At 35.9% G+C, this 59312-nt stretch overlaps 2 protein-coding genes and 2 non-coding genes across 6 annotated transcripts; all 4 read right to left on the bottom strand.

The window, feature by feature from the left end:
• Positions 1–7904: 7904 nt before the first annotated feature.
• Positions 7905–16405, bottom strand: LOC106070975 (uncharacterized). 2 transcript variants are annotated; one of them, XM_056032024.1, is made up of 6 exons: positions 15631–16400; positions 12757–12816; positions 11939–12019; positions 10856–10902; positions 10349–10567; positions 7905–10004 (listed from the first exon to the last, which is right to left on the bottom strand). In XM_056032024.1, exons 1-6 carry the CDS (start codon positions 15716–15718, stop codon positions 9975–9977), a joined length of 525 nt encoding a protein of 174 aa, XP_055887999.1. In that variant the 5' UTR covers positions 15719–16400; the 3' UTR covers positions 7905–9974. The 2 variants fall into 2 exon arrangements, with proteins under 2 accessions (XP_055887999.1, XP_055887998.1); XM_056032023.1 differs by lacking the exon at positions 7905–10004 and adding an exon at positions 10016–10209 and having other exon boundaries at positions 15631–16405.
• Positions 16406–24720: 8315 nt separating this feature from the next.
• LOC129926782 (uncharacterized) lies at positions 24721–40864 on the bottom strand. Of its 2 annotated transcripts, none has more exons than XM_056032644.1 (7): positions 40383–40864; positions 36973–37075; positions 35689–35868; positions 34440–34499; positions 33502–33566; positions 30886–31113; positions 24721–27545 (listed from the first exon to the last, which is right to left on the bottom strand). In XM_056032644.1, exons 2-7 carry the CDS (start codon positions 37061–37063, stop codon positions 27516–27518), a joined length of 654 nt encoding a protein of 217 aa, XP_055888619.1. In that variant the 5' UTR covers positions 37064–37075; positions 40383–40864; the 3' UTR covers positions 24721–27515. The 2 variants fall into 2 exon arrangements, with proteins under 2 accessions (XP_055888619.1, XP_055888620.1); XM_056032645.1 differs by having other exon boundaries at positions 40577–40864.
• Positions 40865–47440: 6576 nt separating this feature from the next.
• On the bottom strand, positions 47441–47514 carry Trnan-guu (transfer RNA asparagine (anticodon GUU)). Its single transcript has one exon. It is a non-coding gene; the product is annotated as a tRNA-Asn (tRNA).
• Positions 47515–51718: 4204 nt separating this feature from the next.
• Trnan-guu (transfer RNA asparagine (anticodon GUU)) lies at positions 51719–51792 on the bottom strand. Its single transcript has one exon. It is a non-coding gene; the product is annotated as a tRNA-Asn (tRNA).
• Positions 51793–59312: the final 7520 nt, after the last annotated feature.

Genomic DNA, 59312 nt, shown 5'->3' with positions numbered 1-59312 from the left:
ATCTCGAACATGCGAGATGAAAGCCTGTGCATTTTCTATGGTCGGAACGATGTCGCCCACACAGCAGTTCCCCCCCCCCCCTTTTTTTTCCGAGCAGCTGATGAGACCATAGGAATGGAATATCCGGTACAGTTTGGGATCAGTAGCACCGCAGGCTCTACCAGGCTGTAGCACGGTGTGCCACAATCTGCCTAAGGGTCAACAGCTCCTGATTTTTCCCCAGAGTTATCTCCCGAAGCCTTTCCCGTGTTTAGGTATAGCCGCAAGGCAGCGGAGGTTTAAATTCAGTTTTCCTTCGCCTAGATGGGTAGCCAACCAAGGCTAACGAGCCCCTCCTGCCGGAGGCTTACTGGTTTAGGCGCCAGTTGCTCGCCTTTGCCCCTTCTCCTGTTAGTGATACCAGTTCCGCCGGGCTCAGTATCTGAACCACACGTTAAGGCCAGGAGTTGGACTGGTTGTCAGAGGCCATTTGAGACGCGTACACGTGCGATTGGAAGCATTTTATAGGTAATGGTGGGCTTAGAACCATTACCCTTTCCGGCGTTAGCAACCTTGCGGAACTTCATTTCTATGGTAATAAACTAATAATACATATGGTTTTAGATGAACAAAAATTGCATACATTAATTAAAACGTTAAAGCACTTCATCTGCCTGATCGTGCGGTATGCGCGCTTGACTGTCGGTCGGTCGTCTAGATCTTGATTGTAGATGTAGAATGGGTCTGCGTACTGTATCCTCACTACTGATGGGTTCATGTGTCTGAGCTACGACTATTGAGCTGTGCTATACATTCAGTACTTAACAATTATAAATATTACGCACAGACTTGAGTTCGATTTCAGCAGACAAAAAATAACGTTTATTTAATGAAAATAATACATAGGCCTATTGAAATACTGCAACTACAAATCACAGGTTAAATAAGAAATGGCATGATAATCTTCATAGTAGCTACATAAACATAATCCAACGTGTTGAAATACAGTTACATCCGCATCACAGCGGATATAAAATAATAAGTCCTCTAGAATGGTACCCCGTCAAAATAGCGCGGACAAAATAGCGCCGACAAAATAGCGCGAACAAAATGGCGCGGACAAAATAGCGCCGACAAAATAGCGCAGAAAAAAATATTTTTTTAGTCATTTTGAAAGAAATACTTTAGATATCGTAAAATATGAATATAGACAATATTTTTTTTTTTTGATTTGATGTAATCATAATTTTTCAGTCATTTTGCGGGAAACACTTTAGATATCTTAAAACACAAATAAGCAAAAATCATAATAAGGTAAAATGAATAATTTCAAAATACAGCATTTATTTACATTATAAAAGTGTACTTCGAAAACACGCAAAGATACTTGTCAAATTTACACACACACACAAACTTTCACAAAGTTAAATTGTAGGAAATGTCACGTAGAAACTCGATCACTGGCTTGTTTCCGTACAATGGCAATAACGCTTCAAGACGTTTGTTCAGTTGGAGGTACTTTGTCTTGCAGGCAGCTTTACTTCGTTCTCCAGCATTGTACCTCAGAATCTTGTTCTCAGTGTTCTCCTGTTCTCTGAGGAAGTGAGAGATTAACTTGTACACATTGGAGTGATGACCGTCAATAGACAGTTGAAATGCATGGTGCCATCCCTCCACTGAATTGTTTGTTCGTGGTAGATTGTCCTGCACACGATCTCTAACATTCCATAATGCTATCGGCAATCTTGGAGTCACTCTGCGGTTTCGTCTCTGGCGACCAATAGGCCTATAGTTGTCCTCCCAATAGTCATGCAAATTCAAATGATAAAAAAATTAAAGTACTCTCGTTTTCTGCAAATATGGCATAATTTCAGATCTATTAATATTGAAAAAGATAGAGACATTAACAAAATGATGCCCAGGACATTAAATTACTAATAATCCGTCACTTTTATACACATCATATATAAGTCCGCGCTATTTTGTCGGCGCTATTTTGTCCGCGCTATTTTGTCGGCGCTATTTTTTGTCCGCGCTATTTTGACGGGTCACCCTCTAGAATAGGTGTGCGTACATTTACTGTATCAAATCACGTCCGCACCACAGCGGGTAACAAAGGCAACACTAATACATGTGCACTTAGAAAGACACAAAGATAAAGGCACATTCCTCGTTCCATATGCTAGGACAACTTTGTACAAATGCTCTTTCTTCCCTAGCGCTATTAGAGCATGGAATGGGTTGCCTGAGCTAGCCAGGAAAACCAGTGACTTGGCAGAATTTAAGTCATTGGTTAATATGCATGACTAAATGCATGACGCGTAGGACGTAATCATCTTCTTTTTTGAAGAAACGTCTGTGTTATATAAGATAAGAACTCAGACTACTGTTCCCAACTACACAGAACTACTATTGAATTAATTTGAGTTCTTACTTCCTCTCCTACTCACAGGTTTTCTCGTGTTGAACAAATATCACTCAATGTCAAACGAGACTGTTACTACCCCCTCCCCTCTCTTTTCCATTAAAATCACATAGAAATATAGGCAGCGTGTGGCGCCCCCCCCCAAGAGGGTGGCGCCAGATGCAGCGTGTCCCCCTTGCCCTCCCTCACTACGCCTCTACCACGAAAGGTTCCCAGTTTTGTTACATGGCGACCAGAGTGACAAGGCTGCTGCTTCCTTACTTGGCATGACTTAAAGATGGACATCTTCATACCCTGAAACAGAAGGCTTTGTCGCCGCTATAACAGGACCAAGTTAGTAGAGCTAAAAAAATATGAAAAGCACATCCCGAAACTCCGATGTTATTGACAAATGCCAAAATTGCGGAAACGTGGGTGGGTCATTCTAACACCATTAAAGTAGTGGCAGGATGTCCAGCTTTTGTCAGAATCTGCCTATCTAGGTCGCCACAATCAGGTTGAGAAACGAATACATCAGCAACTGGCCTTAACACATGATCTGATTGTAGGAAATACGCCTTGTACTACGACCCTCTCTGCACGAGGTTCTCAAGTCAACCAATTATATACCGGTACTAATTAGTTGCTGATTATCTACATAGGCCTACTATACATTTTAACTGACAAGACGGTGGGTTTTAATCGACCAAATTTACTCTTTATTGTAAAAAAAAAACCAAACAAACCCGGCAATGGTCATTGACCCGGCAAGCAAATTCGAGGCCCTTCATCCTTAAGAAGATTCTTGTTACCTGTCAGATGGCAATAGGCCTGCCTGATATCTTGAAAATTCCTTAAAAGGGCACTGCTAAAGGGATTACAGTTAATTTTGTTTCCCTTTAACAAAGCTCGACTCTGGCTGTGGCAGAGAATGAGAATTAGTTCCAATTAAAAAAACATAATAATAATAAATGAAGAAACTCCAAGGTCGTGTGTGGCCCTTGTGGGTCCGTTTTTTTGGTGAGCGTTTTTTCGCATATTTTGATGTCTTTCTTTGTTGCATTATTTAAATCTTGTTTATTGTTTGAAGATTTAAAACAATTAAACGTAATATTGATTAAAAATCTCTTAAATCTCATATTATGTCATTTCAATGTTCTTTATGAGACCCAACTAACAGCATTGCCGAGGACAGGTGCAGACGAAAAAGAAAACTGAAATAGACCTTTCGGCGGACAACGGCTTCACCACTCACACACATATAGATTGTACGTCTCAGAATTGGGCTTTCAGTACACACAAAAGGCCCTTCCAGTCTCAGAATTGGGCTTTCCTCGCATAGACATAGCAGTCTCAGAATTGGGCTTTCCTCACATAAACATAGCTGTCTCAGAATTGGGCTTTCCTCGCATAGACATAGAAGTCTCAGAATTGGGCTTTCCTGGCATAGACATAGCAGTCTCAGAATTGGGCTTTCCTCACATAGACATAGCAGTCTCAGAATTGGGCTTTCATTTATTAGGCCTACAGACAAGTATCAGCCCATTTAAAGAAATAAACAAAAACAAAAAAAAAAATCAATTACTTTATGCTCAAATTATATGGTACAATTTTTTATTTGCCGATGAAAAATAGAGAAAAATGCCAGTATGGGGGAACAAACCCACGACGATCACGTTACTAGCACGATGCTCTAAAAAATTTAGCTAACCAACAATTCTATTGTATGCGAAATTTCAGCTTTTTTTTTTTTTTTTTCTAAACTTGTGGTTTTGGGGTCTTCCACTTGTGGTTTCAACTGAACTGAAGACAGGCGCAAAAGATAACAAAAGGAGAAGTTAAATAGACCGCCGGCGGACACCGACTTTGTCTGCACGAGATGCGGAAAAATATGCAGGTCGCAACTGGGTTTGAGTGGTCATGTGAAACACTGCACTCATCCTTAATCTTCGGAATCGAAGACATTGTCATATATGAAGAAGGTGTGAGCTAATATTGGGTCAACGCCACAAAAGACACACCCATTAGCTCATGGAGTACACGTTTAGTACTTTAGGATTTGTTTCTCTTATGAGACATATCTAACGTTTTTCTTACAGCTCTAACATATCCCATAATTTTGTTTTGATTGTGGTAAGCCACAAAATAGACTAGTAAAATATTTTTCTTTTTCAAGAGCAGTTTTTTTTTTTTTTTTAATTTATTTACTTATAATTGATACAAACAGGCATACTAAGTAAAAATCTGGCTCATGAAGAGTGAAAACAAACATCAAAGAGGAATCTTGTCTTCCATGACTGACCAATGGAAAACAAGAATGTCGTCTGCTTACAAGTAGGGGCGAACAATGCTGTACGTAATACGACTCAAGACTTTTGGGGACTGATAATGTCTTCTAGGCCAGGCCATGAACCAAATACTGCTTTGTAAGTGGCCTAAGAGTTGAGTCGAAGACTTTTGAAACGATGTTCTGTTTTACCACATTCTGGTGGAATCAACGCTGGTATCGTCAGTTAGGAGAGAAAGAGTTATAAGTAATATTAACGCTCACTAGGGAAAATGTTACCTGAAAAATAAAGACACCAACATAACATTTTACGAGTTGATTTTTTTTTTATTGTTATTCAACAAGTCAACTTTAAATACTATAATAATAACATGTATCAATTGTGATAAAACAGTTCCTGTATGTTGTAAACATTGTAAATTTAACACAGACATTGAGACAACATTAAATTAAGATTCTTTCAGGTTATCATAATGAGGAAAGTGACTAATGTCACTGACCTGCCAATGAAATGTTGCCATTAAAGGCCTTATAAAATTTTGTTTAATCAAAGTGCAAACAATAAAATAAAAAACACAAAAAAAACTTGAAATGGCTGATGGTTAACGAGGGTTTCATGTGGCCAGCACAATGACCAACCCCCGTTACCTTATCCGACTAAAGTAAGGTACTTATTAGAGTCCCTGAATTAAAAATCCCAGTCTTCTCCGATATTCTAACTCAGTTCGGAAGCCCTACCTCTCAGCCACCTATGCCCCTGAATGTTCAACATTGTGATTTTGAACTGATTAGATAGAGGGGTAAGAGATTTGTAAAGGCTGGAGCAATGAACACATTTCAATGGAGTGTAAGAAAAATAAGTGTAAAAAATATGGGTTTCACGTTTATGCATAATTCTCCAACTTTCTCCTCTTGTGTTTAATAATGTTCTCAAAATTAGTAATGAGTTGTAAGAATTTTATTGAGTGCACTTCTAACAAATCAAACTGATTTGAAGACTTCACATAGAAAATGTAGAACGGCTTAGAAAGAGCTGACAGCAGACTAAAAAAAAAAAAACCAATTAAAACATAGAAATGAGGACAACTTTCTGTGTAAGACCAAATACATATTAAGATTTGACACAATGAGAAGAAAAGATAACTTTTGATCACAAGTTAAATATTTTTTTTAATCACAAGCGAAAACATTAGTTGAATATAAATTCTTCAAAATGTAAATCAACAACAATAATTTAAAGGCACATGTTTAACTCTTTCTCTCCTAATTGACAATGCCAACATTGATTTTTGGATTTATAAACTTTAATTTGTGTAGTGTAAAAAGAAAGTTTAATTATAACAGGATAATGAAATACAAATGAGAAAAATGAATAATTCTATCGGAACAATGAAAATAATTATGGAGAGAAAGAGTTAAGGCACTAGAAAAAAAATGGCAAGTAGCAAAATATGCCCTAGTGGATTGTCTCTCCAGAGAAAGCTGACCACTTCAACGCTACATAGCAAAATATGCCCTAGTGGATTGTCTCTCCAGAGAAAGCTGACCACTTCAACGCTACATACATTATCAAGAGGCCCAAATAAGGATCTGCCCCCATAACATCTCTTCACCTTATGGAATGCAGCCTAATCTGGAAAACCACTGCATAGCTCATCTCAGATATTGGAAAGGATATCGGAAGCCTCTAACATGATCAAGACAACGCCAAAAAAGAAATGAATTAATTTATTTTGAAACAGTTGTACAATCCCAAGTCATCAAAAAGTTCTGCTGAAAATATTCAAGAAACAAAGAAAAAAAAATCCTGCTAACAAACTAAAACCATGCTGTTTGATGGAATAAAAAAACAAATATTGTTTGATGGAATAAAAAAACAAATATATCAGTGAAAAATGATTAGATATGTATACATATATAATAACAATATACTATTTCACTTCACAATCTTGTTTATTTAAATACAGTTACCTGGGCAGAACTATAAGAAGGATTACACACATTCAATTATTCACAAAGTAAAATAAAACAATTATTTCCAAACATATAACTTATGCACTCATCAACTAATGAAAGATATATATATAAACTAATAGAAAGCCTTTCCAAACTTCAGACCTACCATATTCTATTGAATCTAAATCATATAGAGAAAACTTAATAGTTTGACACATTAGTTGTAGAATGATTCTGGTGAGGCTCCCTGAGGGGGGTAAATAGAGGTGAGGATCATTGCTTCTTATTAACAGATAATTTAATTTCAATGAGTTTGAAATTGTTTCAGGGGAGAAACACAGAGAATACAAAAATGCATCATTTGAGAGGTTGACTCGTCTTTCACACCCCCAGAAAATTCGCCATTAGTGCATCTGGAAACATACTTTCTAGAGCCTACGGTGTTTATGAGGCCCGCCTTCCAAACCGGTGCACCTCTATCCAACTTATAGCCAGGCACCCACACTTTGGGTTGGACCCCCTGGATTTAACTAACTCCATCCACTTGGCCCTGAAAACCATAGACGGAGGAGGTCCCCTTTAGCCGCCGCTAGAGACGTTCGCAGCGTTACCTCCTTACCATGAGGAGGCCAGGACCATCCTTGCACTGATTACTTATTATGCACTGAATACACTTCATCAATTTTTAAGGATCGAAGATTTGAAAGAAAATCAAGACACCAGTCTAAGCTGCAGCTATTCCCTTGCATGTTGGTACAAGCTTTTTTTTTTTTGTTATCCAGACAGCACCCTACCTGGCCCTGAACAAATATTTCTACCTAACCGATGAACTCAAAGTAATCCATATTTTTTCAATCAATGGACAAAGGACAAGGAAATAGATAAGTGAAGAGTGTCCCACAATGCAAAATTCAAGTGATGAGGAATTTCGCAGGCTGACAAGGAAAGCAGCAGTGACTTCAAATCCATTTCAATGACCATAATGTTGACCTTATTGAAGTACCTACTCATTGTCACTTTGCTTCTTTTATACAAGAATTTTTTTGAAAAAGTTTTTTGTAAACATGCTTTCTTTTCTTAGCAATAACAGCTAGATCATCATTATTATCCTAAGCACCATGTCGAATATTGACAAAAGGGTAATAGATGTGAAAAGAAATAGATCACAATAAATCATCCCTCAGCTCACAAGTTTTTGTTTTAACTCTTTCTCTCCGTAATTATTTTACCACATTCTGGTGGAATCAACGCTGGTATCGTCAGTTAGGAGAGAAAGAGTTAAGGTTTGTGAATGTAAGAACCTCCTGAAGACACAATTAAGATGTGTGTTACATGCACTAGAAAACCTTATCTAACTAGCATGAGTCATACAATATATACAGATATGTTTGCATATGTCTGTTAAAAACAATATATTATATATATATTTGTATTGGTTATAATTTTAATAATAAAAAAAAAAAAAAACACTTAAAAATGAATAAGTGAATAAAATAAGTATTTAAATTGAGATGAATACATTTAAAATGTTTGCATATGTTTCATAAAACCAGTTAAAAGCATACAGGCGGTCCTCAGGTTATCCTGTTAATCTGTTCCTAAGCTGCATCGTAAACCGATTTTCAGTTGTTCCTAAGTTACATCGTAAACCGATTTTCAGTGTAAGTCGGAACACTGTACTTAAATACTGTAAGCATTTATCCTATTCTAAGACAGAAACCCGCATAATTCTCAAAAAGCTCATTAAGGAAATATATAATTTATTCAGTAATGAAATGAAATAATAATAAATAAACAGTTTTAAAAAAAAATAGAGAGAACACTTCGTCAGACTTATTGGGAGGAGGAAGCTGCAGAAAGTACTGGATAAACTGGGGCAGGTGAATCTAGAAAGGCAGAAGATGCGGGAAATACTGACGCAGGTAAGTCTGGAGAGGCAGCAGAGGTAGAGGGTGTAGGATCTCTTGCAGGAAGGGACCATCTTCTTCTTCTCCAAGATCTACTTGTAACATCGTAGGCAATCCAAGACCTCCTCTGGCAACCTTAGCTACCTGCCCACACTGAGATCCTCAGCCTCAAAAACTTGGACAACCCTTCCTCTATCAGGGCAAAACTTTTCTGCCCAGCTTTATACTATGGGAAATGTGTTGCAACCGTGAAACATCGTAACTGGGACTAACATAACCTCAGGACCTCCTGTATTTACATAGCTTATATAAAAAAAAAAATGAAAAAGAATATAAAAGGAATATTTAAATTCAAATGGATTGGATCAATATTAAATTGCTTGCATGGGTCTGTTTAAAAAATATTTAGAAGCATATCTGCATAGTATAAATAAGAAAAAAAAATGCTGAACAAACGAATAAAATGAATATTTCAATTCAGATGAACATGAATATTATTTAAAAAACACATTTTTAACATAATACTGTTATGAAAAAGTGTCAAAAATACAAGCTTAGGCTACATTATGCGTAAGATAACAATAATATTTTAATCCTTTTTTACTTTTAACTTATAAATTATATATAACATTAATTTTATTTTATCTTAAATTAATGAGTTTATTAAGTTAGACATATATATATAACATTTTTTTTGAAAAGGTGACAACTTTAGTGGCAATATTTGCCTAACATTTATTTTGTCAATGTCTCAAAAACAAAAATCATTAAAAATTTTTGATGATATTCTAAAGATTACAAATTATCTACTCTTAGACAGGAACAAGTTTATAACATTAACTTGCTTTGAACTATTTGATACTCTGGTTATGAAGAGTTTAAAAGAAAATAGCTGACAATGCCAATGTATAGATATGTTTATGAGTAGTTAGCATAACACTCAATCCTTGGACTGAGAGGGAAAAAGTTGGCCAGCAAAAATTTGTTAACTTCACTAAACACTAAAACAATGACAATGTCTTGATATAAAAAAAACAGCAACAGCTGATGCCACACAAGATTTTTTTTTTGGACACAGTTAGAAAGCAAAGAGGCACATAGAATTTAATTGCACTAAGACCTCCTTCATTTAGAATGCTGTACTGGTATCAAAGAACTAGTCTTCCTCTCTAAAACATTCATTTAGAAGACAAGATGTGTCTATATGAATTCAAAATAATTTCTATTTTTTTTAAAATCATGAATTCCACTCCCATCTCCTTGTTGCTGTTAAAATTATTTGGCACATCTGCACAATTGGTTAATCCCATTGTTTTTGTGTGTGTTTTTGGGAATAACAATTTTTCAAAGAATATTCTTGGTGCACATGTCAAACTTTCACTGAAATTACTGATCACAATTTTTGAAATAACACAACCTTGACCTAAATGTTGTACAGATATCAATCCAACTGCGTTGCCAAAAATTTTTTCTGAAAATTAAATATTTTGTAAATCTTAATTGATATATGATCTTGTAAACCAGTGTTTCACAAACTTTTTCCATTACTGAACACTTCCCACAATCTGAGTATTTAGCTGAACACTTTGGTAATTTTTTTTAGAGACATTAATTCACATGGAGACCTACTAGTTAATTATTTCAGTAGTTTGTGGAACACCTTGAACACTTGGGTTCTGGGGAAACACAGTTTGGGAAACACTGTTTTAAGTAGATGCTAAAATTGTAGTTAATTAAGGCAAGAAAAAAAATTTACAGTTTATTTTAATTAAAAAATATACATAGTTAATAAAAGATAAAGTCAAATGAGCATACCAGTCCTCCTACTCTAGCTATGTCCTCATTAAGGGCTCTCTGTATTACAAATTTCTCAGCTAGTTTTGAAGCAAACATTGTGACGCCTCGCCCCAAAGACTTCAAACCATGCAGAGTTAACAAGACGGATCTAAAAATTTGTATAGGGTTAGTGATGCCACTGTCTTTGATGGACTTTGACATGATTTCATTAAACTTCTTCTGTGCCTCCTCCTCATTCTAGAATTATAAAACATATAATTAATGATGTTGCAAAGCATTAATTTTTTAAAAGCATTTTTACAATCAAATATGTTTGTAAATAGCTACCGAAAATTATGAAATCCAGCCATTCTATAGAATGGTTAGAACTACTTAAGTCAAATATAAAAAGACCAAATTAGAAAAATAATTATAAATAAACTGTATACATGAGAACAAAGATTAAACAATTAATAACAGGAAATCTTAAGACAAAAAATACAGTGTTTTTGTTTAACAGAAAAAAAATTTTTATGACAAACTTACCTGTTGATCTATACCAGTAAATATTTCCCGAAGGTTTCTGTTTTCAGCTGAAGAAAAAGAAAAAAAAAAGCATATAGAGAAAACTTAATAGTTTGACACATTAGTTGTAGAATGATTCTGGTGAGGCTCCCTGAGGGGGGTAAATAGAGGTGAGGATCATTGCTTCTTATTAACAGATAATTTAATTTCAATGAGTTTGAAATTGTTTCAGGGGAGAAACACAGAGAATACAAAAATGCATCATTTGAGAGGTTGACTCGTTTTTCGCACCCCCAGAAAATTCGCCATTAGTGCATCTGGAAACATACTTTCTAGAGCTTATGGTGTTTATGAGGCCCGCCTTCCAAACCGGTGCACCTCTATCCAACTTATAGCCAGGCACCCACACTTTGGGTTGGACCCCCTGGATTTAACTAACTCCATCCGCTTGGCCCTGAAAACCATAGACGGAGGAGGTCCCCTTTAGCCGCTGCTAGAGACGTTCGCAGCGTTACCTCCTTACCATGAGGAGGCCAGGACTATCCTTGCACTGATTACTTATTATGCACTGAATACACTTCATCAATAGGAAAAGGGAATTTAGGACTCATAGTTAGTGCACTTTGTCAAGACCAGACCCTCCAGTCAATATGGAACCATGTAAAATAAAATTAAAACTGAACTAGTTAGAAGAAAAGAGTACTTATTTGAATCTGTCCTAGCATATGGAATAAGAAATGTGTCTTTATCTTTATGTCTTCATGAGTATTGTATTAGATATTTTAAGTTATGGTTAGTATTTTATTGCTTATTGCTACTTTACATTTTAGTCTTCTGCCTTAAGGCTTAGTGAATTTAACAAGGTGAGTATTCATTTGTGATAAACCTCATGGCTCTATTTTGTTGGGTCTGTTTTATGTTTTCTTCAGTATTTCACCCAGAGAATGTATATTCTAGAATTGGTTTAGCTATTAAGTTTAAAAATCATTTTATTTTTATGTTGTTTTTTTGGAGTTGTAAAAATGTCTTTGAATAAATAGCCATGCCCCAACTTCCATCCTGCCAGAACAAAGACATATAGGAAGCAAAAGTTAGTAGACTTACCACTGGCCTCTCTGTTTGCTGGTTTTAAAAAGTCATCTCCACACTGAGCGAGAGTTCTGCCGAGCTTTTCAGTATAGTATGCTGAGAATGTATATATGTACACATTTAATGAATTTGAACAATTATACTAATCAATGACATGCTCCATGAAGGATTCTAAAGTTAATAAAATTGTACACATTTTTTGTAGCCATTTGAAATGAAACCTAACAGTAGTAACCAGAATTAACAAATCGGGTAAAAAGATTTTTGAGTAAAATATATATATGATTTTAGCCCCAAATAGGAAAAAAAAAAAAAAAGTTTCAATGATTTTCTAATAAACATTTAATTTAAGGTTAGGGTAATGTAATAACAATCAATAACTATAAGGTTTCATTTCAGACCTTGTGATCTTTTGGGGCACACGATGTAAAGCACATCTGTTACTACAGCCAATGATTAACCAGGGTGCCATGAGGCCAGAACAACAACCAACTGCCTTTACTTTCCCCAAAGTATGTCAGGTAGTCATTAAAGTTGGGTGGACTCATGGGTATCCTAAAAATCCTGAAATTCGATATCTCAGTCTTCACAGGGGGTTCAAACTCTAGATCAATTGGTTTGGAAGCCAAGTGCTTTACCACTCAGCCAGCATGCCCCTCAATCAATAACTATATTTAAAAAATAATCCCAAACAATCTTCAAGTCTTTGTCTCAACCATTTACTTATTTATTATGTATTTTTGCCCTACTTGCTTTTAGTAAAAAAAATGAGATTTTTAAAACATATTTACTTAAATGTTGCTTAGATAAGTAAAAGTAACTTTTTTTCTTACTAAAGTCGTAGTCATCGTTGACACCAAATGCATCTGCTTCTTCTCTCCCGACATCTTCACCTGTAAAATAGAAAATTAAGAAACATTAAGTACCCAAACTATAAGATCTAAATAAATTTTATGATCCATTGCAGATAGTTAATAAATTGACATAGAAACTTTTTTCATTTAACCAGATAGAATGAGCTGCAAACTAAGCAAAAGTTTTTAGCTTAGAGCAATGAAACTCATTTAGATCTAGGATCAAAGCTGGTGTTGTAGGTGACTTAAAACACATTTTTCTTTCCTTTTTTTTTTCTCTCTTAAATGTTTTTAATTGCTTGAAAATTTATCTTCAATAGTTTCCCTTTGCTAAACATTTAGAATTTCTTTCAATGTGTTTTTACAGAGAAAGATGATTTTAATGCTTGTGCTTCAATTTTCTGTTTTCTTCAGACTTCTGCATGGTAGTGATACGGGATAATCAGTTCAAGACACTTTATATGTTTATAACATTTTATATGTAAAAAATGGATAAATATTTTTTAGAAGTTTCTTTTTTTCCATTGGGATCATAAAATATTACCTAGATCAATCTTGATCTAGATCCTGAAGACTTGTCCACATTCTGCAAGTTTTCATTTTCAATTTTTATAAACTAATTTTAAAATATTTTTTTTTGTTGTATAAACATTCTTTGTGTAGTATAAAAATGGCATGCACTTCTATACCAAATATAACATTTTTTGATATTCGAGTTTAATAATAACAGGGCAGTGCACTAGGACTGGATGAAATAATTAATGCCATCCAAATGTGGAAAATAATTATGGAGAGAAAGAGTTAAACATAACTTAGAAAAACATAATCATAACAGAATAATAAAACAAAGAATGCTCTGAAAGACAGAAAGATATTGGCCACTTTCAGTTATAAAATAACTATGACTCATCCTGTTCAGCATTTGTTCTAGAGCAGCGGTTCTCAACCTTTTATGCTCGGCAACCCCTTTTTACGACCCCCCTGTTTTAGAGACTATTAGAGACCTATTCAGGAGAAAAAATTTTCCCCACATATATCACTAATGAAATTAAAGTAAGTTTTTTTCCCAAGTTGGCTGAGATCATTTTGATTACTATGCTATTCATAGTTTGGCAAACTCTGGACTTTACCAAAAACTGAAGACTTTGAGATAAAGGAACTCAGTGGAGACTAGAGTTGAAATGTTCAGACCTAAATTGAAGCAGTCACTATAGCAGTAGACACAGTGGAATACAAATGATATGGTGGGGTACAAGCACCATCAGACATTATTGTCTTGAAAGACTCTTCAAGCATTGACTAGACTAGTAACATCTTATCTAGCCCAAGAGAGCTGACAATTTTAACCTTGATAACCCATATTATGTAGACAACATTAAAAAATGGAAAGAGGTTCTACCCAAAGCAATAGACAAGGAGGGATGGAGAAAGACGGTCGACAAATCTTGCATGGTGCCCCAAAGGTCCAAAAGACTAAGGGATAGGTAAAGGTAAAAACGCAACAAATTTTTTTTTCAACTTTAACATCACAGGATCATGGGAAATGAAAAAGTGAACAGACTTTCAAAGGTGTGGGTAAAAATGTTTGTTGTTTGTAAAATGTTTGACATGTTTTGGATGTTCCTTCAGAATTGAAGATAATTACTTCCTAGTCCAAACCTCCCGCAGGATGACGGGGGATGGGAGCGGGCAGGGTTTGAGCCCTGGACCATCAATAAATCTGAACAACAGTCCAGCGCGCAAATCGCACAACCAGGCAACCATCCAAGGAACAACCAAACAAACACTACACTCTGAAATCAATGTTCGCCAACAATCACAAAGAAAAAAGGCTCAACCAACAGGCATTAGTTATCAGAAGCCTTTTAAGTTTTTTTGAGAAATCACCAAACAAACTAAACAGTATCAATCCCACCCCTTCCCTGGAAAGATCATTCTACAACCTTCCGACTATGAACAGGACACACAAATTTCCACTTTTACCTTGACAGAACTCACCCACTCCTTTGTAGACACTTGACACACCACTGCAAGCCTGTCAACCATACCGGTACCTTCTTTGAATGTCCCAATTTAATTAACCTTACACAGACCCCATTACCACAATATCCCAACAAAACCAACACTCTGCATGGCAGTGCATAACAGTTGGGAAAAAAACTGCACAGACAGAGAAAGAGCTTTCAGCTTAGTAGCAAAAAGCAGGTTAGAAAAAAAGAAGGAGAAATCTGTATCTTTTTAGCTAGAAAACATTAAGAAACTACAACTACAACAGCACTGATGATTTATAATTACTTGAGAGACAATGGGTAAGGAAGAGTTGAGAATGACTGGTAACTACTGCTCATCTGTTTCTATAATGGATGTTTGATGAGAGTGTCATGTGGTTAGCACAATGACCAACCGCTTTAGATACCAAAAGAGTTGGGTGGATTCAGGGGTTCCCTTAAAAATTCTGAAATTAAAATTCCTGGCCTAATTGAGCTTTGACCCCAATAACCCTAGGATCAGAAGCCAAGTGCTTTATTACCATGTCCACTCAGCCAACACATCCACACACACAACTACTTAGATGCTGATTGACAACTACTAGAATGCAGGCAGCAATGTGTCAAACAGAAATTGGGAAAACGCTGGACACAGAAAACAATTTCACAACAAACTTAAGAAAATATATAGATCAATCTAGATCTCTAAGTGAAATGTAATAATATTCTTTAAAAAAAACAACAACACTAAACTAAAGTAATCCATTTATAGAGATAAATAGCCTTATATTAAATGCACAAATGTTACATACAAACCTTAACAATGTTGTAAATTTAAATCATATGCATTATGAAGCAGACTTACCAAATGGATCAAATTGTTCAGAAAGAAAAAGTCTAATAAGATCATGAATATCTTGATTTGTTTTATTCAATACTGCTTGTTGCTCCATTCTTCTTCAATTTATTTATTTTTTAATGTAAAAACTGATGTTATCACAGCTGTTTCAAGTCATTCAAGTCTTTGATTTGATACAATCTATATATCTATTCTAGTAGATAATAAATATACTAGATCTATGTCTATTTTATTAGACCGTTCACTTTCATATCTAATACAAGATCTAATAGGCTACTATTATTATTATTACAATATTTATACTGGTGTAACCTTGGATTATTCAAAGCTAATCTAATATTCGCAGCTAAAAGCGGAAATTACCCTTATATTTTTATATTCTATCTTAGAAGTTAGAGTCGAGTAAAAATAAAAGTCTATATTTATATTCTATAACGTATAACTAGATCTAGACTCTCTCTAAGTCAAATTTCTAACTTTTAACGGTAAATTAACTCAAGTCCTAATTTTAAGTGACCTAGACCTAAGTCGTCATCGTCAAATGATCAATCATAAAATGATAAATGAAATTGAAAGAATGGATTCAATGATTCATGAATCATTTGGTTATTTATAGCCTTGTTTTGTATGGTGATCTACGTCGACTTTTAAGAATTACAATTACTAAGCAGTAAAAATGGCAATAAAGTCCTAGATCTAGCAATTTTATTTTAGTAAGCACTTGGTTTAGAAACTAGATCTGTAGATTCTAGTAAAGTTTAGTTTGATGATTTGATCTCCAGAAATACATCTGTCTTTACTTAGATACGAATATTTCCGTTTTTACATTTCTAGATCTAAGAGTTATTTCCGATAATATAATTATTTCGTCGAATTACAAATGAAACACAAACAATGTTTGGTAATTCTGAAGGAATTCACGGGTCAGCAATCTTTGTTACTATTTTGTTATTGTTTATGTTCCAAACAATTAGGATAATCTGCTGCCGAGGACAAACGCAGACAACGAAAATAAAATCTAAATCGACCACCTGCGGACAATGGTTATGCTTGCACTGGATTTGGCAAAATATGCAGGTCACGGCTGGGGCTGCGCAGCCAGTACGGGAATTACTGTATTCCTCATTAATCTTCGGACTAGAAGACAAGCCTTATTATTATTTTTAATACGATTGATGTGTTATTTCTTTGTGTTTTTACTTCCTTCATCTATGTCTTTTGAAATGATTCATAATATCTAAATTTTGTAGATCTATACATTTCGATGTACATCTATATATGTATAGATCTAATTGGTTGTTAGCTTTGCTGTTTTCAACAAATGTTTGTGTTTTTTATATATTTTTTTTTAAAATACACCCTGGCACAGTCTGCAATGCCGCTGACCCCAAACTGTTATCAACACTTGCCTTTCCTTTGGATACTTCAGCTGCGCGGAGAGGGGGGGGGGGGGCTGATGTGTGGGCGACATCGTTCCTACCACATCTAAAGCCCAGGCATTCATCTGATTTTCCATGAGACGATCCTTGGTGCATGGTGAAGTTGATCTACACTTGGCTAACTAACAAGGAGAGGGGGGGGGGGGGGGGGGAGAGAAAACAATTTTTTACTAGCTTCGCGACTATGATTCATCTCATACATACAGAGAGAGAGAGAGAGAGAGAGAGAGAGATGGGTGGCGAAGAAAGAGACTTGGATAGTGGAATACTGAAAGATCTTAATTATAACTTCATGGAAGAGAAGAAAAAAAAAAAGTCGTTTATTATGAACTATATATATATATATATATATATATATATATATATATATATATATATATATATATATATATATATATATAATATATATATATATAGGCCTATATATATATATATATATATATATATATATATATATATAATAATAATAATAATAATAATAATAATAATAATTTTGTTTCTCTTTAGCGAAACTCGACCCTGGCAGCGCCAGAGAATGACTACTCGTTCATTTCTAACATAATGTACATTTTGTTTTTTTCTACTTACAATGTTTTGTTTGGTGTAATGGACAAATTGTAAGACAAATTTCCATATTTTGCGTAATATTTAATTTTTAATGTAAAAAATATTCATTTGGGGGCCCCACTCATGTTGTGGCCTGTTGTTGTTTTTTTCAATTCTCCCCCCCCCCCTCCCACCCTAGCTACGCCACTGTGTAAGACCACTAAACAATATAAATACTATTAAATAAAGCTATACATAGAGAATTTAAATTTTACTACATATGTAATAAATTAATATAAATATCAGCACAGTTTATTATCAAAAATTAATAAGGCTTGTCTTTGAGTCCGAAGATTAGTGAGGAATGCAGTATTTCCCGTGGCTGCGCAGCCCCAGCTGTGACCTACATATTTTGCCACATCTAGTGCAAGCATAACCATTGTCCGCAGGTGGTCGATTGAGATTTTCTTTTCGCCGTCTGCGTTTGTCCTCGGCAGCGGATTTTCTTTTGGTCTCAAATGTGTATCCCGCGGCCTTCATGAGTAACCTCCGACTGTCTCGTTCTGAGGCCGCATGCAACTTTGTGCTCTCTTTTAAGTCAGCCAAGGAAAGTTGACTCCTAAGCTGGTCTTTGAAGCGTTTCCGCGGGGCACCTCTGTTACGTCGACCACCTTTTAACTCACAAAAAAAGACTGCATTTGGCATACGTTCGTCTCCCACACGGGATACGTGCCCTACCCAGAGTAACTGTCGGACCATAAGAAGTCACTCTATACCAGGGGTTCTCAACCTGTGGGTCGCGACCCCCTTGGGGGTCGATTGACGATTTGCCAGGGGTCGCCAAAGACCATCGAAAAAATGAATTTTTATTGTCTATTCTTTTATTGCTGTATGCGTGTGTGGGGAGGGGGGGGGGTCGCAGAACAGTGGGGGATTGTAAAAAGGGGTCGCCGAGCATAAAAGGTTGAGAACCGCTGCTCTATACTAAGGACAGAGAGGGATGGAGGAAGACGGTTGACCGATTATGAGTGGTGCCCCAACGAGCTAACAGAGCAAGGGAGGTCAATAAAGGTGCACAGATTGCTGGTTCAATGAGATCGAGTTAATTCCAGATCCCTCTGGCCCTAAGGTGGCGCCTCGGTAGAAGTGTCACTGGAAGCAGATAGGCTAATAGCGGGTAGCGAACCTTAAGGTGGCGCCTCGGTAGAAGTGTCAGTGGAAGCAGATAGGGTAATAGCGGGTAGCGAACCTTAAGGTGGCGCCTCGGTAGAAGTGTCAGTGGAAGCAGATAGGCTAATAGCGGGTAGCGAACCTTAAGGTGGCGCCTCGGTAGAAGCATTATGGAATTTCAGTTCTTTACATCAAGGCTGTCGGCCTGGTCGTGCGGTCGGGATCCAGGGTTCATACCCTGCCCGCTGCCTTCCCGCGTCGTTCTGTATGAGGTTCGGACAAGGGAGTAGATTATCTTCAACTTGGAAGCAGCATCGGAAACAATTTGCAAACAAACATTTGGATTTCACTAGCATTTCAAGTCTTATAATCTTGTCTTCTAAAATACAGACGTCAGTGGGATGGCAACAGATTTTATTTTTAAAAATCTATCGTTTATTAGATGTTAAGAACAAAGTAATCGCTCATTCTAAAAGTCATCAGCTTCATAAAGTAGAGTTCGTTTGTTTTTTTCGGTTTATACGCTCAATAGAAAAAATAATGATGACATTAGTAGACAATATGACAAATAGAGAGAGGGATTCCAAGCCAAATATAATTAGGCCACAGTATTCTGTGTTAATTTACAAGGCCAATTCAGTTAAGGGATTTCCCATTTTCCTACTTGGCAAGCTTATTTTTGATTATGTTTGTGTACTATTATGAAAGCAGCTTTATTTATGTCTATGCTCAAAAACTATTCAAGAAGCAATTTTTGGATCTTGGTGTAGACTCTAAATATAGCTTTTCACTGTGTATATAATTATTTATTTTTTTTTTAAATCTCAGAACCAAACTTGTCAACATGAGAAAAATATTTTCCCTATTAATAGCAAACGGCTTCCATTTTTTTTTAAAACGCTACTTATACAGCAGCGTTTCTTTAACTGTAGACGACGTCCTGGCAAAATAAAGGGGGTGAGAAAATAAGTCAGTCAATGTATTTTTCAAGAGAGGGTTATATTTTTAAAAATTTTATTGTAATTAGCTATCCGTGTTTGAATATTAGGCCTATAGTACAATTAGTAAGAACTGATGTTTCATCTTCTAAGGACCTTTTAAAATGTAGGCCTAGATTGTTTTTCGCGAGAGGCAACTCCGTCCATCTCGACTCAAATCTTTTCGTATAAGAAATTTCGAAACGTCTCGGCTAACGTGATTGTTCGCAAATATCTAGTGTCAGAACAATGGTTGAAATTCTCATGCCTGCTGTACATCTCTCTCTATATATATATAGGAAGTAGTGGCTATATAAATCGCCATCTCATGAATTAGTCCACAAATAAAGTGAACCTCTACGTATACCTGACTTTGTTGGGCTCAGTTTTCATGATGCAAAAAATAATTAAACAAGAAATGTACGTGCCCTGTTAATTAAGATCTAGATTCACAGTCAGCAATAAACAAACAACAACCATTCGTGTCATGGCGGAGAATGATACTTTATTATATTGAACGCGTGCACCTTTGCGCACCATATCAACATGCCCCTTCTACTAAATAAAACATGGTTACAAAAATAACTTGTGTGGAAAAAAAACAACAATTCCGAATCTGCCAACCCCCTCCATTTCCCGAAGGCATGTAAAAAGACAGATTTCGATATTCTCAGAATGAATATCAGAAATTATTAACTAACGATCCTTAAATACAATCTGCACCCATTAAGCCACTGTTACATCAGATCTGGATGAAGTGGTCGTTTCCTTTCCATTAGGACTAAAACAGAAAGATTTAAAACTCCTTTATCCCACTTTCGGTCAGAGTGTTACAAGATCAGCTGTCGTCTTCGAGAAGTACGCAGAAGTCTACTTCATAAAGCGCTGGTTGTGAGTGTGTGTGCGAATGTTACGTGGGTGTATGTAGATTGTATTCGCATCTATATTGTTTTTGTTATAGGTTATGCTGAGGTGAAAAATTGTAATCAAAAGTCAAAATAAATTTTCTATGTTTGGAGCATAAAATTATCTTAGCTATCTGATCTTATCTTATTTTATAGAAAGATATTGCTTGGCGTGAGCCTGGCCTAACAAATGTTGTTGAATGACAATCAAATAGGTGGTTTTGTAAAGGGACAATCTTTCAAAGAAGAAACATTTCCTTTCGATTAAATTGACAAAATGGTTGACCACTTGTATAACAGTAATTCTTCTTATAAAATGTTATTAAAAAAAGGAAGGAAACACACACATACATTTTCTCTCTTTCAAAACAAAAATAAACACCTTCTTTAAAATGTTAGTAGCTTGTGTAGCAGAAAACACTACATGTAGTGATACACAATTTTTTTATAACATTATTTTAGAAATTTTAGGATCTTCATGGCGCCTCGAAGTCCACCCACCCGATGGGTACCTGGCATTAGTTATGGAAAAGTAAAGGCGGTTGGTCGTTGTGCTGGCCACATGACACTGGTTAACCGTGGGCCACAGAAGTAGATAACCTTTGCATCATCTGCACTACATACATAAATGGTTTCATATAAAATATATGATTTGATTTGTCACGTATGATTTTTTTTTTTTTTTTTTACTAAAAGGCCAATAGTGAATAGTTGTAGGAATGGTGAATATTTATTTAAATAGCGCTTGCATATTTAGTATACAAATTAAGCGTGTCTCTTAAAAAAAAATAGACGCCGCTGCACCAGAACTTTGCAACATCTAAAATATCACGATATCAAATGTTCAATATCTATTCTAGTTTTTACGATCTAAACGGGACGGACAGAGACAGCAGCACACACAACAACTAATAACAGCTATTCCCCTTTTTTTTTTTTGGGGGGGGGGGGGGTAGCGCCGCTTATCGGGTTTTCCCATATTTCTATATATGTTTACTGGTGAAATTAGTTGTTTTTTTTTATTGATTACATGCACATACGACTTAAAGAATGACATCATCAGAATATGCGGTTACTGCATTTCCTTGTCAACAATATTTGTTGGCTCCTCGTTTACTACGCATATCCACATATAATAATCATCCATCAGGAGATACCTAAGTACCGGTACTTCATTCAATCTTTCGGCTTTTACAGAGGAGCCATTGCAGTGAGATTTGGAAGATGATCTTCTTTCTGCTAGGAGTAATGGTTGGTGCTGCGTGAGACGTCCGTGGTGTAGAGCTCCAGCACTTACTCTAAAATGTACTATCTTATCTTATAAAATACAGACGTTACTTCAAAAAAGAAGATGATTACGTCCTAGGCGTCATGCATCTATTCATGCATGTAAAGTGAATAACTTAAATTCTGCCTAGCCATTTGTTTTCCTGGCTAGCTCAGGCAACCCATTCCATGCTCTAATAGCACTAGGGAAGAAGGAGCAATTGTACAAATTTGTCCTAGCATATGGGACGAGGAATGTGCCTTTATCTTTGTGTCTTTCGGATTAGGCCTTTTTTATTAGATTTTGTTTTTGTATTTGAAGATTATGGTTCAATATTTTATGTATAATTGCTACTTTAAGTCTTGCTATCCTGTAGGCTTTCTAAATTTATTGATTTTACTAAAGGTGTTACTTTAGTCAAATGTGAATATTCGTTTGTTATGAGTCTCATTGCTCTATTTTGTGTCTGTTCCAGTTTCTTAATGTTTTCTTGAGATGTGGGGTCCCAAACAGATGATGCATAGGCCTATTCTATTATTGGTCTAACCAAGGTTAAATAACATTTTAGTTTTATGTTCTTATTTGATTTATATAGAAATTTCTTTTAATAAACCCTAATGCTTTGTTTGATTTTTTTTTTATAGTTTCATCAGTATGGGGATTTTATGATAGTATTTCATCTATTATAACACCTAGGTATTTTTGCCTTTTAAGTCTGTTTTACTGGTTTGCCATGAATAAGATAAGTGGAATTGATTTGTTTTAGTTTTTTTTTTTTTTTGTTACTCTTAACAACTGACATTTTTCTGGGTGGAAAGACATGCTCCAATTTGATTCCCATTTCTTGTTCTCTTTCTCTCTCTCTATATATATATCTCTGTTTCACTCTCTCTGTCTCTCTCTCTGTTTCTCTCTCTCTCTCTGTCTCTCTCTCTCTCTGTTTCTCTTTCTCTCTCTATCTCTGTGTGTGTGTCTCTCTCTTTCTCTCTCTCTGTTTCTCTCTTTCTCTATCTCTCTCTGTCTCTCTCTTTCTCTCGCTCTCTCTCTCTCTCTGTTTCTCTCTTTCTCTCGCTCTCTCTCTCTTGGTTTGTTGTAGACCTCTTGCGCTCAGTCCAAAATTTACTTGATCTTTCTCTTGTCTTGTATTTCAAGCATCTGATTGGGTAAACCCAAAGGGATACTTGAGCGATTAATATATGTATTTCTTTGTTGATCTATGAATTTGTTGAAGAGTTAGGAAAGCAGAATGGCATCAGATAACATGTGAAAGAAACAGCTGTAGAGCTCTCACGCTATTTCTGGGACACACATTTGAGACCCAAAGAAGACAGGCATTGTCTGCATCAGATGTGGCAAAATATGCTGGTCGCGACTGGGTTTGAGTGGTCAAGGGAAATGATTCACTCATCCTTAATCTTCAGAATCGAAGAAATTTAATTTGCAAACCCTAATGACTGGTTGAGAGTTTGAGAACCCCTGCCCTAATGACTGGTTGAGAGTTTGAGAACCCCTGCCCTAATGACTGGTTAAGTAAAATATTTCCACAAAGTGTATATTTTGTTAGGCCAGGAATCAAATTTGTATGGCATCCATCACCTAAAACGATACATAATTATCTTCTTTTTAAAGAAACGTCTGACAAGTATGTTATGCAGTTTTCACACACACACACACAAAAGTGGCTTTCAGATAAAAGGCTATGATGGTCAGTTCATTCCTGACCACTGATGAAAGAAATCTTTGCTAAATACTTTAGAGTTTCATGGGTTAAGTCTCCACCCTTATAAGAACTTAAAAGTCAATGTATATAATCATTGAAAAAAAAAACAACGTTGAGAGAAAATAATAATGTTTTTTTTTTTTTTTTTTATATCTTATATCACTCGAACACAGCTACCATCTCTTAACTCTTTCTCTCCGTAATTATTTACCACATTCTGGTGGGATCAACGCTGGTATCGTCAGTTCGGAGAGAAAGAGTTAAAGAACTTTTTCCATGAAAGATGCCTTTCCTTCCAAAACGCTCACGATTCTCAAAGACAACCTTCACCCATTAAACCACTGTTACGTCAGACCTGGACGAAATGGTCGTCTCCTCTCTATTAGGGAGAAAATTAAAGTAAAGTAGCCATTCAGGGCTGCCTGAGTCAGCCAGGAAAACCAATAACTTGGCAAAATTTAAGTCATTGATTAACAAGCATAATTAGATTGACCTAATAACATGCGTAGGCCGAATCATCCTTTTTTTAAGTAACATCTGTATTTCATAAGATAAGATAGACTGAAACAGAAAGGTTTAAAAACCCCATTACCCCACTTTCAGCTATGGTGTCGTCACTGAGAAGTACATAGAAGCCTAATTAATAAAGCGCTGGTCGTGCCAGTAGTAAAAAAAAAAAGTAAAGTTTCCCCTTTTAGACCTTGCGATCTATGGGGCATCTGTTTCTGTGGCCAACGCTTAACAGGCAGGGTGTCATGTGGCCAGCAAAACGACCAACCGCTTTTACTTTCCCCAACGAAAGTCAGGCACCCATAAGAGTTGGGTGGACTCAGGGGCGCCATAAAAATCCCAAAATTCCAGTCTTCACTGAAGTTCGAATCGAACCTAGGTCCCCCCCCCCCCCCCCCCCCGTGTGAGTGAGAGTGTAGGCCTACGTCTTTCGTGTGTGAATGTTGTTCATATTGGCATCTATATTGTTATACGCTGAGGTGGACTATTGTAGTCAAGCTGAATTTCCATTTGTTTGAACCAATAACATTATCTTAAACAAAAATATATAACAAAAAAGAAATAGGTTGTCATACAAATGTTCTTTTATTTAAGCCCATCCTTTCTTTGTTAAACCATTTGACATTCTGACACTTGTCTTAAGATATAAATCCAAAATTAATTTAAAGTATTTGAAGATCAGTTACAAGATAATATCATAGAGTAGATAAGATTGATGTACATAAGTTGCACACATTGACATCAACAAACAAGAGTCAAACATTGAATTCTTTTTTTTTTTATGTTTAATAAAACATAAAATATAATATTAGGAAGAGCTGCCACACTTGAAGATTTTCATAATACATTACATGTAAATTCTATAATGATTTACTAAGAGAAAAGTTACTTGCCAACTCTCAATATGTTTCAGATGTATCCAAACTTTTTTTTTCACAGCCATAAGATAAACACTTCCATCCATCCGAAAAAAATATTTTGGAATAAAAAATTTGAATAGGTCTTTAAAAAATGTTTTTTTTTATCACATAGTATACATAAAATATTTTATTGTAATTTAAATGGAAGCCTTCTTGCATAGTTTTTTTAATCAACATTGGAACAGGAAACAAAGAAGTTACAACAACGACCAAAACAAAGAGTACCTTTACAGACTAAAAACATACAATACCGGTACTAAATATTTGTGATTTCTTCTACACTCATTTCTTATGAGAAGAATGTGTGGGTCATACAACACGCCTCAAACCTTCACTGACTATGCTTGAGTTAATGACAGGAATGTAATGGTCTACAGTCAAATATGGTTAATTGAACCAGTCACTTATTCAAACCGAATCCTAAAGTACAGAAATAAAACCTATAATATGCGTGTAATGTTATCTGCTGATTCAGACTGAAATTCTGTATAATCAGACAACAGAAGGAGAGAGTGAAAAGAAAAAAAAAATGCTACAAGGTTGAAATGTGGAACTTCAATAGATCTAAAACCTTGAAGAATATATACCCAACAACACCAAACTTCAATGATACACTGAAAATGAAGATTAAGACATTGCCATTTCTACTCAATTTGCAGAGAGACTCATGACTGATTCGGGGCTAGTGGCTTGAAGGAAAAGAAAATTGTGAGCGCTAGATTTTTGTGGTGATTTGGTTTAAGAGCAGTTCATCAATAGAATGTGTCAGATCACACAGGAAAAGTTCTTTAAACATTGAATTTTCTTCTTCCTTCTCATTGTTATGTTGGAGTGTTCAGATGACTAGACCAATACATGAGATGAACTGCACAGTGGTTTCCAAATCAGGGAGCTATCCCTATAGTTTTCTTTCTATTGGGGTGTTTTGGGGCCAGTGTCTTGTAAGGGCCTCATGGTAAAGAGAACAGTTTTGAAGGACATGGTCAGCATTCTCTGGTGGCACTCCACATGGGCAGATTTCACTGGTTCCAATTTTGAGCTTCCGGTACATGTGTTGTCGCATTCTGTTGTGTCCGGTCCTGAGTCGAAAAATTAGACATTAATCTTGTCGGGATAGCTTATAATAGGCATCATCTTTATTGTGATTTGGATGACAGCTTGTCCATTTCTCATTTATTTTATTTACTATTAGTTTCTTCATTTCTTCTGTATAGACTGCAATGTTTAATTGTGAGTTTGTTCTCCCACTCTTGGCGAGTGTGTCAGCCTTGCTGGTGCTAGTATCCATTGAATAACAGTTTTTTTGCTGTTGTTCTTGAGCTTTATAAGTGCTGTCCTGAGTCATTTTTATATAGGAGGAATCAGAGTTTTCCAAGCTTTGGAGGGTTATTTTTGCATCGGTTAGAAAGACAATCTGACTGGGTGGGGTACTTGGATGATTTGCATGGTAGCAGCTAGTTCTAGTGCTTCCCTTTCCGCTCTGTGGCTGTCAAAAAGCTCTCCAGTTGCAATGGATTTTTCTAGTTTTTCTCCATCGGGCCATTTGATGAGTATTCCAGCTCCTCCATTTGTGGTGGCTTTATGAGAAAACATTGACTAAATTGTTGTAGGACCATTTGTTGTAGATCTTTCTAAAAAATTTAAGTAATATCCATTGTTCTTGTTTGTATGCTTTGCTATGTGTTTATATTGCACATATAAAAAAAATTACACAAGCAAATTTGGGGCATGCTAGTGTAATCGAACCAGCCGGTTAGTAGAACCAATGCAATAATGTCCTGATGTGGTTCAATTTAGTGGATTAAAATGTACTAACATACGTGTTGTGCATTATTGGCAAGAAAATTATTTAGAACAAAGCATCAACAGTCAAAATGAAACAATGTTCACAAAATTAACAATGACAAACATAAATATGCTATTCTCATTCTGAAAAAATCTTTCTGAATTATATTACATTGTATTACATTATTTTAAGAGTGCTCCCTAAAAGACATTCTCAAAATCAATTTCTTACAAGCATATCTTAAAAAGCATTGCTGCTCCTAATTTGATGATTAAAAGTTTAAATGATAATAAAACAAGTTTTGCTAAATTGCATACATGTCATGGAAAATGCTAAACATGCAATAAATATTAACTTTATTGTGGCAAGTCTACACAAAATCTGATAATACCAAATGTAGTTTTCTTTATATTGTGTTTCTTTTTTTTTTAATAGTAGTCAGTCAAACACTTGAAGCAAAAACTTTTTCAGTTATACAAAAAAAAAAGAAATGAATAATAACTGGCGTACATAAAGAATTAAAATAAAGGTCATGAGTATGCACTTTTCAATGTAAGAGAGTTCCTACCATCATTGATTACACCTGGAAGTTTATGAGCAATTGAAGGCGGCTGGTTAAAACATCTCTTGAATGTCATTTCCCGTTAGCTCTCAATCTAATTGAGTGGACATTATGGCATTCTGAAATTTAACAAAAAGAAGCAGTCAAACAATCCATCAGAAAAAAAAAATATGTACATGGCAGTAAATAGTAAATAATGTCTAAGACTAATTATTGATCCAGATTGGGAATGTGCTAGGATTAAAAAACAAAAACGTTCCCAAGAGAAACACACAAAAGAGAACAGTCGACGAGCAGCGCTGATACTGTCTCGCAAAATAAAAATTAAATAAGTTTTTGTAGCGCTGATACTGTCTCGCAAAATAAAAATTAAATAAGTTTTTGTAGCACTGAGCTCCTGCATTGATGGAAAGAAGTTTCAGACTTAAAGACGATTTGATCTTATATAATACAGACGTTACTTCGAAAAAGAAGATGATTACGTCCTATGCGTCATGCATTTAGTAATGCATATTAACCAATGACCTAAATTCTGCCAAGTCACTGGTTTTCCTGGCTAGCGCAGGCAATTCATTCATTCACTAAAATTAATCTTTTTTTTTTGTAATATATATCTGTGATTTTATTTGCTGGGTTTTCAAGATGCTCTTCCCTTGAGAGCCTGTTGTCTACAATGACACCCAGATATATGTATGAGTAGATGAAGTATTAGAATATTGTTTATCCTGAGATCATGTGTTAATTGCTTTTTTCTTCTAAAGTCAATAATGAGTTCTTTATTTTTTGTGACATTCAATTCTAGAAAGTTTGTAATGGTTTGTAAAGTCTTTGATACTGAGTTTTGTGTCCTGAAATAAAACCAACTATGACATCAGCAAATTTAACAAATATAATTAAGTCATTAGTGTAGGTAAAGTTAAAAAAAAAAAGAGTTACGGTTCCCTTTCAGATCTTGCAATCTATGGGGCAGATGATGTTAAGGCCATCTGTTTCTATAACCAACAGTTAATGAGCAGGGTGTCATGTGGCCAGCACACAACCAACCGCCTTTACTTTCCCCAATTAAAGTCAGGTACCCATTAGAGTTGGGTGAACTCAGGGGTGCCCTAAAATTCCTGAAATTCAAAATCCCAGTCTCCGCCAAGATTCGAGCCCAGGACTCCAGGTTCAGAAGCCAAGTGCTTCCCCACTCAGCCACCACAACCCTCTTAAATTCTCATAGATCGGCTTTATTAATTAGTGAAGGGCTGAGATTTAAATTGCTTGATTTGTTGATGTGGCTGTTTGGTGTTAAAAGCTGAGAAAGAAATCTAAGAAGAGATCTTATGCATATGATTTGGATGCATATAGAGCTGGTCCAAATGAAATAGATTTGCATTATCAGTTCCCCAGGCTGCTTTGTCTGCATACTGGTGAGGCAGTTATCGGCTTTTGTTACAAGTTGTTTAAATGCATATTTTTAAAAAGCATTTCACAGCTATAAATGTTAGTGCTACCGGGCAGAAATCTATTAGTTATAAGACTACCAATTTTTTTTTTTTTTTGGGTACTGGTAGGATTTCTGAAGTTTTCCAGATTTCTGAAATTAAGCATGCTTTTATCGAGTAGTTAAAGATATGGCATAGGTTATGTTTGTTTTACACATTCATTAACCAAATTTCTACTAATTTATCTGATGGAAAAGCCTTTATTACATTTACTGTTATGAATAGTAAGGTCACTTCATCTTCAATCACAAAATTGACATAGAGATTTTGGTTTTCCTTCATTAAAAATTTTCTATTTTTATCGCAAAAAAATCTTCTTTGTTGAGGCACCACCTGTTATTTTCTTTAAGCCATCCCAGCATGCTTTTCTTTAATCCATCCCAGCATGCTTGAAGTTGTTTTGAAAAAAAAAGTTATACATTTTTTCTTTGTATGTTTTTTCCCCTTCAATTATTGCTTTTAGATGTAGATCAATATAAAAATATTAGATAAAATCTTTTATTACCTTTAACATATATTCCTCATTGATATTTTTGTGCCAAAATGCAAATAAAATGTCTCAAAAGACAGATTCAGACTTCATTCATTCATACTAACTCTACATTAGCCTAGAATTACAAAAATCTGATAATCTATTTCTACAGACTGACATTTGTTCATCATGCTTTTCATTTAATCCATAATTAATGATTAGGAAGTGAACAAGGTGAATGAAATAAAACTAGAGTATAACATTTCTTTTAAGATAAACACATTGTGTTAGAATAGAAAGTAGCTTCATTCTTGTAGACAAAACAGCACACAAAAGTCATCATGTGCGTTAAGCATTAGCCGGCTTACTGTTCCCATTTCAGACCTTGCGATCTCTAGGGCAGATGATGTAAAGGTCTTCTGTTTCTGTGGCCATCGTTAACAAGGTTGTCATGTGACCAGCACAACCACCATCCTCCTTTACTTTTCCCCCCAACTAATGTCAGGTACCCATTAGAGCCGGGTGGACTCAGATGCGCCCTAAAGACCCCTAAAAAAAAAATCCGTCTTTGGACCCCGGGATCCCCAGTTCAGAAGCCATGCGCTTTGACACTCATCCCCGGGGCCTCCAGCTAGCATACAGCTACGTTGGATGTGATTGTGTTTTACGCCTCAGCAAATGTTGCTAATGCTACACGGAAGTTTGTAGCTGTTCAGTGCTTTTGTATAGCATGTCTTTCATGGTCTTCTAGGATGCTCAGTGTGCAGTGATCCATTCTCCTTTATGGAAATGTATGTGTCTATCTTTTAGTTCTCAGCAAACAAACAAAAAAAAACTTGATTCAAATTTTGAATCGGAATTTGAGATAAGAGTAATCCAAGCAGTTAACTCTTTTTCTCCTAATTGACGAAACCATCGTTGATTTGAACTCATGAAATTAAATTAATGTTAGATTTTATAAACTTTACTTTGTCTTTTATATAAAAAGAGCCTGGATTCCTCTTTAATTCTAAACCAAATAAGACATTTTCTGTTTACAAACAAAAAATTATCATAGCAGGGTAGTGAAATACTACTGAGCAACGAGCAAAATAAAGAATCCTGTCGAAACGTGGCAAATAATTACAGAGAAAAAGAGTTAATGACCCTTGGCCATACATTTGATGGCTAGGTGGTTCATATAATTTTAGGATAGTTTCTTCTATCTAAAGTAAGGGTTAGCTATTGAACAAAGAAAGTTTAGATCTAGTACACAAGTAGCACATATGTAGAAGCATGCAGTAGCCCAGTGGTTCCCAAACTTTTTCCTTAACGGAACACTTCGCACATTCTGAGTATTTAGCGGAACACTTTGCCTATCTTTTTGAAAGATTAATTCACGTAGTGGCCTTATAGTTAATTACTCCAGCAGTTCATGGAACACCTTTTCAGGCTTCGAGGAACACTGGCGTCCCACGGAACACAGTTTGGGAAACACTGCAGTAGCCTACTCCAACTTACCAAGCCTCCCATACGAGCAATATCACGGTCCAAGTTTCTCTGTGCTATATATCTTCTGGTGAAGTTTTTCACCTGATCTTTAACTCCGCTGCCTAGATACGACAGTCCACTGACAGAAAGTAAGATGGCCCCCAACACCTTCGGAGCATCCCCTGAACCGGTGGCTATGTATGAGTCCAGCACATTTTTAAACTTCTCCCAAGTGTTTTTCTCCACCTCAGGGTCAGTCTAATAGAGAAACAGAATACAAATATTGAGCAACATTATGATTTTAAATAAAGACATTCTTTTCATTTAACTCTGTCTCTCCTAATCGACGATACCATCGTTGATTTTGACCTCATTAAATTAAATTAATGTTTAATTTTTTAAACTTGACTTTGAATTATATAAAAAGAGCATGCATTTCCCTTTAATTCTATACCAAATAGAACATTTTCTGATAACAAACAACAAAGCTATTGAAGCCCCAATCATAACAGGGTAGTGAAATAGTAATGAGCCAAATGAAGAATTCCTTCAAAACGTGGAAAAATAATTGCGGAGAGAAAGAGTTAACATCAAAAGAAATTATAAAAGCTAGCTTAGTTTGACTTGAGAAATAAAGAAGATGTTAATGTAAGTTAACCTGACTAATTCAAAATTTTGTTTATAATATAAAAGAACAGAGAGAATAAGGGGGGGGGGGGGGGGGGGAAGGACTGAGTGATACAACTCTTGGCTATCGAACAACTTGTGTTCATATTTTGGTGAAGACTGGGACTTTGAATTTCATCAATTATTAAACAACTCTGAGTCACCCCAACTCTAGTGGGTAAAAGTAAAGGTGGTTGGTTATTGTGTTGGCCACATGGCACCATTGTTAATGGTCAACATTAGAAACAGATGAAGTTTACATCTTCTGTCCCCTTAGATTGCAAGTTTTGAAAGGAATATTTTACTTTTTTATGGAGAATAGAAAAGTAAAATAATGAATACTTTAAAGATTGATTATTAAGTATTTTTTTTACAGTTAGTTACTAAAGTTTGATAGAAAAAAATATTTTTAATCTAAAATAAATAAATAATGAATTATGACTTTATTTTGGAGAGTAGTGTTGTCTTCTCAAGTTACATGACATACACAAGTTTGTAAGTGTAGTAGCCTAATAAAATACTACAGGAAGACATGTCTTGATTCTAAGCTTTATTGAACAAGAATGACAAAACAGTTCATAGTAACACAGTACACACACACACAAGCTGACCTGGACACCAAGACATTTTGACACACAAGAACAGATCAGTTCACAACACACAACAAGAAACATAAATACACTACAGTAAGTGCCTTTATGCATTTACTTAAACCCAATGAAGAGACACAGCGTTGACAACATTTTCCTTCAGTTGATCGCTTTCAAACTCACTTCAATAAGCAAACAATCCAGCGATGAACTAACATAAAATATAAATAACTTGTACATAGAATAGTAACTTGACTGGCATATAATATTATTGCTGAATAAATAAAGCACAGTAAAGATACGACAATTAATAACTATCCGTCACAGAATACCGAACAATGACTCCGAACAATGACCCTGCTAACATAAAATATAAATAACTTGTACAAATAGAATATTAACTTGACTGGCATATAATATTATTGGTGAATAAATAAAGCACAGTGAAGATACTTTGACAATCAATAACTATCCATCACAGAATACTGAACAATGACTCCGAACAATGACCCTGTTAACATAAAATATAAATAACTTGTACAAATAGAATATTAACTTGACTGACATATAATATTATTGCTGAATAAATAAAGCACAGTAAAGATACTGACAATCAATAACTATCCATCACAGAATACTGAACAATGACTCCGAACAATGACCCTGCTAACATAAAATATAAATAACTTGTACAAATAGAATATTAACTTGACTGGCATATAATATTATTGCTGAATAAATAAAGCACAGTAAAGATACTGACAATCAATAACTATCCATCACAGAATACTGAACAATGACTCCGAAACAATGACCCTGCTAGCTAGCTCTGTTCCTTATATCGTACAAAGACCTTTCGGGATTGTTTAAATCCTTCAAGCTTCTTTATTACACTTTTATCTTTCTCTAAATATTCCTAAATTGAATTCGTTTCAAAGTCTTCGATATTATTCAGTCTAGGAACGAACACATTTGTTTAAACACACACACACACTGAGTGTCCTAACTACCTGGTCAGCTCTTTTCCGATTCAAGAAATTAAGTGTGACAAACCCTCTCCCTCTGACTTGATACAAAGATGCTTTTTTTTTTCCTTAGTCTTCAGATGACACTGAATCCAATGATTATGCAGACAAAAGTTATTTCAAAACTACATCGCGGAGGGAGAAGACGTAAAGGCCTGTTTTAATGACCAACTGGTAATGAGGGTATAGTGTCAGCACCATGACAAACTCAAACGTACTCTTAGCAAAATTTCAGGTTGTGGGTTATTGAATTATTAATCCTGTTAGCCTCCCCTAGGATTTGACCTCAAGACCATTGGTTTTGTATCTATGAGCTCACGGCACAGCCAGGTTAAAAAAACTAAAATACAGTAACTCCAACTTACGCTACGACTTTCAAGAGCAAGAGGTTGAAAGATTCTCCGGAGCTGTTCTTTGACTGTCATTCGCTCTGAGGATACATGAGACACATTTTATTTCAAAGCTTAAAAAAAAAATAAAAAAAAATAAAATTTATTAAGTTTTATTTTATCTTTTAGACTTGAATGTCAGTTGATTAGAAAAAAATTAAACCTATTAATGACCAAAGACTCAAAAAGACCAAGATTTACTGCGGCAGGGATAAACGACTGTATAGGAAATATGAAAACCATGCATATATGTAACCCCGCCAGACCAAGTTAAACAAAGGACGTTTGGGCCACGCGGCCTTCATCAGCTACAATGACCAAAACTGCTGTCAAGATACACTGTTGAATAATAATAATGGCACACTCTTTGATTCTGAAGATTAAGGATTAGTGCAGTGTTGAATAGTCACTCCCAATAAAGCTAAGAATAATCTAGAGCTTTGCTTTGACCTCCAATATACAATTATATTTTTGGTCACCATTGACTTAACTATAGTGATAAGATTGGAGAAAGTTTACTATCTGTCCTACTAATAAAAGAGGTAGCCTTGTAACTGGAATCGACCGAAACAAGAAATAGAGTGTGGAGCTTTTAGCCGTCTGAGTACTCACACATTTAAAAAAAAATGTTCTGTAATTACTGGTAGGCAAATCAATGCCTATGATGGTAACGCTTTGGGTCCTGGCATCTACAAAATGGATTGATAATTTTGCTATTAGCACTGTGGCTTATAGTTCTTTTTTGGCAATGTTTCTGTAATTGCTTTGTTAGTCATACATTTACCTGGCCAGCAATGCAGCCAAAAAACTTGTCATTTTCTTGTAAATTTCTGAAACTACTTTCTTTTCTGTCGCAAGCCTTCAAACACATACAAACACTCTCATTTTGGAGTCTAAGACTAAATATTACCTACCCTTCATTTTGCTGGAGTAAAATTCATCTCCCATTTTGGCCAAAGTCCTGCCACATGTCTCTGTTGAATTCAAATACAAATGATATTTACAAAGAAGAAATTAATGATTTTGATCATGTGTAATGGGAATAAGCTGATCGCAAAGCCATTCAATTCATCCCACAGCCATTCAATTCATTCCACAGCTATTCACTTCATCCCACAGCTATTCATTTCATTCCACATCTATTAATTTCATCCCACAGACATTTATTTCATCCCACAGCTATTCATTTCATTCCACAGCCATTTATTTCATCCCACATCTATTAATTTCATCCCACAGTAATTAACTTCATCCCACAGCTATTCATTTTATTCAACAGCTATTCATTTCATTCCACAGCCATTTATTTCATTCCACATCTATTCATTTCATCCCACAACCATTAACTTCATCCCACAGCTATTCATTTTATTCAACAGCTATTCATTTCATTCCACATCTATTCATTTCATTCCACATCTATTCATTTCATCCCACAACTATTCATTTCATTCCACAGCCATTTATTTCATCCCACAGCTATTCATTTCATTCCACAGCCATTTATTTCATTCCACAGCTATTCATTTCATTCCACATCTATTTATTTCATCCCACAGCCATTTATTTCATCCCACAGCTATTCATTTCATTCCACAGCCATTTATTTCATCCCACATCTATTAATTTCATCCCACAGCCATTAACTTCATCCCACAGCTATTCATTTTATTCAACAGCTATTCATTTCATTCCACAGCCATTTATTTCATTCCACATCTATTAATTTCATCCCACAACCATTAACTTCATCCCACAGCTATTCATTTTATTCAACAGCTATTCATTTCATTCCACATCTACTCATTTCATTCCACAGCCATTTATTTCATCCCACAGCTATTCATTTAATTCCACAGCCATTTATTTCATTCCACAGCTATTCATTTTATTCCACATCTATTTATTTCATCCCACAGCCATTTATTTCATCCCACAGCTATTCATTTTATTCAACAGCTATTCATTTCATTCCACAGCTATTCATTTCTTTGCACTGTCATTCAATTTATTATTTCATTGTTAAAGACTACAATCCCTTAATCCTACATGAAAAAAAATTTGCTCAGTACAACAGAAGCTTGAGCTGGTAAAGCTGACATCAAACTTTTACAAGCGGATGTGATTCTATTCAAAATAAAAAATTAATATCTTTGTGTTTACCTGTATCTATAGGCCTGTTGGTTTTTGCAGCATCAGTGGCTTTAAAAAATCTAGATTCATTTCCCGCTGCTCGTAATTTGAAAGAAGCATAATTATCAGGATTGGGTTGAGAGTCATCATCAAATTCCTCACCCTCTGCTTCAAAGTGGAATGCATCAACATTTGTTGTAGACTTTGATTCTGTAAAATAAAATAACTTTGAACATCTATGCCGTTTTCTGGCATTTTTCACTAGTAAAACTAAAAACTATATCAGACTTATATTAATTACGAAGACCTGTACAATTAATTACAATTAATACCAGTGTATTGTTATAAACCTGGTGGTGAGACAGATAGGGGTAGTGCTGTGTTTGTTTTTAGACTACGCAAATCGCCCCAGGCCAGCGCTAGACGAGCAGTCAACCGCAACGAGTGACAGTACACGCCAGTTCAGAAAGGACATGCGTTGTAAATATTACGCATGCAGGTCACTGCGAATGTAATCAAGCGAGTGGTCAAGCGACATTCCACCCGGTTCTAAAAGGCCAGATGGGACCCTATATAAGAGCGAGTGTGTTTGAGTCGAGACACTTCACGTTACCTTGCACTGTGACCAGAACGAGGCGAAGTCAGAAACAGCACGGTGTGTGAAGTCAGTCCGGAGCAAGGCTAACTTTTTGGATAGTCAGTGTTAATGTTGTTGCCAATTGTGATGTATTTGAAATTAAACTGTTACTGATACTTTGAAGCCCTGAGTTGTGAGGTTCTTTAAGCTCGTTGTGTCGTGTGGTGTAGTTTGAAGAGAGCCTGGGTAGTAAGAGAAACGTAACAAAATATTTTTAAGATATTTCTCAGGAATCTGTTGATGAAAGCCTGTACTTTTTTTTGTTGTTGCTTCAGTTGTTCTCCATGTTTCAGAACCATACAGTAGGACCGCCTTACATAACAGTATTTTTAAGATATTTCTCAGGCATCTGTTGATGAAGGCCTGTACTTTTTTTTTTGTTGTTGCTTCAGTTGTTCTCCATGTTTCAGAACCATACAGTAGGACTGCCTTAACGTTGTAGTCAAAGATTCTTATCTTAGTCTTGTTAGAGATGTGTTAAATCATTTTACCGAAGATTACTGATAAGTAGTCTGACTGGTTCAATGCATTACACTGCTATATGTGGGGAGGGCTCAGGCTACTATGGGTGAGACTAAGCTAAATATATATATATATATATATATATATATTTATATATATATATATACTGAAAAATATAAAAGAAAAAAGTTTCATCGAAAATCCAAACAACTTACTTGGCAAGGGCTCAAAATCGGGAGAAAGGAAAAGATCTATCAGTTCATTAATGTCTTGTAGCACAACTTGTGTCTGTGCCATAGTTTCCATTTCAAATATCACCTTCAAAATAAACAAAACAAGCAAAGTAAAAACAAAAATCTTTTAAAAAAAACAAACAAAGCTTTACTATGGGTAAGAACTGTCATATATCCCAATACTGCAAGAATAAGATTCTTTTATCTAAATAATAATAATAATAATATAATAATCTTTATTATCCATAAGGCAAATTGTATTACAATTTGTGCATTACACCAAAATATACATTCACACCAGACTCACTTATAATTTACATGCAAAAAGTTTATACCAGATAGTTTCTATTTAATGATTTGATTGCCAGTGGAGCAAAAGAGTGTTTGTGTCTGTGTGTCTTTGCTGTCAGTGTCTTGTGTCTCTTTTGTGATCCAAAGGGTGATTTTTTATTTCTAGAATCTTTTTAGCTTTTTTATGAATGTTTGTCTCAAACAGCTGCCCAAATGGGGTTTGTTTTTTGCCAATTACTTTACCAGCAGCATTTAGGATTCTATGAAGTTTACTTTTATTTTTAATGTTCAGATTGTCATACCAGGCAGTGATATTGAAACTTAAAATATTGCAGATGTGAGCGTGATAAAACATAGCCAAGGCCTTTTTGCTAACATTAAATGAGGACATTTTTCTAAGTAATCTTATCTTATATGGTACAGATGTTACTTCAAAAAAGAATATGATTATGTCCTACGCGTCATGCATTTAGTCATGCATATTAATCAATGACCTAAATTCTGCCAAGTCACTAGTTTTCCTGGCTAGCTCAGCCAACCCATTCCATGCTCTAATAGCCTTAGGGAAGAAAGAGCATTTGTACAAATTTGTTCTAGCATATGGAACTAGGAATGTGCCTTTATCTTTGTGTCTTTCTGAGTATTTTATTAAATTTTGTTTTTGTATTTATTTGAAGATTATGGTTCAGTGTTTTATGTATAATTGCTACTTCACTTTTAAGTCTTCTAAATTTAGTGATTTTACTAAAGGTGTTACTCTAATCAAAAGTGTATATTCGTTTGTTATGAATCTCACTGCTCTATTTTGTGTCTGTTCCAGTTTCTTAATGTTTTCTTGAGTTGAGGGGTCCCAAACAGAGGATGAGTATTCTATATTATTGGCCTAACCAAGGTTAAATAACATTTTAGTTTTATGTTCTTATTTGATTTATAGAAATTTCTTTTAATAAACCCTTATGCTTTTTTTGTAGTTTCATCAATATGTGGATTCCTTGAGAGTTTTACATTTATTATAACACATAGGTATTTTGCGTTTTTTTGTCTGTGTTACTGGTTTGCCATGAATAAGATAAGTGGAATTAATTTGTTTTAGTTTTTTTGTTACTCTTTGTTACTCTGACATTTTTTTGGGTGGAAAGACATGCTCCGATTTGATTCCCATTTCTGTAATTCCTCTAATTCTCTTTGTAAAATATCTGTATCTAGTGTTCTTTTTATTGTTCTATATATTATACAATCGTCTGCAAATAATCTGACTTTTGTTCCTGAACTAATGCAATTTGGTAAATCATTTATGTAAATGAACAATAGTAGTGGACCTAAGACTGTTCCTTGAGGTACACTTGAGTTTACTAATAGTGGTGTTAATTTAGAGCCATTTAATATTACAGTTTGTTCTCTCCCTATCAGAAAATCTTTAATCCACTGATGCAATGGACCATCAATGCCAAAATATTTTAATTTTATAAGCAAACTATGGTGGTGAACTTTGTCAAAAGCCTTGAAAAAATCTAGTAAGATAGTATCTATTTGCTTACTGTCATCTAAACCTTTTGAAAAACCATCAATTAGTCCTATTAGTGGTGTTTCACATGATCTATATTTCCTAAAGACATGTTGGTATGGAGTAAGAACATTATGTTTGTCTAAGTGGTTTATGATGTTACTACATTTTATGAGTTCTAGGATTTTACATGTGATGCTGGTAAGTGATACTAGTCTGTAGTTTCCTGGGTCAGATTTTTCTCCTTTTTTAAATAGAGGGGTGACATTAGCTTCTTTCCAGTCCCTTGGTACTCTGCCCTGGTTAAGAGATGCCTGAAAAAAGTATTTTGAACACTGGGGCTAGCTCATTGCTTAGTTCTTTGAGTAATCTAGCTGGAATACCATCAGGTCCAGGTGCTATATTTGGTTTGATGTTGGCTAATAGTTTGTTTTTTTTTCCTTGTACTTCTATATCTTCTATGCTGTCTACTTTGTTCAAATTAAGTAATATGTCTTTGTCTCCTAATCATAATCTTTGCTGCCCTTTTTTGCTAATATTATCAGTATTTGCAGTAAAGGGTAATTTGGTTTATAAGGTATTTAAAAGTTTGCACTATTTCAATGGTCTCTCCAGCTACAGAAACAATATCAGTTTCCTTCTTTTCCCTACGAAAATCAATTATCATTTCTTTGTTGTTGTTTTTTTTTACATTTAATAATAAAAAAATTATCTATACAAAATTTTTCAATGTGTTCTATTTCTCTGAAATACTCATTTACATCTGAGCTCTCTGAGAGCAGGGCAAGAATAGCCGCATCATCAGCGAATTTTGTGAAGGAGCAAAATAGGACTATAGGATTGAAAATCATTGGTGTACAAAATGAACCACAATGGCGATGTTACAGCCCCCCTGGGGCGCCCCTGAGTTAACTATGCGTGCATTTGATATTACATTGTTTACCCTAACCCTCTGAGGTAAATAAAACAAACTAAAAACTAAAACCACTAATTGATTAACTAATTGGTTAATTTTTTTATTTTGATTCATTTATTGTCATTGGCTATGAATAAGTATGCACAATTTTAACTTGATCCGAGAATGGGAAGTAGGAGAAAAAATCATGTACAACACGTAATATACACCAACATGTCTCATTAAGTAGCATTTCTTTCCCCTTTTCAATGCCAAATAAATTAATTAATTAACAATAATTAATTAACTAACTGGTTAAAATTGTGATTGATTCATGTTTTGTACAACAAATAATTGTGCTAAGTTTCAACTTGATCCAAGAATGGGTTGGGAGAAATGTGTACAAAAAATTGTACCAGGCAGACAGAAAGACAGAGTTGATATAAGCTTTGTACAAGTTAGCCTGAATTGAACGCAACTTTTTTCTATACAGTTATATTTTGTTAACTTAGTTGATTGTTTCCAGATGTAACACTTCATTAATAACAAAGATACATTTTTGTCACTGTCTGCAATAAAATGAGTCTGAAACTGTTATCAAAGTACCTACTTGACTAGTCTACATCTTACACTTATAATGTAATATTAAGACTTAAGTATATGGTAATAAAATATAATAATCTCTAGTAAATCAGGATTTACCTACGCTACGGCTACGGATCCTAGATCTACCTACAAATTACGCCTAGTAAGGCCCTAGTACGCCTACAGCTACGCTCTTGAGTCCTACACTCACGACTCAGTCAACTCAGTGCCTGTTTGATGCTTCAGTTTCACTATCATATGACATATGACATGATATGTCTATCATCTATGACTGTCGTGTTGGTACTTACTACTGTCAGTGTCACTGTAACTGTTACTGTACCAAAAGTTTGGCAACAAAATGAAAAGGCAAGACTACCGCTACGCCAAACTCATGAAACTGTGCTAACAGTACTCGTATACGACTAGATTTCTCTAGATTCTAGATCTAATATGATATCTAAATACTCTAATCTCTCGATCAAAATCTATCTAGTCTAGTACAATTCGACACTTCTAGCATAACTTCCTTCTACGACTACAGCTCTCAATTGCTGACATCTTGTGAAAATGTCCTTGATTTCCTAGATCTAGACTCTATAAATAACAATAAAAAGTTGGATTTCCCGTTATTAGATCTAGGGCTGAAATTAGATTTACATCTCAGACAGTATAAAATAATTTCGCCTTTTTACATTACTAGAAAGTCTGCTTCGACAATGGCAATGATATCAGTGGCGTAGCATCCATGGCGCAAAGGGGTTCAATGAACCCGGGCCCACGACCATTTAGGGGCCCACATCCGATGGTGTAACAACCATGGCGGTAGGGCCGGATTTACTTCAATACAACATAAGCTCTAGCTTAGGGCCTGTAAGAAATATTTAGTAGTTACATACAAATATTACAATATCTGGACTTATATGGGGCCCCATATTTCAAATAGCAGAAGGCCCACCGAACTCTAAAAATACGGCAATGCATGGCGCGTAGGGGTTTTATATCGCCTGGTCCCATGGCTAATGACCAATTGTGGCCTGCCCTACACTTCAATTTTGTAAAAATAATTGGTTAAAAAAAATAAAATTTTCTTAAAATGTCCTAAACGTCATAGCTTATCAAACTTTATATTAACATTAAAACATCAACCCATGTTTTTACATATAGTAGCAATTGAGAAGAGTTCTGAACCCAAATATTATTTTCCTAGTCACCTTTTTCCAACTATTCCTCATACTGATACTTTTCTATTGTATAAAAAAATTGGGACTATAACTGACAATATACTCTAGAGTCTAATTAACTCTAATTGTTCCATTTAATTTCTCCTCCCACATCCGAAATTTTTTGTTTAGAGCTTTGAATGTCAGTTCTTTAACACAACAAAGTAATAAACATGCCTACTGAACAAAATGTACCACTTACAAATGAGCTTTTTTTAAAAAATATATTTTTCGAATATTTTTGTTCTGCAGTGATCCTCAAAGTTTTAATCTAACAATGTGGGATATCTTATCATTTCAAGGAACTAATCAGTTGTAGGCCTATTTCCAATGTAGTAAGGGCCTGTAAATTCATATTAGAATATTTTTCAAGTAAAAAAAAATTATTCAAAAGGTCCTTTTTCAATAGGATGAATACTGAGCTGTAGATGTCAGAAGAATGCATTTCTGCAGTGAAGAATGCAAGAAAACGCTTTCTGCGTCGGGGTTTTGCCCCGGACCCCACTGGCAGAGCTTACAGTGCTCCCCCAGATCCACTAGATGTCAAGAGAAAGGCCTCAACATGGCGGTTTTTGTGTGTATGGTTTTACATTCTAATATATAACGCGCGTTTATGCTTAGGGTTAGGGTTTACTGGGCGTAAGGGTTTGGAAAAAAATCGCCCCCCCCCCCCTTTCCAAAGTTCTGGATCCGCTAGTGCCTTTAGGTAGGCTTTTATTGTTTCAACAAAAGCAGCCGCTTGCGCGTTATAATCACTGTGCTAAATGGTACTTAAACATGGTTTTAAATTGTTTTTGTCAGCTGTGTTCATGAACTTGCATAGGAATGTCTGTTAGTAAATGTTCCGATACATCCAAAGTACTGAATTTCTTTGTCACATAAAATATTTGTCTGGTTGGGGAGAGGGGAGGGGCCCATCAACACATTCTTGAACCCGGGCGCACGGGTACCTTGCTACGCCACTGAATGATATCATAGATATAAATCTAGATCTATAGTCTGCATGGTCGTGTGGTATGGCCGTATGCGCTCTGGACTGTGATCTGGATGGTCCCGAGTTCCAGAAACGGCGCAAGGCGCAGGCGATGCATTATTAGGCCTGCTTATTTAACCTTGGTTAAGCCAATAATAGCATATGCATCCTCTGTTTGGGACCACTCAACTCTAGAAAACATTAAGAAACTGGAACAGACACAAAATAGAGCAGTGAGATTTATAACAAACGAATATTCACATTTGATTAGAGCAGTGATGCCCAAAATAGGGCCCGAGGGCCAGATCCTGCCCGCGACCTGCTTCCATCGGCCCTGCGGAAACGTCGGTACAATATATAGAAAATCCCCCTAACCCCCCCAAAAAAAAAAAGTTCTTCAAAATGTATCTATACCTACGTTAAGGCCTTCACTTTTTTTTCTAATTGATTACTACCAAGGCATTTAACATTTGTGCGTTCATGAAATAGGACTCTAGAATCTACTAGGAAAAGTGAATGGATTTTTTTTTGTAGAACATGATACCATTGCTAGCCAACATGTTTGCTTTTATAAAGAAAGTGTGGCTGTTTTAAAAAACAAGAATAACAAAATATAAACAGAACTTTCGCCATTTTGTGAAGTGTAAAGAGAAAATTCAACTCTCCCAATACTTCAATGTCAGTACTAGATCCTCGGGTTTGAAATAAAATAGTTTCAGGTCAACTTCATTCAGTTTTTGTATCTTTTCCATCATGTGGCCCGCGACACTAGTGTTGGAAATTAAAATGGCCCGAAGATTGAATTAGGTTGGGCATCACTGGTATAGAGCAAAGGTGGGCAAATTACGGCCCGCGGGCCACATGCAGCCCGCCGAAGTGTTTTATGCGACCCGCGGACACCTAAAGAAATTAGGTGTACCTACACATCACACAAATATATAAAAATGCAAATATATTAACAATAAAAAATGGCAAATAACTATAGAAATTATTGAAACTTTTGATTCTTATCAGTTATAATGAAGAGGCTAAAGAAACATTGTCTCTAAACGTCATTCTAAAGAGATAAAGGTAAACTAAGATTATTTTAAATGGCAATCATTTATTTATTTTTATTTATGCGCCCCCCCCCCAATACCCCTAATTTTTTAAATGCGGCCCTCGATAGGAAAAGGTAGCCCACCCCTGGTATAGAGGGACTTATTATGGTCCGACAGTTCGTGACCTCCGTGACCTATGTCGACGGTGCCGGACAGTTGCGCTGCATGGGCAGGGCACGAGTCCCGTATGGTTTCCTTATTAGAGAACTGCTAACATGTTTATAATACAGTTGCATCAACTTTGTACTGAGGCTCTAGGATCTTTAAAAATAAATACAAATAAACTCGAAATAGGTGTACGGGTACTTTCGCTGTTCTAAAAAACATTATTTTGTATTCTTTTAAAAGAGATTTGAGAAAAAAAAAAGCAGTTAACTTCCGGTCTTTGCTTGTTTGAAGTGTGTACCGGTATTGTACAATTCGATTTTTAAAAATATCGTCATTATTCTCAAAAGTAGATGCAGCGACTACTTTTTGGTTTAATTAATGTTTAATTTTTTGTATGTAAAATTCAGTTGTACATATCAAGAGACGCCAACAAGGTTTGTGAAACAGAAACTCCCAAGGAAACGCTTCAAAGACCAGCTTAGGCGCCAACTTGCCTTAGCTGACATAGAAGAGAGAACCTGGTTGCACGCGGCTTCAGGACGAGACAGCTGGAGGTTACTCACAAAGGCCGCGGGATACGCATTTGAGACCAAAAGAAAATCTGCTGCCGAAGACAGACGCAGACGGAGAATAGAAAATCTTACTCAACCATCGGCGGACAATGGTTATGCTTGCCCTGAATGTGGCAAAATATGTAGGTCACATCTTAGGCTGCATAGTCACGGGAAATACTGCATTTCTCATTAATCTTCGGACTCGAAGACAAGCCTTATTGTTATTATTGTTATAACCTTGCCATACACACCGCCATCCAAGATAGTGCAGAAAGAAGGTGCGCACTATTAGTGACTAGACCAGGGGTCGGCAACCTGCGGCTCGCGAGCCACATGCGCTCTTTGGATGTCAAGCTGCGGCTCTTTAGTTCCATAGTCAAATATTATTTATTTTACTCGCTTTTCAGCGCTACCCTCTTGAAATGTAACATATTTGAATGTGGAAAATATTCAATTTTCTTATGCCTTATCACTTGATATAGATAAGTCTAACTACATAAAAGACACGGCACAAGTAGGCTTTTTGTCAAATATATGTCTTCCCAAGGTCCAAAAAAAACACTTCTAGGATTGCTACCGCTCTCGTGACAAACTAGAGGAAAAAGATACAGCTAATGGCGTGCGAAAATACATTGAAGACAATAAAATCGATATAAATAAATCGTTTCAATAACAACTGATGGAGCCAGAAGTATGACAGGAAAAAATAAAGGGCAACTAAGATTCTTTTGGCGCAAAATTAAACCATGAAATTTTTACGTTTCACTGCATAATATACAAGAAATCCAAACATTTCCGGACGAAATAGTTAAGATCATGAATTTGTTAATCAAGATTTCTAACAGCATCTTGTTAAAGGCACTCTACCATCGTCAGTTTAAAGAACTCTTAACGAAATGTTCGGAAGAATGAAAAATATTGTGGCTCTTTAGAAACGTTGAAATTTGGTAAATTGTAATTTTGGCTCTTCCGACTCAAAAGGTTGCCGACCCCTGGACTAGACGAGGAAGGATGTTGACATCTAGAGCCAAAATGAAGAAGCTGTGCTCAAGGCAGACGTTACTATTTGTTTGTCATGTCTCCGTGTAAATAAACATCCATATCTCGTTGAGTTGCCTCCCTGAAGTTATTACATTATGTTATTTTAATTTTGCGCTGAAACTAAGTTCATTTTGTCTCCCTTTAAAATCACTCTCTGAGAACTTTGTTAAAGATGTGGCTCGTCTGCAGCAGAACCATTCCAAGACTCGTCAAACTATCAATGTCATCAAACATTTATGTTATGATCTTCTTATCTTATATAATACAGACGTTACTTCAAAAAAGAAGATGATTACGTCCTACGCATCATGCATTCAGTCATGCATATTAACCAATGACTTAAATTCTGCCAAGTCGCTGGTTTTCCTGGCTAGCTCAGGCGACCCATTCCATGCTCTAATAGCACTAGGGAAGAAGGAGCATTTGTACAAATTTGTCCTAGCATATGGGACGGGGTATGTGCCTTTGTCTTTGTGTCTTTCTGAGTATTTTATTAAATTTTGTTTTTGTATTTGAAGATTATGGTTCAGTGCTTTATGTATAATTTCTACTTTACAGATAAATGTGTGTTAATAGCAAAAAAATTAAATTTAAAACATATCTATAGCAGTGCTAGCTTTTAAAAAAAAAAGCTTTAAATATTTATTTTTTTCTTTGTATTGGAGAAATATAGCTGAAATACTATTGATAAAATAAAATAAATATATATATATATATATATATATATATATATATATATATATATAAAGCAAATAAATAAACACAGAGTTGATAAGTTATGTTGTTTTGTTTTTTTAATAAAAAAAAAGGTATATCTTAAGTGCACATATTTAATGCATTCACTTGATTTAGCCCTTTAAAGTACAAGTGAAGCATAGGGCCGAATCAGTACTTCGCCCTCGTACACTGCTCACTGGCAATGTCTCTCGGGTCCATGTCCACCTTGCTTTCTTTTCTTTTATTCATGTTGCTCTTTACCATTTTTACTTTGGTCTCACAGCCTTTATCTTCCCTTGTGGGTTCTAGCTCAGAATACAGTCATTTAATCTCCAACATGGTCTGCTCAATCCAGTTCCATTTGCATCATTTGATTTCCTGCTCGCGCGAGGATCCCAGTATTGCACACTCTTTCTTTCCATTTATTTTCAAGATCCTTCGGAGGCAGCGCAAGTGGAATGAGTTTAGATGAGATACTATCGCATGTTAATATCACAAGGAATTATTTTTTTTTTTTTTGTTTTTTTTTTTTTTAGCCGCTTTGCAGCAGCACCAGTTTCATCTCCGGGGCGCATTCCTGGGCCTTGGATAAAGGGTCATGGGTGGCCCATGCGTCATGATCCCTCTCTCGACCTTGCTGTAATCCAAAGGAACGCATTTGGCACCAACTCAGTTGCAGAAGCTGCCGGAGGGAATTTCATAGCTGATACTCCCAACGCCTAAGGGGCTTCACTCCTGATTTCTCCTCGAGGTTGTCTCCTGAAGCCTAAGTACCGCAAGGCAGCGGGGATTTGAAGTCAGAGTACCCTTCTCCTAGATGAACTGCCTTACTAGGCTGACGAGCTCCATCTGCCCGAATTAAGGAATTAGAAAATCATGTCAGTCAGTTCGAGTCCATTCGAGTCCATTTAATTAATCATTGCTCTTAAGTGTGTGTGGACATTTGGCGACTGGAACCGGAGGATGCAGCCCCCCGTCGCCTTATCGTGGCGTGGAAACGTCTAGTAGTGGAACTAGATAGGCTAAGAACGGGAAGCAAACAAGGCCCCTCCGGGCTACCTTTGGTGATTTTTTTTTTATCTCACTCGGGGTGGGGATAGAGCCAGTCCAAAAAGTCCGCCACGTCGTTCCACAGAGGGGGCCGACATCCGTGTCCCGTTTATTGCAAAAAGATATACAGAAACTGTACTGAGCCTTTGGATTCAAATGTCTTGTTCGTTTTAAATTGTTTTAAATTGTTTTGTAAAACAATTGCTAACCTTTAAAACCAAAAGATTTTGTAGACTACCTCGATGAATGGAGTTAAAAAAAATAAAACTTTGAGGGAATATTTTTTTTTTAATGATAGACTCCTAATAATACATCTTTTAAAACGCATAAAGAAATTTTCAGAAATGTGGTATTTTTCTTTTAAATGAAAAAAAAAAAAAAGAAAATCATGAATTTAAAAAAAATTATTCGTCCCTGGGTGGGCTTGAACCACCAACCTTTCGGTTAACAGCCGAACGCGCTAACCGATTGCGCCACAGAGACACACATCTTTGTCGGTATTAAATCTATCTTAAGATTTTTTTTTCTTATTTAATGGTATGTATGTTCGAAGGCCAACATGTTAGCGACACGTGACGCTGATATTAATCTCAAACCTATAGCCAGCGCTCTATTTTTAGTCTGTATTTAGGCTCTATCGTTACATTACTTCATAACGTCAAAGAAATCGCCAAATTGCGGGCGATTTAAACGCGATAACCCTTCCTCCTTCTCCTAACCCTTCCCACACTCACCCCTTTTTCAGTCGTGACTAGGCTATATAGAAAGGCGCATCTCATGGTAAGCCAGTAGCACAGACTTAAAACCTAGGTGTTATAATAAATGAGAAACTGTCATGGACTCCCCATATTGATGAAACTATTTAAAAATCCAACAAAGCATTGGGGTTTATTATTTTTTTATTAAAAGAAATTTTATTTAACCTTAACATTAGATAGATAGATAGATATATAGATAGATGGATGGATGGATGGATAGGTAGATAGACAGACAGACAGACAGACAAAAAAAGACAGACAGACAGACAGACAGACAGATAGATAGATAGATAGATAGATAGATAGATAGATAGATGGATAGGTAGATAGACAGACAGACAGACAGACAAAAAAAGACAGACAGACAGATAGATAGATAGATAGATAGATAGATAGATAGATAGATAGATAGATAGATAGATAGATAGATAGATGGATGGATGGATGGATGGATGGATGGATAAGTAGATAGACAGACAGACAGACAGACAAAAAAAGACAGACAGACAGACAGATAGATAGATAGATAGATAGATAGATAGATAGACAGAGAGATAGATATAGATAGATAGATAGATAGATAGATAGATAGATAGATAGATAGATAGATAGATAGATAGATAGATAGATAGATAGATAGATGGATGGATAGGTAGATAGACAGACAGACGGACAGACAGACAGACAGACAAAAAAAGACAGACAGACAGATAGATAGATAGATAGATAGATAGATAGATAGATAGATAGATAGATAGATAGATAGATAGATAGATAGATAGATAGATAGATAGATGGATGGATAGGTAGATATACAGACAGACAGACAGACAGACAAAAAAAGACAGACAGACAGACAGACAGACAGATAGATAGATAGATAGATAGATAGATAGAGATAGATAGATAGATAGATAGATAGATAGATAGATAGATAGATAGATAGATAGATGGATGGATGGATGGATGGATGGATAAGTAGATAGACAGACAGACAGACAAAAAAAGACAGACAGACAGACAGACAGACAGACAGATAGATAGATAGATAGATAGATAGATAGATAGATAGATAGATAGATAGATAGATAGATAGATAGATAGATGGATGGATGGATGGATGGATAAGTAGATAGACAGACAGACAGACAGACAAAAAAAGACAGACAGACAGACAGACAGACAGACAGACAGATAGATAGATAGATAGATAGATAGATAGATAGATAGATAGATAGATAGATAGATAGATAGATAGATGGATGGATAGGTAGATAGACAGACAGACAGATAGATAGATAGATAGATAGATAGATAGATAGATAGATAGATAGATAGATAGATAGATAGATAGATAGATGGATGGATAGGTAGATAGACAGACAGACAGACAGACAAAAAAAGACAGACAGATAGATAGATAGATAGATAGATAGATAGATAGATAGATAGATAGATAGATAGATAGATAGATAGATAGATAGATGGATGGATGGATGGATGGATGGATGGATAAGTAGACAGACAGACAGACAGACAAAAAAAGACAGACAGACAGACAGACAGACAGACAGATAGATAGATAGATAGATAGATAGATAGATAGATAGATAGATAGATAGATAGATAGATAGATAGATAGATAGATAGTCAAAATGAATTTCCATTGGATTGGATTAATAAAATTATCTTATCTTATCTTATTAAGAAACTGGAGCAGACACACAATAGAGCAGTGAGATTAATAACAAACGTATATTCACATTTAATGGAGTAACAAAAAATCAAACCAAGCATTAGAGTTTATTAAAAGAAATTTCTATAAATCAAATAAGAACATAAAACTAAAATGTTATTTGACCTTGGTTAGGCCAATAATATAGAATACGCATCCTCTGTTTGAGACCACTCAACTCAAGAAAACATTAAGAAACTGGAACAGACATAAAATAGAGCAGTGAGATTCATAACAAACGAATATTCACATTTGACCTTTAGTAAATTGCAAAATTTAGAAAGCCTTCAGGATAGAAGACTTAAAAGTAAAGCAGCAATTATACATAAAACACTGAACCATAATCTTTAAAGAAAGTAAAATTAAGTTCAAGCACGACGAACAACCGCCTTTACTTTTCCCCAACTAATGTCAGGCACCCGTTAGAGATGGGTGAACTCAGAGGCGCCCGAAATTAGAAATCCCAGTCTTCAAATACAAAAACAAAATCTAATAAAATACTCAGACACAAAGATAAAGGCACATTCCTCGTACCATATGCTAGGACAAATGTGTACAAATACTTCTTCTTCTTCCATAGCGATATTAGAGTTATTAGAATGGGTTGTCTGAGCTAACCAAGAAAACCAATGACTTTTCAGAAGCCAGAATTTAAGTCATTGGTTAACTTGCAATATTAGGTGCATGACGCATAGGACGTACTCATCATCTTTTTTTTTTTTATTGAAGTAACGTCTGTATTTTATAAGATAAGATAAGACGTTGGGGATTGCCATTAAAAGAAAATAATTGTGTAGATAGATAGATAGATAGATAGATAGATAGATAGACAGACGGACAGACGGACAGACAGACAGACAGACAGATAGATAGATAGATAGATAGAACTATTAGTGCAAAAGATATACAGTAATTGTACTGAGCCTTTAGATTCAAATGTTCTCTGGACTCACATAGCATTGTATTGCTTTCAAGTTTAAACTTCAAAGAAGATAGACACATTTCTAACGATGATCTAACTTCACCTTTAGAGACCGGGCAAAATCGATAATTAAAGTTTAGGTTATGACCAATTATTTAGAAATGCACCGTTAGACTTTCTCTAAACTCTAGACTCAATATTTTTTTTTTTTTGCACATGTAATATTTAAATTAAAGGGACGCTATTCATGTTAAGTATAAATTCAGTAAAATTAAAATATAATAGCCTCCCTTCTTCCAATGGCGGATAAAAGTTAAATTGTTGAGAAAATCAGACTAAAGAAATTTCCAGGCTCGAATTAGCTCTTGAATAAAAATCTGCAAGAAAGACCAATCAGGAAATGTAGAAAAAAATGGAGTCCGTTGAACTTGAAAGAAAGCTTTGCTAAAAGTGTGTTAGGCATCTTAACGTTTCACTAGTGTCTGACTTACCCATCGGTTAACCCAGTGGCGTAGCTAGGGCATTTGATGCCCAGTATGGGGGCTCCTCATTATGCCCCCCCCCCAAAAAAAAAAACGAATTAAAACAGCGAAAAGAAGTATTCATAGTTAAAATATTTTTAATTGTCAAAATAAATATAAATCAAACAAAAAAAAAGACATTAAAAATGGGCAAATTTCCAAAGTATGCGAATCAAGACTATATTCACGGCTGAATCATCTAGCCGATAGCTCTTTTTATTTTTCAAATAAAACATATCACCATCATCATCATCATCACTCCTTTGAGTTCCTCATGGAACATAGGGCCTCGACAAAAACACGCCACTCTCCACGGCCTCTTGCTAGCTTTTTGATGGTTTCCCAGCTCTTCCCAGTCCTCTCGGCTTCTTCAAGTACACTGCGTCGCCATGTTCTTTTTGGTCTTCCTCTTCGTCTTGTTCCCTGGGGGTTCCACTCTAAGGCCTGCCTAGCTCTGTTGCTGGTATCTTTTCTAAAGGTGTGACCAATCCATCTCCACTTCCTCTCTAAGATCTAAATAAAACATATACAGTAAGATTTATTTTCCTTGATCTATATTAAAGTAAAATAGGTGCCACTAAATTATATTAATTATTTAGTTATTTTTTTATGATTCATATTTTGTCAGCAGCAATCGATAATTGTTAAGTTTCAACTTGACCCGAGAATCAGAAGTGAACAAAAAAACGTGAACAAAAATTGTGCCACACAGAATGATTAAATATTTTGTAAAAGTCAAAATAAAAATTTCCGTCCCTGGGTGGGCTCGAACCACCAACCTTTCGGTTAACAGCCGAACGCGCTAACCGATTGCGCCACAGAGACATGTAGATAATTGTGATTTGAAACCTTGTTATTTAGTTTTATTTTTTTTTATCTTCAAGTGTGTGTATGTAAGTACGGATATCCATTAAAGATCTGCGTTTTGATCTGCATTCTCCATTAAATTATTTCTCAATCTGTGTATAACTGTGTGTAGGTTCTGTGTTTGTTTTTGGCCCTGGTCAGTGCGAATGAAAATAAAAGTCTACTGAAACTGGGGGAAGCGCATAGGCCGGCGTGGTCTTGATGCATGCGTCCATTGGCCTACCTGGCATCTAACCATTCCTTCTATTGAATTACACATATCTAAAATCTAACGCCCATGTTTTGTTAATGGAACAAAAGCCAGATTATTTGCAGACGATTGCGTAATATATAGAACAATAAAAACAACACAAGATACTGAAATCGAACAAAAAGAATAAGAAGAATTACAGACATAAGAATCAAATTGGAGAATATCCTTCCACTCAGAAAAGTGTCAATCATTAATGAGGAGTAATACCCCCCCCCCCCCAAACTAAAACAAATAAAAAAAGCTACTTATCTTAATTCACAGTAAACCAGGTGCAAAGACTAAAAAATTCAAAGTACCTATGCGATAAATGTGAGTCTATCGTGAAAATTTCATATTTGTAAAAATATTTTTAAAAAATCTTTTAAGTTTTATCAAAAGAACTTTTACAAATCAAGCGTAAAATTGAAATGTTATGCAACCTTGCATAGACATAAATAAATATAGACTGGCCGATTAAAGAGTTTTATAAAACGAACATTTGTGACTTGCAATTTTGTGTACTTTATTATACAGCATTTATGAGCAGTATAAAAGTTAAGTATTCATATCTATTTCAGCCACACACCTATATAAGTATTACAATATTTTCACTAGTGTTTTGTTTAATCTCTAAGAATGAAGATCATGCAATTTTTCATAATTCGGATATCCGAATACAATAGATACACATGTTTTCAAGTTACTTCCTTCGGCCAGTCTATATTTATTGATGTCAATGGCAACCTTGCATAGACCAATTTTAGATAAGGCGGCCTCTGTTTGGAACTCATTCAACTCAAGAAACCACAAAGAAACCAGGAAGTACACAAAATAGAGTCGTGGTAATGGACCTCATTCACCAATCGTAAACAAACAAGAAGAAGGGAAATGAATATTCATATTTGGCTGCAGTAACACCATTAGCAAAATCCTTTAATGTGGAGACACTTCAGGACAGAAGACTAATAAAGTAAAGTAACAATAATACATAAAACAGTTGGGGGGGGGGGGGGTTCGAACCTAGAACCATTGAGATGACAGGCTGCCTGGTCGTGCGGTTTGCGCGCTGGACTGTCGTTGGGATTTATCGACGGTCGAGGGTTCAAACCCTGCCCGCTCCCATCCCCCGTCGTCCTGCGGGAGGTTTGGACTAGGAAGTAAACTATCTTCAACTCTGAAGGAACATCCGAATTATGTAAAACATTTTACAAAACATTTTTACAAAACAGTCCAGAGAGTATACCTCACGACCAGCCAGAATGAGGAAGAACGGATTTAGAAACAAAAAAAAATAATGATAATAACTACAATAATAATAATAATAATAATAAATATCTTTGTTATCTTGCAAAACATTACAAGTTAATTTTAATGATAAAGTTGGATTTTATTTCATGATACAAATTATGATTCCATTTTTAATGGATTACGGTTGCTGAATAATATAGGCATGTCTTCAAGTCCAGACATGTGGCTGTGTAGGTCAGTATTCTGACGGCGTGCGACTCCATTCAAAAATTTAGCCGGCTGACCCCTGCTTGCACCTTGTGGCCTTGAACTGGCGAGGTCATTAAGTTACCAGGCTGACCTATGGGGGTCGTGCGTCTGAGCGTGTTGCGTGTTAGTGGTCACATAGCTGACTGCAGCACACTAACCCACACACAGACAGGAGTCATTTTCTAGCACAACTGGGATGGTCTTTTCATAATTGGGGGGGGGGGGGGGGCGGTGGCTGAGTGGTTAAGCACTTGGCTTCAGAACCTACGGTCATGGGTTTGAATATTGGTGAAGACTGGGATTTTGGGATTTTTAGGGCGCCCCTCTGATGGGTACCTGGCATTAGTTGGCGAACAGTAAAGGCGGTTGGTCGTTGTGCTGGCCACATGACACCCTGCTCATCTGCCCTATAGATCGCAAGGTCTGAAAGGGGAACTTTACTTTTACTTGCAATAACAATCAGATGTGACGAAATCCTGATTATTTGGCAGACCTAAAACCTTACAGACCCTTTTAACTAGAACTTTTGTATTTCAAGTCTAGATCTTTTGAAATATTCAGAGACGTATCCTTATTACGTCAAACTGTACTAAAGTTTATAACACTCCAACTTCCTAGGCAAAGCTACAGCCCGTACAGTGTCTTGGTTTAAAATGTATAAAATTATAAAATGTAGAAATTAATCCAATTCAGTGGCGATACTAGGGTTAGGGGCGATCTATCGCTGTTTGTGATCAGGAGCGGAATGGGTGTCAAAATCGGCCCTGGCATTTCTATAAAAATCGGCCCACCAATTCTCTATCATGTGATGGGCATCCATTTCTAGGTGTATCGGTCCTTTAAAAATCATTGTTAAGTTTGATAATGTATCGATATGCATGCATACAGTGAACTCTATATATATCTTAATAAGCAATAAAGAGTCTTTTTAAATCAGCAATTATGTAGGCCGTGAAAAGATGAAGCCTACTAGTAACACTGTCTACATTCTACATTTTATTTTCGGAAAATGTGTTTGATTAAAAGAGTATTACACTGTAATGTCTGTGAAAGTTTTTTTGTTTAAACACGACGCTCAGAGGGCCTTTTATAAAAATAATAATAATAACATAATCAGAATATTATAAAACCTTTGACAATTTGATATGTGCCGTAGTGGCTTCGATCAGGCCATTTCGGTGGCCCTACCGGCCCATATGGGTACCGGCCCTTCGGGCATTTACCCAAATGCCCATATAGCCAGTCCGCCCCTGTTTGTGATCTCATTCGGATTTTTTATTTCAGTAATATTGATTACATTAACATTAACGCATTGAATAATAATAATAACAATAATCTAATTTTTAGAGCGCTGTTGACAAACAAAATGTAGGTTAAAGACGCTGTGATAACATAACAAACATAAACACGAGAGCTAAAATGACAAACTAATCTACAAAAGTTTTAAACAGATAGGTCTGAATGTTCTTCTTGAAAGTAGTGTAGCTTGACGTCTGTCTGAGATCAATGGGGAGTGAGTTCCAAACCTTTGGTAGGGGCACTGAAAAAGCCCGCAAACCATAAATTTTGTGGGAGAAACTTGGCATCACTAGAAGCGTTGAGTCCATGGAGAGCAGGTTTTCTATAAAGGACATAGGAAGTGATCAGTTCTTATATAATACAGACGTTACTTCAAAAAAGAAGATGATTACGTCCTACGCGTCATGCATTTAGTCATGCAAAAAACTAGCTTTGGTATTCATACTCTCCGCCTTGCCTACTGCAACGCCGTACTAGCAGTTATACCCGCTGCCTAAATCGCCAGGCTGCAACGAATTCAGGTACAAGGGCATTTCTGTATTGTAGATACACTGATGGCAAAGTGTGGCCACCTTGTAGTAGATTCTCGCTTTCACGGGAAGCCAGGATGGCTGCCTGGTCGGGTATCTGGAAATTTAGGCACCGGATAATTAGGCACCGGATATTTAGGCACCGGATATTTAGGCACCCGGAAATTTAGGCACCCGGATATTTAGGCACCCGGAAATTTAGGCACCCGGATAATTAGGCACCCGGAAATTTAGGCACCGGATAATTAGGCACTTTTTGACAAGGCGGAAAATTAGGCACCGGATAATTAGGCACTCTTTAATTAGCGACCTTAATTTTGAAAGTAGTTTTAAAATGTTAACGTATATGTTATCCTTATGCTATGGGCTATTTGTGACGTTATAAAAAAAATAGCAACTATAACGATTCTAACTGAATTTTCATGATATAAAAGAAAAACAGACAAAACGAGGAAAAAAAATGACAATCGTGAGAATGTATGGAAAAAATGACTCAGGATTAATAGTCATTATAAAATATAGACCTCACAGGATTCAGGGAAGGGGAGGTAGAGTTGATTCTCTTCTCATTGCTTCAACTCCTTAGCACTTCCCCCTCTACGCACTCCCACTAAAGGGAGAGGATTTGTCGCGGGTTGATGTTGAGCTAGGTCGTGAAAATGACGCAATGAGTCTCAAGGCTACACACTGGAGTACAGGGCAGGGTACAGCATTGAACATAACTGCTAAAATGGAAGTCTGGAGAAATTGTCTTCTTAAAGTGGGAATGGAAATGAGCAGGGTGGATTTGCTTATAGGAATTAAATATGTTGATAAACTAAAGTAGTAGGCCCTATACATATTTTATAATAGCATTAATATCTATTATCAACACTCCTTCTTTTATATTGTTAATGGGTAACCCCTTTAACAAGTTCTATTGTGGGAGTGTATAGGTGTGTTACGTCCTTCAAATGTGGTTATTAACTTTTATTGAATTAATATGTAGATTTATGTAATATAATATTTATATAAATAGCAATGGAAATCGCAAAACGGCTAGAAATTACGATAAAATATAATGTTTTAAAAATTTAAAAAAAAGTTTATGGAGAAGACAGATGAGTTAAAAATTTAAATATCATTTTTTTTTTGGAATATTGGTCTCTTATTAATACTTACTCTGCTTATAGAAGATTGTTGATGTTCCAATTTAACCCCGCCTTCTCTATCATAAGCCAAATATATTTACTACAATTTTCGAGAAGGTATGATTCCTCCATTCCTTTTGTGTTCAGTAGGCCTACCTTATACAATTATTTTTTTCTTCAGAATGAAAAAAAAAAAAAACGACAAAAAAGGTTTCATACACTCATTATTAAACACACACACACACACACATATTAAAAAAACAACAACAAAAAAAAAACACACTCGTTTCCCTAACTTTCAAAACTGCCGATGAAATTTAACTATGTTCATTTCCCTTATATATATTATTATTTTTATTACTGTTCTTATTATTATGATGGTTTTAACAGAAATGTGTCTACCAAAGTTTTTGGAAGGCCTCTAAAATATAATCCCCAGACTTCCATTTGAACACCTTTGTGTTTCCATACCCTTTAGTCCAGTGTGTAGCCTTCAGATTCACTACGTAACTTTTACGACTAAGTTTACATCTACCTGCGAAAAATCCTCTCATTTAAGTGAGAGTGTGTGCGCCCCCCACCCCCGCCCATCCCATTTTAAGAGTACGACCCCTCCCTTTTCCACAAGCAGAGGGCGATTGCGATTATATTTATCACCAACACTCCCCGACAAAATAAAAAAATATTTTATAATACTTTTTAATCCTAAGTATTTACATTAGAAACTAAATATTTACACAATTTGCATAATCATCAATTTAAAAAAACTCACCAGTCAACCTTAGGGGTTGGTGATGGACGAAAGCAATGAGCGGAGAATCCTCTCTACCTCCCCTCCCCTGAATGCTGTGATGTCTATATTATATAATGACTCAGGAGTCTTTTTTTTTCCACACATTCTCATGATTGTCATTTTCCCCATTTTGTCAGCTTTTCTTTAGTTAGAATCGTTATGGTTGCTATTTTTTTGATAACGTCACCGATAGCCCATAGCCTAAGGATAACATATACGTTAACATTTTAAAACTACTTTCAAAATTAAGGTCGCTAATTAAAGAGTGCCTAATTATCCGGTGCCTAATTTTCCGCCTTGTCAAAAAGTGCCTAATTATCCGGTGCCTAAATTTCCGGGTGCCTAATTATCCGGGTGCCTAAATTTCCGGGTGCCTAAATATCCGGGTGCCTAAATTTCCGGGTGCCTAAATATCCGGTGCCTAAATATCCGTAAATACGCGGTGCCTAAATATCCGGTGCCTAAATTTCCTAAATACACTAACCCACACACAGACAGGAGTCATTTTCTAGCACAACTGGGATGGTCTTTTCATAATGGGGGGGGGGGGGGCGGTGGCTGAGTGGTTAAGCACTTGACTTCAGAACCTACGGTCATGGGTTTGAATATTGGTGAAGACTGGGTTTTGGGATTTTTAGGGCGCCCCTCTGAAGGGTACCTGGCATTAGTTGGCGAACAGTAAAGGCGGTTGGTCGTTGTGCTGGCCACATGACACCCTGCTCATCTGCCCTATAGATCGCAAGGTCTGAAAGGGGAACTTTACTTTTACTTGCAATAACAATCAGATGTGACGAAATCCTGATTATTTGGCAGACCTAAAACCTTACAGACACTTTTAACTAGAACTTTTGTTTTGCAAGTCTAGATCTTTTGAAATATTGAAAGACTTACCATTATTACGTCACACTGTACTAAAGTTTATAACACTCCAACTTCCTAGGCAAAGCTACAGCCCGTACAGTGTCTTGGTTTAAAATGTATAGAATTATAAAATGTAGAAATTAATCCAATTCAGTGGCGTTACTAGGATTAGGGGCGATCTATCGCTGTTGGTAATCCCATTCGGATTTTTTGTTTCAGTAATATTGATTACATTAGCATTAACGCAATGAATAATAATAACAATAATCTAATTTTTAGAGCGCTGTTGATAAACATAATGTAGGTTTAAGACGCTGTGATAACATTACAAACATAAACACGAGAGCTAAAATGACAAACTAATCTTAAAATGTTTTAAACTGATAGGTCTGAATGTTCTTCTTGAAAGTAGTGTAGCTTGTTGTCTGTCTGAAATCAATGAGGAGTGAGTTCCAAACCTTTGGTCCGTGCACTGAAAAAGCCCGCAGACCGTAGCTTTTGAGGGAGAAGGCATCACTAGAAGCGTTGAGTCCATGGAGAGCAGGGTTCTATGAAGGACATATGAAGTGATCAGTTCGGTAAGGTACAAGGGCATTTCTGTATTGTAGATGCACTGATGACAAAGTGTGGTCACCTTGTAGTCGATTCTCGCTTTCACAGAAAGCCAATGGAGTGTCCGCAAGAGAGTAGTAGCAGAATCTGGTCTTGTTTTTCTAAGGACTATTCGTGTAGCGTTCTTCTGAATTCGTTGCAGCTTGGCGATTTAGGCATCGGGTATAACTGCTAGCACGGCCTTGCAGTAGGCAAGGCGGAGAGTATGAATACCAAAGCTAGTTATTTTTGTTGTTGTTGTTGTTTTTACTCAATGTCAAATATGGTAGGATCTGGCTTAATCTGAGCAGCTGCAGATGAAAATATATAATGAAAATGGTCCGTACGAATTTTATTACCATAATAATGGAAATAAGCGCGCTACTACCAACAAAATGCTTCCGTTATAGAAGATGATCCAAGGTCGCTTTGCGTCTTAAGAAGGTCATAGACTGAAGAGTAGCTGTCATGGTTTTTTTAAAAATTCATTTATTCCAATACAGAGGACAGACATTAAAATATGCTTAAAATATTAAGACAGAGAG

The sequence above is a fragment of the Biomphalaria glabrata genome, chromosome 6 (genome assembly GCF_947242115.1).
Source record: "Biomphalaria glabrata chromosome 6, xgBioGlab47.1, whole genome shotgun sequence".
In the NCBI taxonomy this organism is placed as follows: Eukaryota; Metazoa; Mollusca; class Gastropoda; family Planorbidae; genus Biomphalaria; species Biomphalaria glabrata.
This window is presented reverse-complemented; position numbering and strand designations above follow the sequence as displayed.

What these genes read in the sequence shown, in the direction of transcription:
- LOC106070975 (XM_056032023.1), bottom strand. Translation starts at nt 15,718, where the DNA reads ATGGAGCAACAAGCAGTATTGAATAAAACAAATCAAGATATTCATGAT. An exon ending in CAACGATGACTACGACTTTA is followed by an intron (nt 12,020 to 12,756) that starts GTAAGAAAAAAA and finishes ATACATTCTCAG; the next exon opens with CATACTATACTGAAAAGCTC. An exon ending in AGCAAACAGAGAGGCCAGTG is followed by an intron (nt 10,903 to 11,938) that starts GTAAGTCTACTA and finishes CTTTTTCTTCAG; the next exon opens with CTGAAAACAGAAACCTTCGG.
- LOC129926782 (XM_056032644.1), bottom strand. Translation starts at nt 37,063, where the DNA reads ATGGAAACTATGGCACAGACACAAGTTGTGCTACAAGACATTAATGAA. An exon ending in CGATTTTGAGCCCTTGCCAA is followed by an intron (nt 35,869 to 36,972) that starts GTAAGTTGTTTG and finishes TTTATTTTACAG; the next exon opens with AATCAAAGTCTACAACAAAT. An exon ending in TTGCTCTTGAAAGTCGTAGC is followed by an intron (nt 31,114 to 33,501) that starts GTAAGTTGGAGT and finishes TTTCTCTATTAG; the next exon opens with ACTGACCCTGAGGTGGAGAA.